This window comes from Callospermophilus lateralis, chromosome 9, assembly GCF_048772815.1.
Source record: "Callospermophilus lateralis isolate mCalLat2 chromosome 9, mCalLat2.hap1, whole genome shotgun sequence".
NCBI lineage: Eukaryota > Metazoa > Chordata > Mammalia > Rodentia > Sciuridae > Callospermophilus > Callospermophilus lateralis.
The window spans coordinates 37133415-37187460 of NC_135313.1; the positions used below are offsets into that span (position 1 = coordinate 37133415).

The 54046-nt window shown below is 38.8% G+C and overlaps 3 protein-coding genes across 6 annotated transcripts; 1 reads left to right on the forward strand and 2 right to left on the reverse strand.

The window, feature by feature from the left end:
* Window positions 1-8929: 8929 nt before the first annotated feature.
* On the reverse strand, window positions 8930-11341 carry Hspe1 (heat shock protein family E (Hsp10) member 1). The gene is made up of 4 exons (XM_076865670.2): window positions 11234-11341; window positions 10436-10600; window positions 9249-9338; window positions 8930-9169 (listed from the first exon to the last, which is right to left on the reverse strand). Exons 1-4 carry the CDS (start codon window positions 11234-11236, stop codon window positions 9119-9121), a joined length of 309 nt encoding a protein of 102 aa, XP_076721785.1. The 5' UTR covers window positions 11237-11341; the 3' UTR covers window positions 8930-9118.
* Window positions 11342-11598: 257 nt separating this feature from the next.
* Window positions 11599-21673, forward strand: Hspd1 (heat shock protein family D (Hsp60) member 1). 3 transcript variants are annotated; one of them, XM_077110250.1, is made up of 12 exons: window positions 11599-11661; window positions 12817-12992; window positions 14519-14771; window positions 15239-15321; window positions 16623-16718; window positions 17198-17291; window positions 17681-17849; window positions 19300-19399; window positions 19858-20103; window positions 20415-20589; window positions 20707-20885; window positions 21268-21673. In XM_077110250.1, the coding sequence occupies exons 2-12, from the start codon at window positions 12819-12821 to the stop codon at window positions 21418-21420; spliced, it is 1722 nt and encodes a 573-aa protein (XP_076966365.1). In that variant the 5' UTR covers window positions 11599-11661; window positions 12817-12818; the 3' UTR covers window positions 21421-21673. The 3 variants fall into 3 exon arrangements, with proteins under 3 accessions (XP_076966365.1, XP_076723038.1, XP_076723039.1); XM_076866923.2 differs by lacking the exon at window positions 11599-11661 and adding an exon at window positions 11779-11885; XM_076866924.2 differs by lacking the exon at window positions 11599-11661 and adding an exon at window positions 11910-11986.
* A 6221-nt stretch (window positions 21674-27894) lies between these two features.
* Coq10b (coenzyme Q10B) lies at window positions 27895-53509 on the reverse strand. 2 transcript variants are annotated; one of them, XM_076866188.2, is made up of 5 exons: window positions 53288-53503; window positions 44760-44909; window positions 42124-42316; window positions 32646-32747; window positions 27895-28940 (listed from the first exon to the last, which is right to left on the reverse strand). In XM_076866188.2, the coding sequence occupies exons 1-5, from the start codon at window positions 53395-53397 to the stop codon at window positions 28773-28775; spliced, it is 723 nt and encodes a 240-aa protein (XP_076722303.2). In that variant the 5' UTR covers window positions 53398-53503; the 3' UTR covers window positions 27895-28772. The 2 variants fall into 2 exon arrangements, with proteins under 2 accessions (XP_076722303.2, XP_076722304.2); XM_076866189.2 differs by lacking the exon at window positions 32646-32747 and having other exon boundaries at window positions 53288-53509.
* Window positions 53510-54046: the final 537 nt, after the last annotated feature.

A 54046-nucleotide genomic window follows, 5' to 3' on the forward strand; every position in this document is an offset into this window, starting at 1 on the left:
AGGGCAGAGTTTACGCAATGGCGACCGTTTTGGTAAACCCACGTGCAAGCAAAAATTTAAAGAAACTTAATTCTCCCCAAAATCCACCTAAGGGAAGCAAAGTAGAAAACGGACCAGTCTGGGAAAAATAATAAGGAATCTGCATGAAATCGACCCAATCTGAAATTAGACTGGAAATTTGACTATTAAATATTTTGCCACCTGCTGTCTACAAAGCCAAGGACTTTTTCAATGACAAGTTTGCGTAGATAGAAGACGCAGATGGCCATTATAAAATGTAGAGTGGATGTCTGGTATTTTGCGTTAGGTGTACTTAGAATTAGCGTTTTTGGAAGTCGGAAGCAGAAGGAAATGAGTAGTCCTTGATAGTGGGATTTTTACTTCTTCCAGGATTCCAAGTTTTAAAGTTAAGTTTAAAAAAAAAAAAAAGAAAGAAAGAAAGAAAAGAAATAAAAATCCTGTATAGAAAACTTAAGATCCGGGCCGGTGCCCAGTGGCACAGGACTGTCATCCCAGCAACTGGGGAGGCTGAGGCAGGAGGATCAGAAGTTTGAGGCTAGCCTCAGCATTTATTGAGGTCCTAAATAATTTAGAGAGACCCCTGTCTCAAAAAGTTCTTTTAAAAAAGGACTGGGGATGTAGCTAAGTAGTAAAGCGCTTCCTGGGTTCAAGGAAAAAAACTTTTTTTCTTTTCTCTGTATTTGGGGTTAAACCTGGGGCCTCCTGAAGCACTGAGTTACATCCCAAGCCCCCATTCACCATTTTTTGTTTTTTGTTTTTTGTTTTTTTAAGAGAGAGAGAGAATTTTAATATTTTTTTCCCCCGGCGGACACAACATCTTTGTTTGTATGTGGTGCTGAGGATCGAACCCGGGCAGCACGCATGCCAGGTGAGCGGGCTACTGCTTGAGCCACATCCCCAGCCTCACCGTTTTTGTTTTTGTTTTGAGACAGGGTCTACTTAAATTGCCTAGGCTAGGGCTGGGGGTATAGCTCAATTGGCAGAGTGCTTGCCTCACAGGCACAAGGCCCTGGGTTCAATCCCCAAGCACCACCAAAAAAAGGAAAAAATTTGCCTAGGCTAACCTCAAAGTTGAGATCGCCTTCCTCAGCCTCCTGAATAGCTGAAATTACAGTGTGTGCCTTCAAACCAGGCAGACTGGTAACTCTTAAATAAGACTAATGACTTATTTTTTTTCTGCCTAGCACTAGCTCCTATCTGTTAAAAGATCTGCCAGGCTTGGTGGCACATGCCTGTAATCCCTGACTCCAGAAGCTGAGGCAGGAGGATCACAAGTTAACGGCCAACTTCAGTGTCACAAGGGGGCAAAATTGTGACATATGCAGTCAAGAGGGAGAAATAAAGAATCTCCATGTGTTTCTGCCCCTTTCAATGCTTTATTCACTCAAATTAGTACAGTTTCACTCTATAGGTTCTTAATCAAGAAAACAACAATCCTTAATGTTAGGCACTGCAATAGACATAATCAATTCACAGCAAACAATTCTAGATTAATTATAAGCACTGCAAACACACTTAATCATGACAGGCTAAGACAGACATTCCCTCTGTGTGCTAAATTCAAAGGTCTTAACCTTAGACTTTATGTCCAGCAGATGCACACTCACTCAAACTGTGGTGATCAGATCTGGAAACAAGGCAGGCTTCTCCTGGTGTGGAGTGGATAACCGGTTGAAGAGAGGGTCAGGTCCTATGGAAAAGTTGCAGCTGTCACAAGGGTCCAGAAGAGGCGGTAGAGTTTGAGAGCGGTGAGGATCATGCAGAGGATCAGGAAAAATGATGTCAAGTGATGGGATGTCAGTCAGTCCAGGTCCTTATCATGCAGAGCGCATCCTTGTTTTGGCTGGTTGAATCCCTATTCATTAGCTCTTTATTAACAAATTTGGGAGCTTTTGACTCCCCCTCTCCCTTTCAATCCTGATTTACCCTGGGGTCAGAAACAGGTAGTCTCCACCCTGATCTTCTTACCTTTCCTCTTATCAGGAGAGGACAGCCTGCCAGAGGCTTCACTCTGTTTATCAGGGTGAGAGGAAGTAACTTAGGTCTGAGGCCATACTGGAGGGCTCTGTTAGGTGTGCCTAATGAGACTGGAGGTTTCAAACTGGGGTTTTTTAAATGGAGTTGCTTAGGCTCAGGCCTAAGGTCATCCTCACACTCAGCAATTTAGTGAGGCCCTGAGCAGTTCAACAAGATCCTGTCTCAAAATGAAAAATAAAAAGAGGGCCTGGGAGGGCTGGGGATGTGGCTCAAGCGGTAGCGCTCGCCTGGCATGCATGCGGCCCGGGTTCGATTCTCAGCACCACATACAAACAAAGAAGTTGTGCCCGCCGATAACTAAAAAATAAATATTAAAATTCTCTCTCTCTCTCCCTCTCTCTTTAAAAAAAAAAAAAAAAAAGAGGGGCTGGGGTTGTGGCTCAGCAGTAGAGCGCTTGTCTAGCATGTGCGGGGCACTGGGTTGATCCTCAGCACCACATAAAAATAAAAAAATAAAGATATTGTGTCCAACTACAATTAAAACATAATATTAAATAAATAAATAAAAATAAAAAGAGCTAGGAGTCTCGGTTTTGGCTCAGTGGCTGAGCACTTGCCTACCATGTAAGAGGCACTGGGTCTGAGTCTCAGCACTACAAATAAATAAATAAATAAATATCCATCAACAACTAAAAAAAAATTAAAAAAAAAAAAAGAGTTGGAGATGTGTTTCAGTTAGGTTAAACCTCAAGTAACCCCCCACCAAAGAAAAAAAATTATTCATACAACAAATATTTATTAAGGGCTGGGAATGTAGCTCAGGGCTACAGCACTTGCCCAGCATGCAGAGGACCTGTGTCAATTCTCAGTACTGCAAAAAACAAAAAAGGCCCACTATGTGGTAGGCACTGAAGTACAAGCATGAAAAGCCCAAGATTTTCACCATGTTATTTAGAGTTTAACAAAGGAGACGTGCAGATCATCTATTCTAAAACTAAATGTAGAACATCCTAGGACAAATGACACTCAAAAACTACCTCCCTACCAGAGATGGAGGAAGGATCTGTGAAAAGGCAGAGTTCTTGGTATGTCTCTTGGTCTATAGATGACTCTACCTCACTCTAAGGACTACGTTTAAATTCCACAGATTGTGTGGTAATTTCTCGGAGTGTAAATGGTAGTTACCTATAGTCAAAGGGGGGGGGGTCATTTTAATGTTCTATTAATTCCAGATTTGCTAAATAGTTTCAGCCCATTTTGTGTAAAAGTAAAAAAAAAAAAAATGGATGAATAAATGTTAAACTCAGGAAAAAAATACTCATCATACTCTTTGGAAAGTCCAATAAATTTGCATGGTGATGTCAACCCTGACCTTGTTCACAGAAGAACCTTGTTCTTTAGGGCTGAAATGTTTCTACTTCACAACCTTCACATTTTCATTCCTCTGTCAGTCTGCAGATTATGATCTTCAAAATGTTGGGGGTGAGGGGAAAAGAAAATTTAAAATGAGCTTAGTCATGTGTGTTTCACTGCTTACTTAAGCATGTGCAAGGCCCTGGATTTGATCCCAACCACCACCGGGAAAAAAAAAAAGAAGAAAAGAGCTTAATCAGTGATAACAGATGTAATGAAAAGTTACTAGAATATTTCAGGTCAAGGAGCCTATTTGAATATTTCAGGTAAAGGCAATATAAACCAAAGAAAATGACCCTGGGCTGAGAATCAATCTAGATTCACTCGACTATTGACTATTCACTTGACTAAGACTTCAAACAAAGACTGGGGGGGGATATAGCTCAGTGGTAGAGCACTTGCTTAACATATACAAGGTCCTGAGTTCAATCCCCAGTACCACCAAAAAAAGTAAAAGTTTAAGACTTCAAACAAGGTTATCAATTAAAAGCTTCTTAATTTAGCCAGACACAGTGACACACATGCCTGAGAGAGGAGGATTTTGAATTCAAAGTCAGCCTCAGCAAAAGCGAAGTGCTAAGCAACCCACTGAGACTCTGTTAGGCCTGGGGATGTGGCTCAGTGGTTGAACGCCCCTGAGTTCAATCCTCAGAACCAAAAAAAAAAAAAAGTTTCTTAAATTGTAATGAAGGTTCTACATAGTCCTTTTCCTCTACTGAACAGACTACAAAGGCAAAATTAATATTAAACAGTTTTAGAAGTCTCCTGAAGAAAATATTTTTATAAATCTAAAGTATCATAATTTTCAAAATATCTTCTCTAGTATGAAATTCATTTTGGGAAGTGGGTTTCAGGGTGTGTGTGTGTGTGTGTGTGTATAGAGGCGGGTACTGAAGGTTAAATCCAGGAGTGTTCCTTCTGCCTTGATGATTTTTTAAAATTTTAGGATAGGGTCTCATTAAATAGCATAGGCTGGCCTTGAACTTGCAGTTCTTCTGTCTCAGCCTCTGAAGTAGCTGTGATTATAGGGATGTGCCCCCCACACCTGGTGACTTTAGGTAATTTTTAAATCGAAGTACAATTCTGCTTTATTTAACAGAAATACATTCTGAGAAATGCATCATTAGGCAATTTTTTCATTGACCGAACATCATAGTGTACTTGCATAAACAAAAATGGCTGAGGTCACTAGGCAATATAATCTTACAAGACCACTGTTTTATATACAGTTGTTTACTAAAACATTGAGGCACAGGACTATTAAGAATGAACAAGTAACATATGCAAAGTACAGGGTAAGATGGTAAGAAACATGAATGTTTTAAATGCTATGATTTTCCTTCAAGACTTTAAGGGCAATATGTAGATTACTATACTACAAAACAGAATGCCTCCAGTGTATAGCAGCTCCTGTTGGTTGCCCATTCATTACCCCTTCCGTTTTTGCAGTCTCTTTGCAAACAGACTTGGATCTTGCTCCTTGTCTATTTGTTCCTGTGACCAAGGAAAGGTAAATCTCATCTCCAAGTGAGGGATAAATCCCTATTAGCTTAGGCCAATGATTAGTATCGGGTAGGCATTTAACTCCATTTTATCCTAAAGAAATATTAAGGATGGCTGATGGAGCACTTTGGGAAAAAGGTTTCTTGTTTTCAAAAGGAGATGCCAAAAGAAATGGTTCCTTTTTTCTGTTACTGGGCATTGCCAAGTATGGGACTGTAGCATCAATCCTGGCTTAAAGGAAGTCAGGTCAAACACAGTTTAGCCAGTGAACAATGTAAGAAGTAGCTGAAATATGCTTTAAAGTATGGGTAGCACTTCCATGAGATATTTCATTGCAGGCTGAGTAAAGTTGAAGCAGCAGAATACCATAGTAATGTACATTCACAGTTGGACAAAAGTGTCATTTATGATTTTATGCATCTTCAGTAAATTTGCTGAACATTTATCAAAATTAATTTTTTTGGATTTAAACTTAGGTAACTGACTGCAAATGATACTAAACTCTTGTGACTTCTCTCTTAGCAATATCCCAAAATATTTAATCAAATTGGTGGCTGCAGTTGTTGGCCTCCAATGATTGTCATCTTCTGGTATTTACACACTTCTGTGATTCTTTCACATTGAATAGGGCTGATTTGAAAAGCCAATAAGATGTTGTTGAAATGTGACTTTTGATGTTATGAAACAGTGGGCTTCTGCCTTAGTCTCTTGCCCTATGATCATGGTTTTCAAATGTGAAGTCAGTCAAGCAGACATATCAGAGGTCTGTGTAGTGAGAAATTGAGGGCTTCTGCAAAAAGCATCAACTTGCTGGAGTGAGTGCATTTTGAAACCGTCTAGTTCAAGTGAAGCTTTCAGATAATGGCAGCCTCATTAGACCCCCAGACTTCGACCAGCTCCCAATTTCTGATCTACATACATAGCGTGAAATGTTTACTGTTGTGTAAAGCCACTAAGGTTGCAACAGATAATGTAATAGTTTAACTTTCTGGGAAGTAGAATGATCAGAAGAGACAAGTCACAGTATTATCCTCTTAACAGGGTACTTATGTTATTCCCTAAGCAGCTTTTCCAATTTCTTCACATGAAAAGCATGCTATTAATTTGTTTATTGTGTGCCTCTCCTACAGTTCTTGAATCCCCACTGCCTACAACAATGCCTCCCACATGATTAAAAAGTGACTTAAAAATACTATTAATTAACAGGTCTTTTTGAAGTGACAGAAGCCAGACAATGCCCATCGGTGTTTTTCCAAGTCAACGTCTTAAGGCTAAATGAGATGAAATTCTGCATGACTTGAGTTAAATTTTACATGGTTAAAGAAGTAGGCTTAATCTGTAAAAGAATAAAGTGCTTTGATACATTGCCTGTTATTTTTTAATAGGAAAATCTCCAGACACAGCCAAGATCAAAATATTAAAATACAAGGGCTGTGGATGTAACTCAGTTGGTAGAGTGCTTGCCTACCATGCACAAAGCCCTGGATTCAATCCCCAGAATGAAAAAACAAAACTAAATTCAATCTGGGCCTAGACTGCAAGTTTGAGGCCAACCAGTTCAAAAAAAAAAAAAGTGCTGGGAACATAGCTCAGTGGTAGAGTGTTCCTGAGTTCAGTCCCCATTAAGGCCAAAAGTAAAAACGAAAAACTTGAGGGGCTGGAGTTGTGGCTCAGTGGTAGAGTGCTTGCCTTATATGTGTGAGACACTGGGTTCGATTCTAAGCACCACATATAACTAAATGAATAAAATAAAATTCCATCAACATTTAAAAGAAAAGAAAAACTTGAAACTATGGGAAGAATTTTCAGGTAGTAGACATACCCAGGAGCCAAAATGGCTATTAATTATACCAAAATGACTTCCTGCACATATTAAGCAGAAAGTCAAAATGATTAACTGTGAGGAAAAAAAATGTATCACAAAAAGGCCTTGAGCCGCTCTCCCCATTGGCTCATTCTTCAGAGCACTACTTTCACCTTCACCTTCCCTAAAGCTGTGCTTTGCCAGTTTTAAACTAAAACAGCAACAGCACAGCCTGTCACAAAGAACCTAGGACACTTGCTCAAGGCCATGGCTTTCTCATTTCTCCAACTTACCCACACAAGTAAGTTTTGAGATCAAAGTGTTCAAACCTTGGATTCATCTTTGGAATTACCTGGTTACACATAAAATGTGAAAGCCCCATCCAAACCTACTAAATCAGGAGATAAATAGGGAAAAGAACTTTGTCTTAAAAATTTAGGAACTGCATGTTTCAAACCACTATGTTGCTTTTCAACCTTTGCTCAAAAGTGAAATAATTGTGAAGGTAAACCTGGGCTTCAAAACTATCTAGCCTGGGATGGGAATGTGGCTCAAGCGGTAGCGCACTCGCCTGGCATGCGTGCAGCCCAGGTTCGATCCTCAGCACCACATACAAAGAAAGATGTGTGTCCGCTGCAAACTAAAAAATAAATATTAAAATTCTCTATCTAGCCTGAGGCAGAGTATGAAATTTATGATCAACTTGAATACTAAAATGCATTGTTTTTTTTTTTGTACCAGGACTGAACCCAGAGGTGCTTAACCACTGAGCAACATTCCCAGCCCTTTATATTTTTTTAATAGGGTCTCACAAAATTGCTGAGGCTGGATTTGAATTTTCGATCCTCCTGCCTTAGCCTCCATAGTTATGGAGGGATTATAGCATGAGCCATCATGCCCAACAAAAGGCATATTTCTAAATTTGACAAAAATTAAAAACTTGGTAGCTAGGTATAGCAGATACCTGTAATCTCAAGTAACTTGGGAGGCTGAGACATGAGGACAGCAAGTCAGAGGCCAAAACAAAGAAAAATTAACTTTTAGTATATCAGACATCAACACAAATAGAAATGTATATACATATTAATGGCACATACTACTTTAGTATAAAGAACTAAAACTAATAAATACTGCTGGGCACAGTGGCTGTAATCCCAAAGGTTTGGGAGGCTGAGGTAGGAGGATTTGAGGTTCAAAGCCAGCATTAGCAACTTATGAGGCCCTAAGCAACTGTCTCTATAAATAAAACACAAAAAAAGAAAAAAAAAACAAAAAGCCATTAGCTGAGATTGTTGCTTAGGAATTAACTCTAGAATAGGTTAGGTGGAAAGTAGAAGCTTTATTGAGGACAGCAAGAAAAGAAGACGTCTCCCTGGAGGAAGAAGGGGACTCAAGAGGTGGGAGGTTGGAATCTTAAATTTCTCGCTATTTATCTCCTTCAGTGAAAATGTTTCATTTTCTTTCTGTTAAATTCAACTTATGGGGGCTGGGATTGTGGCTCAGTGGTAGAGTGCTTGCCTCATATGTGTGAGGCACTGGGTTCAATTCTCAGCACAGCATATAAATAAAGGTCCATCAACACCGAAAAATATTTGTAAGTAATGAACTACCTGTTCCCCAATACCAGTGTTGATCAGCAGAATTAATTCAAACAATGTGTTCTAAACGCTCAGAAGTAGCTAACATAGCAAAAGCCAAAGGATAAAGTTTTAAATAGCATCTTGAAATCCAAATTCTGGCTTTGATACTTCCTACTGAGTGTCCTTGGTTATTTATTATTACCACCACAAAGTTCCTACCTTGGAAAAGAGAAGGCATTCAGCCTATGTTAGTGACTATATCTCGCCTTGCATGTTTTTGCTAAATAGATTAAGTAGTAGTGTTGTTTTGAAAAATGGAAATATTCATTCAGGAAATAAATTTTTCAACACAAAAATTAAGAAATGAGGCATTAAAAAAAAAAAAAAAACCCAAACAATGGATTCATCAACTGAAGACTGTACTACAAGGTTGTTATATTTAAGCCAGAATTTTTAAAAGTATAAATCTATGGCTTTGTATCAGGATGAAACAACTATGTAATAAAGTTAAATTCAACATGAAAATTCATCAACCTAGAAACCTCCTTTCTCAGAATTTTCTAGATTACTTGAAAAAAGCATAAGCTGGAGAACTCTAAACCACCTTAAGTTATAAAATAAAGACTAACCATTCATTACATATTTTATTTGGAAATGTTTACACAAGTACGGGGAAACTAAGATTTTGAGACAGTGGATGTTATTAGATTATCATCAGTTTATTATAAAAGACACATGGAAATTATTTACATGATGAAAGATCTCAGAACTTCAGTGGAATGGGCAGCTTCATAGGATGCCATTTCAACAGTGATTTGTTTCAGTCTACATACTTTCCAAGAATGTCACCATCTCTAAATAAGAAATAATCCTGCAAATAGAAAAACTATTAGTTAAAACAGCTAAGAACAAATACTTAACTTCTTTTTAGAACTATCAAGTTTACATACCTTGTCATCTAGAACTACTTTGGTGCCTCCATACTCTGGGAGAAGAACTTTATCTCCAACTTTCACACTAACTGGCTGAATCTCTCCACCCTTAAGATAATAAAGATGTTTATCAGCAAATACATCCAGTTCACTAACTTTTTAAAAAATATATATTTATTTTTTTGTAGTTGGACACAATACCTTTGTTTTGTTTTTTTTTTCATGTGGTGCTGAGGATCGAACCCAGCACCTTGCACATGCTAGGTAGTGCTCTACCGCTGAGAAACAATCCCAACCCTCACTTAATGAAGGTAACTGGGTGGCTACTTTATACTAGAATTACAGTTTTTCATAACAAAAACATCACTTTAAAATCCTAATTTGCAATAAGGAACATACTTCAACTAAAACTCAGGTTCTGACTTCAGGGTAAAACCCCAAGGAGTTTTACTGGAAAAGCAAAGTTTAACTAACCAAACCTAACTTTAAAATTGTTAAATATTAACACAATCTATGGACACGTGAAATAAAAGGGTTTCTTGAAAGTCCTCCTATTCCTAATTCCAGGACAGTTCCTTAGTAGAACCAAGTTTGAGGAGACTAGAAAAATGTGATTATCATATTTGACCCCCATATATATATAAAAGCATTTACTGTCCGACACTTTTAAAAGCTGGAGGTCTACACAGTTAACTGGAGAAAACTTACAAGGATAAGGTCAACTGTTCCTTTCACAGGTATGCCAACAGAGGTCAATGATTGGAGTTAATTTCAGTGAATTGTTAAAAAAAACCCAGTGACTTCTTTTGAGACATAACCTTCTGTCTAGTCAAAAATTTAGAATTTGGGGCTGGAGATGTGGCTCAAGTGGTAGCGTGCTCCCCTGGCATGCGTGCAGCCCGGGTTCGATCCTCAGCACCACATACAAACAAAGATATTGTGTCCGCCAAGAACAAAAAAAAATTTAGAATTTGAAGAAAACGATCATAAGGAACCTACCAAAAAGCTAAGGACAATTTCAACACTAGAAATAAGGACAATTTCAATACACTGGAAATCCCTATCATATAAAACAAGCAAAGTGATCATTTTACAATCACTTTCATTAAAGTAAGGTTAGAGATTACCTAGAAAATAACACAAGGTTTTCTTCTTTCTCTTGCAATGCACACAAAAATATTAGTTCCATACTGTGGCCCATTTACCTTTCCTTTAGAGCCCGATCCCACAGCTACTACTGTTGCTTGCAATACTTTTCCTTGAGATTTTTCTGGAAGCATAATGCCTCCTTTGGTTACAGTTTCGGCTGCACTCCTTTCGACCAATACTCGGTCAAAAAGTGGAAGAAACTTCCTAAATGCTTGTCCAGCCTGTTTTAAAAAAAAATGTTAAAAGAGCTGAAACAACACTATGTAAATTACATTCAACAGACCACACCACTATAAGCATTACATCTAACATGTTCTGGAGTTCAAAGTTAATACCAAAATTTATATTATTCGCAGGAGGTGAATTTGAACGTTCCACTTTATAAGTCAAGTTTAATTCCCATTCCCTTCCCGTCCCTTTAGGGTCGTTGTGACTTCTCGCCATCAGCAACCAGTCTATTTTTAGGGGTAACCTTAGTTTATTCCAAGGTCAAATATTTTCCGTACTCAGGTTTTCTGGACATTTTCAGGAAACGATGAAGGTCAATCTTCTTACTTGAGGCCATGTTCTTTCTCCAAGACGCACACCCACGAAGGCCCCGCAGAAGCAGGCGGGCAGCCACGCACGCGTCCAAGTTCCCGCCCCTTACCCACCACGCCTGCGGAACGCGTACGTCCAGAAAACTCGCGGTGGAGGAAGGGGTCGAGCGGGGATCGCCTCCCCGGGGTACAGGTGGAGGCGGTCACAAAGTGACCACCATATCACCTACCAGGCCCCAAAAAGGGCCGCTAGGGACTCCCCGTTGGATCCTAACCGAGCAGGATCCGGCGGCTTCCGGGCCACGCAGGACTCACCATGACTCGCGCCGCCGCAGCTCGGACTCTGCTCTCGTGCCGCCGCCGCAAAGAGACCCGCAGTCCGGCCCTGGAAACACGTGAAAAGGCCGTCCCGCGCGCACGCGCGCTGGACCCTGCCCCGCCCCCGCCCCCGGGAGAGAGGGCGGCCGCGCCAGCGCGCGCTGTGATTCGTCCCAAGGACTCAGCGCAGGCCACTGACGCGAGGGCTGGGAGGCGGAAGAAAAGAGGCGCTCTTTCTAGGCTTTTCTAGGCAACCAGCCCAGGTGAAAGATCTATCCTTGTGTCCCCTCCCGGAAATGACGCGATTTGACCCTTGACTCTAAGAGAGCGCGGCGCTTTCCGGAAAGTTCTGGAACTGAGAGTGGCCCGGGAACTAGCCTAAGCGGGCAAGAGAGGACTGGGCCCGCTAGCTTGACCCTGCGCGGGTAAGAGGGGCGGGGCTCGCGGGCGAGTTATGCTGATGGCCGGGCCCGCCGACTCGGAGGGGGCGGGAGCCGCCTGCACACGCGGTGCCGCAGGGCGGGTGGGGGGGTAAGGGGTGGCAGAGGGAGGGGATTCGGGCTCATTGCTGTGTGCGCCTTGTACTCTGTCCCTCACTCGCCGCAGACTGTCTGCCTTGCCGCGTGCACTCCCTGCCGACGCCCCGCAGGTACGCGGCCACCCTGCGCCGCTTCGTTCTAGGACTGGCGACCCCGGAGTAGGCCTTCCTCCATCGCAGACGTTCCTGAGAGTGCCGGCGGGCTATAGCCGGTACTTTTCCACGGCTCTGCGGGCCTAGCCGGCGGAGCCAGGCCTCGCGCGGCCATGAGGGTTCCTATCACGTGCGGACGGTTCGCCGCCCCAGTCCAGGCGTGGGAAGGAGGGCGGACATGCCTGCGGGATAGAATCTGGGGGTAGTAGCTATTTGGGCGCTCCTGTGCAACCCGCTCCAGGCCGATTGCGGGGCGCCAGGGCGAGTGGTAGCTTCCGTGAAGGAACTGGTTTTTGCCCCGCTGGTAGCAGAGATTCTGTACCTCCTCTTTTGACCTTGCTGGGGGCGTCCTGAAGGGAAGACACATGGGGCTGCGGAGTGGGCCGGGCGGGTGTCCTCATCGCTGCCTTGGTAATTTGTTCTGATACAGTAACCTCGGGTGGATACTTGGAGACAATTTTTGCTGAGCGGCGTTTTGCATCGCCAAGTATACCTATACTTACGTGCTCACTCGGATTTGTAACCTTCCTCTCTACTCCCACTGCCTGGGTTTCGCAGGGACATTTTTGGAGTGGTTCTTCTTTCAAGGCCATTTTAGCGGTAAAATATTAACTCGTTTGGAGCGACTGGGGTAGGTGGCCATGGGAAAGGAGTTGGGTATGCATTGTGCTAGTGCTGTAGGTCTGGCCTGGGGGCGTCTTTTCTAAGCTAGGGCTAGTAACTGTTCTGAAGCTGCCCTGCGTTCCATGCCTCTGACATAGTGGTGGTTATCAGAGGTCAGCCAGGCCCACATCAAACGTTGCATGTATTTTTTTTTTTTTTTAAACACAGGTGGACGTGTCTCTGCTGAGGGTAGTGCTATTATTGATCATCTCCTTTTCTTCCCCAGAAATGCTTCGACTACCCACAGTCCTTCGCCAGATGAGACCAGTGTCTCGGGCACTGGCTCCTCATCTCACTCGGGCTTATGCCAAAGATGTAAAATTTGGTGCAGATGCCCGAGCCTTAATGCTTCAAGGTGTAGACCTTTTAGCCGACGCTGTAGCTGTTACAATGGGGCCAAAGGTATCAGTATTATTATTTTAATTACAATATTATTAAGTAAGGAATAACATTTTGTTAATGTGGGTAGTCTCACTGAACTATGGAACAGTACTTAAAAGAATTTGAAGCTATTGTATTTTCTGGGGACGGTTTTTTGTTTTGTCTATGTAGTTGTCTGTCTTAGACCTAGTGGTCTTAAAACTGAAACTGCTTCAGCCAGATCGACCGTTTATTTTGTACAATGTGTGATGTAATCGGGAAGTAACTCATAGCTCAAGGTGGATTCTTAAAACTTAGAGGTACAATTTTGATTGCCTACTTGAGGCAAGTATAGAGGGAGGAAAGAGTATGGCTTATATCTTACCATATCTCAAGTGGGTGTATGTTTATATTGTAGTAAAATATGCTTAAAAAAATTTACACTTTATTGCGGATCAGGGCCTCCTGAATGCTGGGCAGTTGCTTTACCGCTGCAATTACATCCCCATCCATTTTTATTTTATTTTAAGACAGGTTCTCTAAGGTGGCCTCCAACTTCCCTGATCTTCCTAGTGCAGCCTCCTGAGTAGCTGCAATTACAGGCCTGTGCCACCCTAGCTAAAATTTTACCCTTTTTTCTTTTTAGGTGTATACTTTAGGAGCATTGAGTACATTGTGCAACCATCTCTGCCATCCATCTCCACAACTTTTTTCATCTGCACTTGGAAAACTATTGCCCATTGAACAATAGCATCTCATTTTCTTTCCCCATAGATAATGGTGTGTTTATGCCATCACTTGTTCCAAAGCACATATAAAATTCTATATCATTGAATACTGAGTGGCAATATTTTGAGGAAGCCTTTGAAGGTGGTATGCAGCCAAGTGATGCTTCTTTTCAAATTGAAGCTAGTTCAAACTATAGTTGTCTGCCCAGTTATAAAATATTCCATTTCACATTCAGGAATAGAAAGTAGTAGCTTGGTTGAGATCCCAACACTTCCAGTCCTATACGTGCTGTGTTTAATGTTTAGTAAACCTGGAAGAGCAGACTGTTTAATGATGGTTATTATTTTGTTGAATTTAAAGCAAACAGGCATTAGCCAGAACTTAAGTATGAAATATTTTAATAGTGTTCTGGAATTTTATAGTTTGTCTTATGTTCTTGTTCATTTTATAAGATGACATCTTTTAGCCCCTAGGATTTTTATCTCCCATAATACCTCATTCAAAGTTAATGTTCTTGGCAGAGAAATGAAGAGGTCATTTTGTCTGTAAACCAATAATGTGGATGAACTTGCCCTTGAGATTCATATTGTGGGACTGATACGGACGACACAGTTTGTATTGAGGATTTTAAATAGTTGCCCTTTCCGAGTGTGTGTGTGTGTGTGTGTGTTTCTGGGGTTTGAACTCAGGGCCTTGTGCATGCAAGGCAAGCACTCTACCACTGAGCTATATCCCCAGCCCATAATTGCCTTATTTCTAAAGACTGCTTTTTAAAAAAGAATTATACTTAATTTTTTTTAAAGTGGTCTTGTCATATTTTTTTCCCTCTGCAATTATAGGGAAGAACGGTAATTATTGAACAGAGTTGGGGAAGTCCCAAAGTAACAAAAGATGGTGTGACTGTTGCAAAGTCAATTGATTTAAAGGATAAATACAAAAATATTGGAGCTAAACTTGTTCAAGATGTTGCCAATAATACAAATGAAGAGGCCGGGGATGGCACCACCACTGCTACTGTACTGGCACGCTCTATTGCCAAAGAAGGCTTTGAGAAGATTAGCAAGGGTGCTAATCCTGTGGAAATCAGGAGAGGTACGAATGTCTTTATTGTCACTATTTCTAAAAATACTTTTTGGAAGTAAGACTTCTTTTGTGTCATATAATGGAGTGAGAGGTGTTGAGTAAACCTTAGAGACAGGCAACATACTTTAGAGAAAGACTTGAAATTCTTGAAATTATACCTATGGACCTTTTCTTGGTCCATTTTTCAAAATAATTTTGGTATTGTGAGACTTGGCTTACTAGGTAAATCTTAAGTTACTGCTTCATTGCATATTATGCAACTCCATGTGATTAGGAAAAGCACTGGTACAAAAGCTGTATACAGACTTAATTAAGGGATTAAAATATTAGTCATGAGCTGGGAGTGTAGCTCAGTGGTAGAGTGCTTGCCTGGCATGCATAAGAACCTTGGTTCAGTGTGTAGTACCAGTAAATAGTCACCTCAGTATTTCTACTGTACATGGAAGTAATGAAACCAATATATGTTTTTGAACTAGGTGTGATGTTAGCTGTTGATGCTGTAATTGCTGAACTCAAGAAGCAGTCTAAACCTGTGACAACTCCTGAAGAAATTGCTCAGGTAAGGACATTTTGTAATGTTATGATAAGGGTTTGCTTTTAGTGATATGCATGGGTTGATATGTTATTGTTTTGGGTTTTTTTGTACTTGGGATTGAATCCAGGGGTGCTTTAACGCTGAGCTACATCCCCCAATCCTTTTTATTTTCTGTTTTGAGGCAGGTCTTCCTGAGTTACCCAGGCTAGGTTATCCTCTTTTTTTAGCATCACCAGTTGCTGGGTTTGCCTGCTGATGCCACCATGCCCTGCACTTCTAAAACGTTTTTAAAATTCTCTTGGCCATAATTTGTGCTTGAGATAAAACCAGGGCCTTTGCACATGCTAGGCAAGACCACCAAGTCACATACCTAGCCCTGTCATTTGGATCTTTATGGGTTATTCTGTGTGGCTGTAAAATGGATTCATACACACATGAACATGTTCTTCATTCTTGTCAGTTATGGCTTTACTTGCAGTGCTAGGGATTGAATCTAGGGTCTTTCATGTGGCAGGCAAGCACTCTTATTATGGAGCTAAACTCCTACCCTTGATGTCAATTTATGATATCACCTCATTTGCCAACAAAAAATGAGATCAGTTTTTTCTTGCTGTTTTTGTTTAAGATAATGTATTTGGGCTGGGGCTGTGGCCCAGCAGTACAGTGTTTGCCTAGCGTGTGCGGGGCTTTGGGTTGGAGCCTCAGCACCACATAAAATTAAGTAAAATAAAGGTATTGTGGGGGGGCTGGGATTGTGACTCCGTGGTAGCGCACTTGCCTGGCATGTGTGAGGCACTGGGTTCGATTCTCAGCACCGAATATAAAGAAATAAAAAGTATCAGCAACTAAAAAAAATTAAAGAAAAATAAAGGTATTGTGTCCAACTACAATTAAGAAATAAATATTTTTTAAAAAGATAATGTATTTATTCCATCTTCAAAGTAATAAATTTTAAAAGCACTGAACCAGAGAATCAATATTTCATTAAAACTAAATCTACCACATTCACACCTATAATCCCAATAACTAGGGATCTGAGGCAGGGGTTTCCAAAGTTCCACACCAGCCTGAGCAACAAGACTTGGTGTCAAAATTGAAAACAAACAAACAAAAAACCAAGTTTTAAAGGCCTGGGGTGTTGCTTATACATTGTTATGTGTGAGATCTCGGGTTCAATATCCAGTATGGAAAAGAAAAAAATATGTAGTGAATTCCCCTTTCTTCTGGATAGAAGTATCCATTTGGAAGCTACTAGGAAACTCCAAGGGTACTGATTGAGGACAATAGCATTACCATTTAATTTTGAGGAGTAACAATTATTTCAGGTTGCTACCATTTCTGCAAATGGAGACAAAGAAATTGGCAACATTATTTCTGATGCAATGAAAAAGGTTGGAAGAAAGGGTGTGATTACAGTAAAGGTAAGTGTTTGGTTTTTTGTTTTGAGACAGGGTCTTGCTTTATCGCCCAGATGGGCCCTAAACTCTTCCTTTTTCCAAAGTAGCTGGAACCATCGACATGTGCCACTGCATCTGCTTGGCAACTGTGTATTTTTAACTATAGCTTGAATGAGGTGTCTGGTAATTGAAACTTTACTTAATGTGTTCTCATCTCTACGGAGTTTAGTACTTACTGGGTTTTGTGTGAACTAATAGCTTTGGTTTCCTGCAATGAATCTGTTCTGAGTTAGGTAATACTGTTTCATTCTCCTGGAAGAATTATTCAAATATATATTTTGGGAAATTGTTGCAGAATTAGAGTTGAATGCTCTAGGCATTTGCATACTTCTTTCTAAATGAGTTATGACCAGTGGGTTGTATTGTTATTAATTTGGTCTGTAATTCCAAGTTTTGTGTTCAATCAGTGAAGTCCGTATACCTAATTCTTTCACTTTTGATAGGATGGAAAAACACTTGAGGATGAATTAGAAATTATTGAAGGCATGAAGTTTGATAGAGGTTATATCTCTCCGTACTTTATTAATACATCGAAAGGTAAGAGCAAAACTTTAAAAATACACCTCACTAGTATAGGTGTTACTTAGTTGGTTGCACACCACTAGAAAGCATTTGTAATATTTTTTCTTAACATTTATTAGTTATATGTGGACACAATATCTTTATTTTACGTGGTACTAAGGATCAAACCCAGTACCTCACACATGCTAGGCAAGCACAAAATCCTCTAAGACACAACCCCAGCCCAGATTTGTGATATTTTAAAAGTTAATATTATAGTAAGCAAAGAAGGAAAAAACATGAACCTTTTCACCACTTTTTTAATAATGGTATTGAAGCATTGTTTTAACTTTTCATTAAATAAGTTGTAGTCAAATTATTCTCATAAGTGAAATGTTGATTTGAAATGTACATTGTTTTTACAGGTCAGAAATGTGAATTCCAGGATGCTTATGTTCTGTTGAGTGAAAAGAAAATTTCTAGCGTCCAGTCCATTGTACCTGCTCTTGAAATTGCCAATGCTCACCGTAAACCATTGGTCATAATTGCTGAAGATGTTGATGGAGAAGCTCTAAGTACACTTGTTTTGAATAGGTAATAGGCAGTGTATGTGGTTTATATTTCTAGGGGAAAGAATTAATTTATATTTCTGTTTGAGGTATTCATTTTGTGTCTCCACATTTGATTCACTTATGTTTTGTTTTTCAGTACGGGAGGTTAAATCCAGGGGTGCAGAACCACCAAGCTACATCCCCAGCCCTTAAAAAAAAAAAAAAAAAAAGTCTTATGTTGCTTAGGGCCTTGTTAAGTTGCTAAGGCTGGCCTTGAGCTTTCCATCCTCCTGCCTCAGCCTCCTGGATCTTTAGGTTTACAGGAGTGTGCTACCATGCCTGGCTTGATTCACTTGTTTGTAGCTAGGGTAATAAAACAATGTTAGGCACTTTATGTCATCTGTTAAATATTAATAAGCAATCTGAAAGAAATTAGCAATCAAAGTGAGTTCTTCACTAATCTGTATTTAAATATCACTTAAAATTTAAGACAAGTAATGTTCATGCTATGAACATAATCTCGGGCAGTGTATTTCAGAGATAAAATACCTTGAGTTGATCGAAAAGTTCTATGTGAGCTTGCTTAATGTGGAGTATCTTCCTTAGCTTAGGTTTCAAGAGTGTGGGGAGTAGGGGAGTCAAGAAAAACCTTGTAGATAGTGAAATTTGAAGCCTTCCTACCTTGGTGTTTGGTTTTTGTTTTTGTTTTGTTTGGTAGTTGTTTTGATTTTTGTGGTGCTGAGTGTTGAACCCAGGGCCTCACATGTGCTAGGCAAGTACTGTATACCATGACGCTATATCCACTTCCCTTAATGCCTACAGAGTTTTTATTGAATAATTTACTGATAGCTGTGAAGTTGATGTCTAATTCACTTGGCATATCATCACAGCTTACTGTTCTGATTTCTGTCTATCTCAGTACTATAGACCAGCTCTGAGTCAAATCTAAATATTCCTTCTGTTCTACAATCTGCTTTCAGATGGACATTTCTTTGATTTTCATTTACCTGATAAAATTTCAGGTAAATTTAATGCCACCATCAGCTTTATATAACATTTATTTTAAAGGAATCCATTCAGAACATTGCTTGTTCATACTAACTAACTTGTTATAATATTGATTGGAACCCATAGAGCAAAATAATTATTAGATGACTCAAATTTAATATCCATTATTACTATTTTTACCATTTATAAAATAGTTATCATGTACCCTTTAAACTAAAATGATGTGTTCTTTGTTCCTGGGTCTAGCTGTTGAACTGCAATGGGAGGCTAACAGTTTATTTTTTTAAAAGGTAATCAGATAGGAATATGTATATAAGTAGAAAATAGTCCTACTTGTCTCATATCTTTCTGGTCTTAATTTGACCAAAGTTAGAAAATAAGGAAGAAAAACCAGTGGCAGCAGTCCTAACAGGTACTGCAACTTAAGGGGAACTAAGCCGTGTATTTTATTCTATTTAAATCTTACAATTAATTGTTCTTAACAGGCTGAAAGTTGGTCTTCAGGTTGTGGCAGTTAAAGCTCCAGGTTTTGGTGACAACAGAAAGAATCAACTTAAAGATATGGCTATTGCTACTGGTGGTGCAGTAAGTTAAATGTGATGTTCATTTACTGAATGTTATTTATACTTCCAGGTCTGAAATGTATGAGTAAATGTCTACTATCTTTCTGTTGGATGTCTGGAAAGTGGGCGTTAGATTGGGTTCCCTTTCTTTCGTTGCAATTAGTCTGGCATAAGAATGGGTTTACTAACTATCTGTTTTCAGTTTTGAAGGAATATGATAGAATGGATATAGAACTTGAGGAATTTAGACTGGGTGGTGTTTTCTTTCTCAAATAATACTAATTGACAGTTGTGATGATCAAGTGAGAAGTTGGAAATTCAATGAAAGACTATTCAAATCTTGTTCTGACCTAGTAGTAGCTTTGAAACACTATATGGTATTTCAAGATATTTCTCTTGTCAAAATACTTGGATTAATAAACTTGGTACAAAGGAAGACACTGTAACATATAGGCATTCACTTTGTAATGTTTTTTGTAGGTGTTTGGTGAGGAGGGTTTGACCCTAAATATTGAAGATGTTCAGCCTCATGATTTAGGAAAAGTTGGAGAGGTCATTGTCACCAAAGATGATGCCATGCTTTTGAAAGGAAAAGGTGATAAAGCTCAAATTGAAAAGCGTATTCAAGAAATTACAGAACAATTAGAAACGACAAATAGTGAATATGAAAAGGAAAAACTGAATGAACGACTGGCAAAACTTTCAGATGGAGTAGCTGTACTGAAGGTAAGATTTATTATAGGGGGTAAAGTATCTTGGCTTCTGAGCCTTTTTTTTTTTTTATTTAAATAAATATTTATGGGATTAACTTGGTCATGGAAATTCTGATTTCTTGCCCAAAGCATTTCTTTTGTGAGAAAAGATCTCAGTTGCAGAGGCTGGCCTTGAATTTGGGATCCTCTGGCCTTGGCCTTCCAGTTAGCTGGGGTTATAGGTATATACCACCATGGCTGGCCCTGGGTGCTTTTTTAAAATGATCTGGCGTCTACATCTTGAATGGGAGAGACCATACTACTTGGAATTCTTTTAACATATAGGTTGGTGGGACAAGTGATGTCGAAGTGAATGAAAAGAAAGACAGAGTTACAGATGCCCTCAATGCTACAAGAGCTGCCGTTGAAGAAGGCATTGTTCTGGGTGGGGGCTGTGCTCTGCTTCGGTGTATTCCAGCCTTGGACTCACTAACTCCAGCTAATGAAGATCAGAAAATTGGTAAAGAAACAAAACTTTCAAATGAGTTTACTTGAAGCCTGATTTTGGTTTCCTGAATAACTGAAGTAGAATAATATAGTGATACTAATGAAAGAAAGTAAATTTGCTTTTTTGCAGGTATAGAAATCATTAAAAGAACACTCAAAATTCCTGCAATGACCATTGCTAAGAATGCAGGAGTTGAAGGCTCTTTAATAGTGGAGAAAATTCTGCAGAGTTCCTCAGAAATTGGCTATGATGCTATGCTTGGAGATTTTGTGAATATGGTAGAAAAAGGAATCATTGATCCAACAAAGGTAAGTAGTTAAATATTTTTTTTAATATTTTTAGTTGTAGATGGGCACAATATCTTTATTTTTGTTTATCTTTGTGTGGTGCTGAGGATTGAACCCGGGCCTCATGTGTGTGAGGCAAGCACTCTACCACTGAGCTACAGCTCCAGCCCTAGTTGAATATTTTTTAAAAATTCTTTTAGAAGGAGCAGAAGTTTTAGCTCAGTGGGGGAGCGCTTGCCTATCACATGTGAAGCACTAGGTTCAATCCTCTGTACCACATTTAAAAAATAAGTAAAATGAAGGTATCTTTTAAAATTCTTTTAACAACTCAATATAAGACAAATTTAATTATCATAACTCATTTTTCTAAGAGAAAAATAACATTTTGTTATACTTCTTCTAGGTTGTAAGAACTGCTTTATTGGATGCTGCTGGAGTTGCTTCTCTGTTAACTACAGCAGAAGTCGTAGTCACAGAAATTCCTAAAGAAGAAAAGGACCCTGCAATGGGTGGAATGGGTGGAATGGGAGGTGGTATGGGAGGTGGCATGTTCTAATTCTCAGAATAGTGCTTTACCATTATTAATGAACTGTGACAGGAAGCTCAAGGCAGGATTCCTCACCAATAACTTCAGAGAAGTCAGTTGAAGAGAATGACTGAAGAAAAGGCTGGTTGATGTTTAAGAAAATCACTATAACCATCAGTTACTGGTTTCAGTTGACAGTATATAATGGTTTACTGCTGTCATTGTCCATGCCTACAAATAATTTATTTTGTATTTTTGAATAAAGACATTTGTACATTCCTGATACTGGGTGCAAGAGCCATGTACCAATGTACTGCTTTCAACTTAAATCACTGAGGCATTTCTACTACTATTCTGCTAAAATCAGGATTTTAGTGCTTGCCATCACCAGATAAGAAGTTCAGAAGCAGCCTTTCTGTGGAGAATAATTGTGTACAAAGTAGAGAAATATCCAATTATGTGACAACCTTTGTGTAATAAAAATTTGTTTAAAGTTAATATTTGTGTTAGTTTTTACATTAAGTTGGAGAGGAGGGACAGAGCTTGCATGTGTAAAATGCTTCACCAATAGTATTTTCATGTAGCTCTTTTTTTGCCCACTCAATTGCATCATTACATTGGTAATTGGAGAAATTTTAAAAGAAGGCAGGAAACCTAATGGGGGGAAATGTTGGGTGTATTGAGACCTGGTCATAATGGGCAATCTGTTGTTTCTTGTGGGAGTTAGTTCTTGCTGGGTGCCCACAAATGAACAAAGCCTACTAAGTCTTAATTTAGTAAGGGGTGTGCCATTCCAGCATGGAGAATTTGGATATGCTAAGCAAACACAATATTGAGCTACATCCCAAAGCACTTCATTATTTTTTAATAACTTGAAATAGGTTATGGCTCAGTGTACTTGATGTCTATCTTGAAGCTACAGAATGTATACCTCTTCTTTGTGGGAAGGGATATTACTAAGCTTGGCATTGGGCTGCCTTAAACTAGGCATTGAGGCATATGTTCTTACTGTCTTGCAATGCAGGGGATTGAACCCAGTAGGCAAGTACTCTGCTGTCCTTAAGGATGTAAGTTGGGCAGAAGTCCCGTTTAAAAAGGAGAAGTTGATCACAGATGAGAAATCTTTAAGTCAAAATCTTCTACCTAGTTACCAGTGAGCAAGGTATTCTTAGTTGACTAAGTCACAGATTTGAGGAGACTAAATGACCTGTTATTTAACAAATAAGAGGTCAAGTAAGGTTTTTAGAAAAGGAACAGGCGGGTGGGGGGGGGTGTTGCTGGGGTTGTGGCTCAGTGGTGGAGCACTTGCCTTGTGTATGTGAGGCACTGGGTTCGGTTCTCAGCACTGCATATAAATAAATACAATAAAGGTCAACAAAAAATTTTAAAAATGAAGAAATGCCTTAGTATTAGGATTTCTAGAAAGAAGTTATCTTCTAGGTAATTGTTTCAAGAGAATTTAAAAAGACTGCAGCCAGAAAGATGTGGAAATTTCTTTTTTTCTTAGTATTAAGTGCAAACACCCATGGTCATACTTAATGGAATTGTGTAGACCATAGTCTTAATCCTTTCCATTCTACTTCTTTCAAAGTAGAAAACTTTCGATTAATAAACCCATTCTTAGGCCAGGCTCATGACAGAAGATGAAAGGGACTTTAATCCAACCTCCACCTCCCAAATATCCAATAGAAAAAGACAATATCTGGGCTGGGCATGTGGCTCAAGCGGTAGCATGCTTGCCTGGCATGTGCAGGGTGCTGGGTTCAATCCTCAATACCACATAAAAATAAAGATGATGTGAATATCTATCCATGAAAAGCATGTTCTGCCTTCTGTGATAACAGAAATTTGGGGTAGGTTCTAGAGAGGGGCAGGAATATCAACAACACTATTTAGTCAAGATAGTAGAGCACAGCCTCGCACCTGAGGCACTGGGTTCAATCCTCAACACCATGTAAAAAAATAAAGGTATTAATGTCTATCTACAACTAAAAATTTTTTTGTAATTATTAAAGATGTCAGTGTGGATAAGAAAACAGGTATTTATTTAGATCCCTTGAAGAAACCTGCTGCAAGACAGTTCATGGACATTCCTGGGAAACCACTCACAAAATGTCGAGAGATTGACCTGAAGAGAAAAGCAGCATGGAATGGCCTTACTGTGAAAACAAGCAGGATTTAATTGCCTTTCTGACAAGGATCTAAATGTACGAAGGAGGGGCTTTTCTAATAAAAATGTCCAGAATTATGTAGAGAGAGGGGAAGCAAACAATGATCCAGTATTTAGCCCCAATCATGGAAATAAACCTGGATAAAACAGGAATAACCCATGGGAAATGCCCCTGTAGAGTCAGATCCTGCTGACTCAGGAAAATTCTTGAGGAAATAAAACATTTCTACTTCAACTGAGATAGCCCCTGCTAGGCTCAGAGTTTGGAGAATCCAAAAACCTTTAGTTTGGGGCCTATGATTTAGGATATCTTCCTAGTTCTTACAGCAACAAATTCAGTATGATCATTTTCAAACTTGGTTAAATGCTGGGAACTATTTAATGTTGGGAGTTAAGATGCCAATTGTGGTGCATACCTGTAATCCCAGTGACTCAATAGCACTGCAAGTTCTAGGCCAGCCTCAGCAATTTAGTGAGATCCTGTCTCAAAAAATATAAAAGGGCTAGGGATGTAGCTCAGTGGCAAAGTATCCCCGGATTCAACCCCCATACTTTTAAAAAATGAAACCATACACACCTCTAATTCCAGAGACTCAGGAGGAAGAGGCAGCAGGATTGCAACAATGACGCCTACCTGGCAACTTGGACCTTGTCTCAAAATGAAGGACCGGAGGTGCTCAGTGCTTGCCTAGTATGCATGAGGCCCTGGGTTCAATCCCTAACAACCTCCCTGCAAAATAATGGAAACATGCTTCCTAGGATACCATGGTTTGTGATGGGAAAAAAATCAAATGGATCTAGAACAGTTATAGCTTGAGAGCATGAATACTTTCAAAAACATCCAGAGAAGTCATGCATTGATGCACATGGGTCATCCAAGCTACTCCAGGGGCTGAAGCAGGAGGATGACAAATTCAAGGTCAGCCTCAACAACTGAGACCCCAACTCAAAACAAAAAGGACTAGGGCTGGGGGCTGGGGTTGTGGCCTAGTGGTTGAGCACTCACACAGCACGTAGCACGTGCGAGGCCCTGGGTTTGACCCTCACCACCACATAGATAAAAGTATTGTGTATATTCACAACAAAAAAAAATTATATACATACATATAAAATAATAATTAAAAAACCAACAGAATTTTATAAATTGGATTTGCAATTTTAATTAAATGTTTAGAAATCCTTAGGTTTGCAATACTTAAATGCTCAGGGAAATTTATTTTGCTAATTCCATATAGTATGTGAATATTTAAAGGAATGTTTAATTTTTAAAGTACAATAAATTCATAAGATTAATAAATTAAGTATTAAGAACAAATAAAATTATTCTGCTCCCTGTTCCAAGAGAAAATATTAAAAAACGATTGGCCTCACAAACAATGAACACATAAGGAATTCCTGGTCATTAAGGGAAAAGAGTAACAGCCAATACAGTGTAGTACTTAAGTGTTTGTGATGGGAAGAAAAACAGATAAATCTATTTAGAAAGACTGAGCCTGAGAAAAGAGAGAGAGAGTAAGACAGAGCACTAAAAATAGATTAAGGGAGCACCTACACTGCAAACTTCGACTCTTGGCTCTTTTCTAACTGCTAAGTGTTTGAGTGCTTGTCCCCTCCAATCAACTATAAAACAATGACATATTCTGACACTACAAATTAAAAATCTAGCTCTCAGTCACCCTTTCTCAGAAAGCCGCAAAAGGATTTCCTTCAGCATTAAGGGAGTAAATAAAAATTTTAAAAGGCCAAAAGATTCAGGAAATAGGGGCCACAAATTAGAGAGATGAAGGAAATCCTACAACAACTGCAGGAAATCCCTAAGATTACAGCTGAACAACATCCTAGAGGGCAACCAGTTCAGACTGGAGCAGGAAGATAAAGGCTTGGCTACAAATAATTGTGTACCTAACTAAAAGTGACTTGAACACTAGAAATCTATTATCTCCCATAAGCAGAAGTGTAAAGTTGGTACTACAACAAGTTAGCCTCTCTGAAATAATTTGGGTCCTCCCCATAGTAAAAAGTGGAAGATGTAGCCACAAACCTCAGGTCCTCAAACAGTTAAAAAAAAAAAAAAAAAAAAAAAAATCCACAACACCAAGGAAGAGAACTTCTAGAGTTCCTTCTACAGAGAGGATAATTTTACCAAGCAATCCCACTGCTATAAATCTTCTTAGATACCACTGACCAGGTAAGTTTATAAAGTTGGTGTTTTCTTTCCCCTTAAAATATGTGGCTGGGCATGGTGGTGCATGCATATAATCCCTGCAGCTCAGGAGGCTGAGACAGGAGGATCCTGAGTTCATTAAGCAACTCAGTGAGACCCTGTCTCTAAATAAAATACAAAATAGGGATGGGGATGTGGCTTAGTGGTTGAGTGGCCCTAAGTTCAATCGCTGGTAACGGCCCCTCCCCCCCAAAAAAAGAAAAAAAATATGGAAAGCACAGATGACAAATTTTAAATCAATAGGTCCTGGTCTCAAGACTGTTGGACCAGGTCAGGCAAACAGATACAGGAACCAGTGATGTGGGGGTTTTAACCTGTTTCTAACCTCTCCATATCTCTTTCCTTTGAACTGTATGTAAAATGGGGATAATAATAGAATGTATTTCAAAGAGTTACTATGTCTAACACATAGTACTATATAAGTACACAAAACAAAACAAAAAAATTTTGGTAGTGGGAATTAAACCAATGGGTACTCTACCACTGAGCCATATCCCCAACCCTTTTTTTAAATTTTGAGATATGGGCTCACTAAATTGGCCCCAAACTTGCGATCCTCTTGCCTCAGCCTCCCAAGCAGCTGGGGTTACAGGTGAGAATCACCACACACAGCATCGAAAAAAATTTTAAGTGCCTAAAAACTTGAGTCCTGAAAATCTATGTGGGTAGCCCCATGAAATCCCAGAGATCTATACGTCACAGTCTTCTGAACTCTTCTTGTAGATGAGGTAGGAAAAATAAATGGAAGTATCACAAAATTATCCTCTATGAGAGGCTGAGCACAAAATTTCCTGGAGAATACAATCAACTCTAGAACGATAACTCTGGCACTCTAAACTTGGGCTTAAGTCTCAGGATTAACATCCCTTTCAAATGACCATTGTGGTGCTGTATAAATAAAGGAAACACAATAGTTAATCTCAGCAAAAAAACTACTAAACCAACTCCTAGAACTTGAGAAATTAGATCAGGCAACTAAGTTTAATCCCAAATTTAGAACATCCTTGAAATGATACATGAACCAATGAGCACCTGGACAAGGCTAAAACCAGTGCTGTCCTTTTTTCTCTCCTGTGCTTATCCTGCCCATGTCTAGGAAACCTCTTGGGTCAAAGGAATAGTTAGATCAAAGCAACAATTCAGTATTCCTGAGTTCCCTGACCAAAATGCCATTACATACTCTCATATCAGCCCAGTTACATCCCAATGACAGATTCTGAATCTAAAAGTTTACCTATGATACCATGTACAAGCAATGGTAAGTTTTTATTTCCATCAAAAGAGAAAAAATCCAGTATGGGGCATATATGAATTTTAGTTTTCAATTTAAGAAAAACTCTGGGCTGGGTGCAGTGGAGCCCCCCTGTAACCAGCAGCTCAGGAGGCTCAAGCAGGAAGATCACAAGTTCAAAGCCAGCGTCAGCAACTTAGTGAGGCCCTAAGCAATTCAGTGAGACCCTGTATCTAAAAAGGGCTGTGGCTGTGGATCAGTGGTTAAGCACCCCTCTGTTTAATCCCTGGTACCAAAAAGAAAGAAAAATTGGGGGGGTTGGGAGTATAGCTGAGTGGCAAAACACTTGCCTACTACATGGGAGGCCCAGAGTTTAATGATTCCCAGCATTGCAAAAAAGAAAAAAAAAAGGTACATGATAAAAAAAGGTATATGCAGACTACTTATTCTCTGGGAAGATTTCTCATCTCTAAGTGGGAATATATTGTTTTACTTGTGTCACAGCACAGCAAAACTCCCATGTGAGTTCTTTACCACTATATAGTCAGTGTCTGAAAGCAGGTACTCAAAAAAAGATTAACTGAACAAATTCATACAAACTCACTTTAAATAAAAAACATATTAGTGATGGTTGATCCAAGAAAATAAACTTAGTAGCACTAACCTAACGCCAGAGGGTGGTGTGTATGGAGTGAAAAGAGTGAAGGAGATTAGTATTGATTAAAGGAAGACTGAATTTCACCCAGATTTTTCATAGTCTGTTCCTATAAAAGTATTTTTGTTATGAAATGCTATAACACTTCACTTTCAAACAAAATAGTATAATATATACTTTAAAACATAGTAATATTTCAAAAAACAAAATAACTGTACAAAAAATAGACAAATTAACTTTATTAAGTTACTGCTTCAATTCTTATATTGATTTGTTAAAAAAATATGTTTGGAATATATTACTGAAAGTGAATACATGCAATAAATAGAAAACAGGGATGCAAAGTGCTGGAGACATACCAACCAAAACTTATTTTCATCTGTTGCTTACTGTGGTAGACAGAATTTAACGCGTGATTAGCATTATTTAAAGAGTAGACACAGAACCTGGGAGAAGGCTGCAAACTACTACTCAGTATCATAAAGCTCTGGACCACTTACCCAAACAAAACAAAACAAAACAACAAAACCAAACAAACACCTTCAGTGTTTACCTGGGAGCTAATCTCACAATAACAGTGAATTATCAACTACTACCCATATGAACAATCAAAGTTTTTCACTCTGAATATATGATGATTACTCAAATATTCTAGGTCATATGGCAGGCCCTATAGCAATAAGTTACAAACACTCTGAATATAATAACTTAAACATGATATGGTTAATATATACTGAAGTGCTCCACAGAGGGAGTATTCTCAACTAATCTCTTTCAAGTAAGGTGAAAATTAAAAGAATTAAATTTACAGTTTCAACTTCCATACAGAAGAGTAATGTCAATATTCTGGCAATAATGATGACATCCCATTATTATAAATGCAGAACCTGCTGATGTACACATTACTTTGAATTATACTTGATTGAAGAAATAATTCTATGTACAAGTGGGTCCATATTCTATGTGCAAATTTTCAATGGAGCAGGTTTATAATCAAAGTTGGGTTTAGCAAATGCTTTCTGACTTCTGAAAATAAACCACGAAAGCACTTACTAAAAGTGAACTAAAATTAAAAGTAGGTGACACCAGTTCTTTTTTTTCTTTATGTGTGATGAACTTCATGAAGCATTAATTCCCGAGGTATACTTGTTTCTGGACCATACAGCTTACATGCTCTTCTTTCAAAGGCAGCTACCATCTGTTTTACAACTTCATCGAAAAACAGAGTAGCAAGCTGCGAGTGTAGAAGCGAGCGGAATTCAAAAGAAATCTGTAAGAAAATGTTAAAAATTGTTTTAGAAAAATCTTTCTTCTGCTAAATTTCCACTGAGGACAAGGTGTTTACACTCTGACCCGGGGATCTAAGGTAAAGTTGTGTAGGTATATAGAGGTGAGATTTTACCATCAGAAGAGGGAATCATCTTTATTGCATTATGCACAACTGCTGGAAAAATAAATTTAACAAGGCCAATGCATCTCATTTCAGAGCTAACAGCCTACATTTCAATAAGTTGGAGAAGACTAGAAAAAGTTTTATTGTTCTTATTAATGTATACTTCTTGGATATATCCTACTTCACAAAAGGAATAAGGAAGGGAAGTGACTGTTCTCACAGGCATCATTCCAATGATAAATAGCAGCAAGGAGATCACCTGTGTAGCACACATGCATGACTCAACCACAAAGCAGAAAGGGCAGGTGATTGACTCTTATCGAGTAGCCAGAATTCAATGCAAATGTTTGTTTGCTTTTGAATAAATTTTGTTTTAGTTGTAGATGACACAATACCTTTATTTTATATATTTATTTTATGTGGTGCTGAGGATCAAATCCAGTGCCTAACATGTGCTAAGCATCACTCTATCACTGAGCCACAACCCCAGCCCAAGGCAAATGTTTTGAGAAATATTTTTTTGTATGTTTGTTTTTTAATTTTTTTGTGGTTGTAGATGGACAGAAAAGAAAATAACTAATTTTGGTTAAAAAGTTCCTTCCTAGCATCAAGCTGTTAAATATCTTCATCTCCTGTGGTCTGACCTATAAAAATCAGATTTTTTTCTTTGAAAAAAAAAAAATGGTAGATTCTTATTAATCCAAAAGGTACTTAACTGTAGTTTGTTTGTTTTGTTTTGTTTTTGTCTTATTCTAGGCATCCTGTACTGATGGGAAACTTTTCAATCATTTGGAGACCATTTGGCGTTTATTTTTTATGTGGTGCTAAGGATCAAACCCAGTGCCTCACACATGCTAGGCAAGTGCTCTGCTACTGAGCTACATACAGCCCCAGCCCGAGAAAGTTTTTAAAAACAACCAAATGCCCTCTAGATTTTAAAATGATTTAACTTTTCATCCCCCCCCCAAGTACTGAGGATCAAACCCAGTGCCTCTATTGAGCTATGATCTCAGCTCAAAGTTTCATTTTGAAATAATTTTATTTTTATAAAAAGGTTGTAAAACTTGTATAAAGAATCCCATGTATCCATACCCAGATTTCTCCCTCTTTCTAAAAAAAATTTTTTTTGGTCTTAGTTGTAGTTGGACACAATACCTTTATTTTATTTATTTATTTTATGTGGTGCTGAAGATCAAACCCAGCACACCTAGCACATACTAGGTGAGCACTTTACTGCTAAGCCACAACCCCAGTGCCCCTCCCCTCTTTTTTTGGTACTAGGGATTGTACTCAGGCGCACTCAACCACTGAGCCATATCCGCATCCCTATTTTGTATTTTATTTAGAGACAGGGTCTCAGTGAGTTGCTTAGTGCCTCGCTTTTGCTGAGGCTGGCTTTGAACTTGAGAGCAATCCTTCTGCCTCCACCTCCTGAGCTGCTGGGATTACAAGCGTGAACTACCACTCCTGGACAGATTTTTCCATCTTAATGTCCTACGTAACCACAGTATAATTGTCAAAATCAGGAAATTAACAGAGGGAATTCCTTGGAAAACTGGGAATGGAACCACCATTTGACCCAGCTCTATCCCACTCCTTGGTCTATACCCAAAAGACTTAGAAACAGCATACTACAGGGACACAGTTACATCAATGTTTATAGCAGCACAATTCACAATAGCTAAACTGTGGAACCAACCTAGATGCCCTTCAATAGATGAATGGATAAAGAAAATGAGGTATATATACACAATGGAATATTACTCATCAATGAAAGAGAATAAATCATGGCATTTGCAGGTAAATGGATGAAGTTGGAGAATATAATGCTAAGTGAAGTAAACCAATCCTAAAAAAAAAAATGCCGAATGTTTTCTCCGATATAAGGAGACTGATTCACAGTGGGGTTGGGAGCGGGAGCATGGGAAGATTAGACAAACTGTAGAAAGGGCAAAGAGGGGAAATAGGGCTGGGGTTGTGACTCAGTAGTAGAGTGCTCGCCTAGCATGCACAAGGCATTGGGTTCAATCCTCAGCACCACATAAATGTAAAATAAAGATATTGTGTCCACCTAAAACCGAAAAATAAATTAAAAAAGGGTGGGGGGAGCAAAGGGGGTTAAAAAAAGATGGTGGAATAAGATGGACATCACTACCCTAAGTACATGTATGAAAAAGACATGAATGGTGTGAACATACTTTGCATACAAGTAGAGAGATGAAAAATTGTACTCTACATATGTAATATGAATGAATTGTAATACATTCTGCTGTCATATATAACAAAAACAATTTTTTTTAAATTAAAAAAAAATTTTTAAAAAAGGTCCACTATTTTTTTTGTGTGTGTGGGGGGAAGGGGTACAGGGAGAGGTTGCTGGGGGCTGAACCCAGGACTATGTCTACTAATGTTTTAATGAGAAAGAGCCGAAAACAAAAATAAAACAATTTAACCAAAATTTTTACCATTTCTTTTTTGTTTGTTTATTTTGCAGTAATGAGGACTGAGCCCAGAGCCTTTTGAATGGTAGGCAAGCAATCTACCACTGAGCTACAACCCTAGCTCACCACCACTGAGTACTGAACACAAAGGTGCTTTATCACTGAGCTGTCCCCATCCCATTTTTTGAGACAGGGTCCTACTAAGTTGCTGAGGCTGGCCTCAAGCTTACAATTATCCTGCCTCAGCCTCTTGAGTTGTTGGAATTGCAGATGTGTGCCACTGTACACCTGGATCACCAACATAACTTAGCATTCAATGCCTGACTGGGCATGGTAGCACACCTATAATTCTAGCAACTTGGAAAGCTGAAGCAAGAGGATTACAAGTTCTAGGCTAGCCTCAGCAACTTAGCAAGACCCTGTCTTAAAATTGAAAAAAAAAAAAAAAAAAAAAAAAAAAGGTGGGGCAATGGCTGGGGATTTAGTTCAGTGGTAAATCACCCAAGTTCAGTCTGTAGCATCAAACAAACAAACAAAATATTCAATGCCTGAGTTACTAAGTTGCAAGACAAAGAACAACTTACATTAACTGCTGCCAAAGAAATTTATAGGAGGCTTTAAGTTTTCTATTTTTAAAGTGATAAGAAGAAAATTATGAGTCCCTAGATTATAAAATCAGAGTTTCTCCTTTATTCTTCATTTCTACATATAACATGCAATATATAGATTTAATTTGGTATCAATTTTAAATTGTTACTAAGTTTAAATGTTTTTAACTGATGTAGTAAATTCATGGCATGTGGAGTTTTTTGTTTGTTTTTTCTGCATTACAGGTGAGCAAACCCACCTCATGCATCCTAGACAAATGTTCTACCACTGAGCTACATCCTCAGCCCAGGCATATATCTTAAAACCTATGGATTTATAAAACGTAGAAAAGAGAGAAAGAAATATTCACTGTTGCAAAATTAGAACAGAGAAAAAAATGTTCATAGCATTGGTGCAGCAAAATGTAATCAATACTCAGAAATTTGAGATTTTTTTAAAACTGACCTTTGGTTATCTCTATGCATACAATATGATTTCAGTACTCATTTCACTTTATATGTGAAACAAATCAAGGACTTTTTGAGAAACTTACTGAAAAATCCAAGGTACAAGTTCTTGGGTAGCCAGGAAGACCTGGGCTAAAACGCCAAATGGTCTCCAAATGATTGAAAAGTTTCCCATCAGTACAGGATGCCTAGAATAAGATAAAAACAAAACAAAACAAAACAAAACAAACAAACAAACAAACTACAGTTAAGTACCTTTTGGATTAATAAGAATCTACCATTTTTTTTTTCAAAGAAAAAAATCTGATTTTTATAGGTCAGACCACAGGAGATGAAGATATTTAACAGCTTGATGCTAGGAAGGAACATTTTAACCAAAATTAGTTATTTTCTTTTCTTTCAGAATCCCCAAGACTGACAGTTTTTCTTTATTTCACAGCTATTACCCACTATACTACTTAGATTTCTCTCCTCTAGCAACAGAACAGGGAGTGATATTTTTGGAAGCTTATTTCCAGATCTACCACTTAAAAGGGATCCTGAAAAAGCTAAACTCTTGAACCATATTTCCTTGAAATGTAAAATAATACCTGCTGTATACCATTTCTACGAGATGGCAAAAATGGTTATAAGGTACCTGGTACAGTTAGAACAATTCTATAATTCTCTATTACCCAAATTTCTCTTGATAATCATATTTAGTCTTTCCCCTTCTTTATTATTATTATTATTATTATTATTATTGGTGGTATTGGGGATTTAACCCAGGGTTGCTCTATACCAGTGAGCCATATCTCCAGTGCCTTTTTAATTTTTTAAAAATTCTTAATTTTTTAGTTGTAGACGGGCACAATGTATGTATGTATGTATGTATATATGTATTTTTATGTGGTGCTGAATATCAAACCAAGTTCCTCACACATGCAAGGCAGGTGCTCTACCACTGAGCTAGAGCCTCAGCCCTCCCCCCAGCTCCTTTGACACAGGGTCTTACTAAATTGCCCAGGCTGACCTCAAACTTGCAATAATCCTGCCTCAGTCTCCTGTGTAGCTGGGATTACAGTACTGTGCCAACCCAACCAGTTCAGCTTTTTTACCTAAAACCCTCAGATGTTATTGGGCATTATTACACTAGTAAACAATTGACTTTAAGAATACCTATTCACTTTCCTTTAGCAGTAGACTGTTTCCAAGTGTACAACTTCCTCCTCAGCTCTTTAGGCATATCCTAAAGTCAATAATCAAGCCTCTTTATCCCTTTTTCTTTGGTGATAGATTCCCCTCAAGAGTTTAGAATGCGCTTCCCCTAAGGCTATAATCACTACAAACACATTAGCAAAATCAGGACTTGCATAGATAAACTGTTTTTCCTCCATGTATTTTTTTACTTTTTCTTTCCCAGTTGTAGCCCCTCTGAACAAAGAACACAGGACCATTTCTCTGACTAAATTCTGAATTTCTCCATAGATATTGGAGCCAAACCAGAAATTCTTTTGCAGTTTCTAACTTTCTCTTCACCTACACACTCTTGAATGAATTATCATCATGAATTACCAGCCAGTAACATGGTAAAATTATTATTAAAATGATCAATAGCACCCAAGCTAAAAAAAGCATTTATGTGCTCCATTCACATGTTTATAAAAAGAAATGATAACATTATTTTAAATTGAAAAGTGGAAACCAGTGAATGTTAAAAATTCATATAGGGTTGGGGATCTAGCTCAGTGGTAAAGTACTTGCTCAGCATACATAAGGCCCTGTGTTCAACCTCCAGCACTGGGAAAAAAAAAAAGGAAAGAAAAAAATTAATTTTGACATATTAACATAATAATAATTAAAATACTATTAACTAATAGGTGAATTATGCTAAGTCACTGGAGAGAAGTAAATTTTTAGCCATACATGTATAGTTCAATAACTGCCAACTCTCTAATTTTTAATACCAGTAAGTATCTACAATGAATGGTGGCATATATGTGTATCCCGGTTACTGGGGGGGCTGAGGCAGGAGTTCAAGGCTACTTGGGCAACACAGCAAGTCCCTGTCTCAAAAAAAAAAAAAAATGGGGCTGGAGTTGTGGCTCAGTGGTAAAGTGCTTGCCTAGCAGTGTGAGGCCCTGGGTTCGATCCTCAGCACTACATATGAATAAATAAATAAAGTTAAAAATCCATTGGCAACTAAAAAAAAAATTTTTTAAAAACTATAATGAAATCTTATTATTTCAGTAAGTTAAGTTTAAGATAATACATTTTGGCTGGGCATGGTGGTGCACGCCTATAATCCTAGCTACTCGGGACATGAGACAGAAGGATGCCAAGTTCGAGGTAAGCCTGTGTAACTCAGTGAGACCCTGTTTCAAAATAAAAGGGGCTGGGCTGGGGATGTGGCTCAAGCGGTAGTGCGCTCGCCTGGCATGCGTGCAGCCCGGGTTCGCTCCTCAGCACCACGTACAAAGATGTTGTGTCCACCGAGAACTAAAAAATAAACATTAAAAAAATTCTCTCTCGAGAAGTTCAGGGGAGATCCAACATGGCGGCGGGCGCGGAGAGATCAAGTCTCTGACCTCTTCAGCTGCGCGGGCATAAGGAGTCGTAAACCCTCTAAATGCTGTTTGCTCAGGATCACTAGGCAATGCTGAGCTGAACAGTCTGGGCCTCACAGAACACACACCGAGCCCGGATCAGCTGAATTCAAGCTCCCGTTCGCCTGTTTCTCACAGACAAACCGCTGTGACTCAGCACTAAACCATCCTGCTGAAACAACTGGTCGGCCCTTCTGAACCTACGGAGGTAAATGCCAATGGGTTACAGAAGACATAAAGGAGGAAATCAAAAAATTCTTAGAGATAAATGAAAATACAGACACAACATATCGGAATCTATGGGACACAATGAAAGCAGTTTTAAGAGGGAAATTCATCGCCTGGAGGTCATTCCTCAAAAAAAGAAAAAAACCAACAAATAAATGAGCTCACACTTCATCTCAAAGCCCTAGAAAAGGAAGAGCAAAACAACAGCAAATGTAGCAGAAGGCAAGAAATAATTAAAATCAGAGCGGAAATCAATGAAATTGAAACAAAAGAAACTATTTAAAAAATTGACAAAACTAAAAGTTGGTTCTTCGAAAAAATAAATAAGATCGACAGACCCTTAGCCATGCTAACAAAGAGAAGAAGAGAGAGAACTCAAATTACTAACATACGGGATGAAAAAGGCAATATCACAACAGATGCTACAGAAATACAGAAGACAATTAGAAATTATTTTGAAAACCTATATTCCAATAAAATAGAAGATAGTGAAGACATCGATAAATTTCTTAAGACATATGATTTGCCCAGACTGAGTCAGGAGGATACACACAATTTGAACAGACCAATATCAATGGATGAAATAGAAGAAGCAATCAAAAGACTACCAACCAAGAAAAGCCCAGGACCGGATGGGTATACAGTAGAGTTTTACAAAACCTTTAAAGAAGAATTAATACCAATACTTTTCATGTTATTTCAGGAAACAGAAAAAGAGGGAGCTCTTCCAAATTCATTCTATGAGGCCAACATCACCCTGATTCCGAAACCAAAGACACCTCAAAGAAAGAAAACTACAGACCAATATCTCTAATGAACCTAGATGCAAAAATCCTCAATAAAATTCTGGCGAATCGGATACAAAAACACAACAAAAAAATTGTGCACCATGATCAAGTAGGATTCATCCCTGGGATGCAAGGAAGGTTCAATATACGGAAATCAATAAATGTTATTCACCATATCAATAGACTTAAAGATAAGAACCATATGATCATCTCGATAGACACAGAAAAAGCATTCGACAAAGTACAGCATCCCTTTATGTTCAAAACATTAGAAAAACTAGAGATAACAGGAACTTACCTCAACACTGTAAAAGCTATCTATGCTAAGCCTCAGGCTAGCATCATTCTGAATGGAGAAAAATTGAAGGCATTCCCTCTAAAATCTGGAACAAGACAGGGATGCCCTCTATCACCACTTCTATTCAATATAGTTCTCGAAACATTGGCCAGAGCAATTAGACAGACGAAAGAAATTAAAAGCATAAAAATTGGAAAAGAAGAACTTAAATTATCACTATTTGAGGACGACAAGATTCTACACCTAGAAGACCCAAAAGGGTCTACAAAAAAACTACTAGAACTAATAAATGAATTCAGCAAAGTGGCAGGATATAAAATTAACACGCATAAATCAAAGGCATTTCTGTATATCAGCGACAAAACTTCTGAAACGGAAATGAGGAAAAACACTCCATTCACAATTTCCTCAAAAAAAAAAAAAAAATACTTGGGAATCAACCTAACAAAAGAGGTGAAAGATTTATACAATGAAAACTACAGAACCCTAAAGAGAGAAATAGAAGAAGATCTTAGAAGATGGAAAAATATACCCTGTTCATGGATAGGCAGAACTAACATCATCAAAATGGCGATATTACCAAAAGTTCTCTATAGGTTTAATGCATTGCCAATCAAAATCCCAATGGCATTTCTTGTAAAAATAGATAAAGCAATCATGAAATTCATATGGAAAAATAAAAGACCCAGAATAGCAAAAACAATTCTAAGCAGGAAGTGTGCAGGTGGTATAGCGATACCAGATTTCAAGCTATATTACAGAGCAATAGTAACAAAAACAGCATGGTACTGGTACCAAAACAGGCGGGTGGACCAATGATACAGAATAGAGGACACAGAGACTAATCCACAAAGTTACAACTATCTTATATTTGATAAAGGGGCTAAAAGCATGCAATGGAGGAAGGATAGCATCTTCAACAAATGGTGTTGGGAAAACTGGAAATCCATATGCAACAAAATGAAACTGAATCCCCTCCTCTTGCCATGCACAAAAATTAACTCAAAATGGATCAAGGAGCTTGATATCAAATCAGAGACTCTGCGTCTGATAGAAGAAAAAGTTGGCTCCAATCTACATATTGTGGGGTCGGGCTCCAAATTCCTTAATAGGATACCCATAGCACAAAAGTTAATAACAAGAATCATAAATGGGACTTACTTAAACTAAAAAGTTTTTTCTCAGCAAGAGAAACAATAAGAGAGGTAAATAGGGAGCCTACATCATGGAAACAAATTTTTACTCCTCACACTTCAGATAGAGCCCTAATATCCAGAGTATACAAAGAACTCAAAAAAATAGATAAAAAGATAACAAATAATCCAATCAACAAATGGGCCAAGGACCTGAACAGACACCTCTCAGAGGAGGACATATAATCAATCAACAAGTACATGAAAAAATGCTCACCATCTCCAGCAGTCAGAGAAATGCAAATCAAAACCACCCTAAGATACCATCTCACTCCAGTAAGACTGGCAGCCATTCTGAAGTCAAACAACAACAAGTGCTGGTGAGGATGTGGGGAAAAGGGTACTCTTGTACATTGCTGGTGGGACTGCAAATTGGTGCGGCCAATTTGGAAAGCAGTATGGAGATTCCTGGGAAAGCTGGGAATGGAACCACCATTTGACCCAGCCATTGCCCTTCTCGGACTATTCCCTGAAGACCTTAAAAGAGCGTACTACAGGGATACTGCCACATCAATGTTCATAGCAGCACAATTCACAATAGCTAGACTGTGGAACCAACCCAGATGCCCTTCAATAGATGAATGGATAAAAAAAATGTGGCATTTATACACCATGGAGTATTACACAGCACTAAAAAATGACAAAATCATGGAGTTTGCAGGGAAATGGATGGCACTAGAGCAGATTATGCTAAGTGAAGCTAGCCAATCCCCAAAAAACAAATGCCAAATGTCTTCTTTGATATAATGAGAGCAACTAAGAACAGAGCAGGGAGGAAGAGCAGGAGGTAAAGATTAACATTAAACAGAGACATGAGGTGGGAGGGAAAGGGAGAGAAAAGGGAAATTGCATGGAAATGGAAGGAGACCCTCATTGTTATACAAAATTACATATAAGAGGTTGTGAGGGGAATGGGAAAATAAACAAGGAGAGAAATGAATTACAGTAGATGGGGTAGAGAGAGAAGATGGGAGGGGAGGGGAGGGGGGATAGTAGAGGATAGGAAAGTTAGCAGAATACAACAGTTACTAATATGGCATTATGTAAAAATGTGGATGTGTAATCGATGTGATTCTGCAATCTGTATTTGGGGTAAAAATGGGAGTTCATAACCCACTTGAATCTAATGTATGAAATATCAAGATGTCAAATATCAAATATCAAATGTCAAGAGCTTTGTAATGTTTTGAATAACAAATAAAAAAAAATAGAAAAAAAAATTCTCTCTCTCTCCCCCACTCTCTCTTTAAAAAAATAAAAGAAAATAAAGAAAATAAATAAATAAATAAAAAGGGCTGAGGAAGTAGCTCAGTGGTAAAACTCTCCTGGTTTCAATCCCCAGTACAGCAAAAAAACAGAAAAAGATAACCCATTTTGCCCTTCTTTATAATCACATAAGACGCTTACAGGAAACTTAACACTGAAGGAAAAACAGCTGCTGGAAATACTCACTATAACACCTCCCCCTCTGACTATTTTTATACAAAATATGGCAGTGTGCACTCACACCAATGATGTAGTCCAAGGACACATGGATTTTTACTGGTATTTTTTGACATGAATGAAATTACCAAAGACCTTATCCCTAAGAGCAGAGATATTTAACACAGATGCACCTGTTATTATAATGACCTTCTACTGGTTGTTCTAAGTAAATTGACCAAGTCTGTCAAATACACTAACCCAAACAAAATTTTTATATTGTAAACCAGGAAGTAAGATTATTTGAAATGTTTGTTGTCCCTATTAAATCTGAAAACTACCAAGGGCTTGTGACCATTATAGACTCATGTAGATTAGAAAACTGACATATTAAGTGATAGGCACATTTTAGTAAGTTAATAATTCATAGATATGTAACACGGCTTCTGTATTCTTCTGTTCCCTTGTTATAATGATTATTACTATATGTTACGAATATGTATTAGGTATTAAAATCTAACACCTGAACTGAAAGCTAAGCACACACAATTCTGGGTTATTCTCAATTATGTCTTTGAAAATAAACTTGTAGATAAAGTGACACAGCTTTTTATAATGGAAAAGTGTTTGGAATACAGTGTAATTCTTTTTTTTTTTTTTTTTTTTTTGGTACTGAAGGTTGAATCAAAGGGCACTTTAAAACTGAGTGTTGGTCTGGGGATAGAGTTCAGTTGGTAGAGTGCTTCCCTGCCATGCACAAGGCCATGTATTAAAAAAACAAAACAAAACAAAAAAACCAAACTGAGCGTCATCCCCACCTCTTTTATTTTTAGTTGTAGGTGGACATAATACGTTTATTTTGTTTGTTTGTTTTTATGTGGTGCCAGGGATCAAACCCAGTGCCTCACGCATGCTAGGCAAGCGATCTTACCACTGAGCCACAACCCTGGCCCCATCCTCAACTCTTTGAGCCAGAGTCTTGCTAAGTTGTCCAGTTTGGCCTCAAAGTTGTGATTCTCCTGCCTCAGCTCCTGAGATGTATGCAATTGTGCCCAGCTACAGTGTGAATTTTTTTAGGGTTATTAATCTCCTTAAGCTTCATAAAAGTTAGATAGCAATGATCATATAGATTATTATGAAAATTTTTAAAAATCCATTCTCCTCAGATGTGCTGAAAATAACAGATGATTATGAACATCTCTGATCTTCAGGAGTCCAAGAATACAGGTAGTGATAGCTTCATATGAAAGGACTGATTGCCACAGTGTTTGTGCTGAGGACACAGAGAGGAAAAAGACAGTGTCCCTTGGGGCTGGGGTTGTGGCTCAATGGCAGAGTGCTTGCTTCGCATGTGCGTGGCACTGGGTTCGATTATCAGCACTGCATATAAATGATTAAAACAAAGATTCACTGACAACTAAAAATAGAGTTCCTTCCCTCAAGTTCTTCAATCTTGTCCAAAAAACCCAGTGGAAAAAATATGACAGAGAAATAAAGTACATAAAAAGCCCAGAAGAATCACTGAGGTAGGACTGATGATTTACATGAAAAGAAAGGGAGCATATAACACTAGACAGCTGGAATTTGAAGTGATTAATAGGCAAGGAGAGAAGTACATTACAGGAAGAGGAGTGAACAATATGCCAAAACACATGGCTGTGGAACAAGTACTATTTGGTGCAATCATGGAACTTTAAGATTTGTGGTATACCTGAAAATTAAGGGGAGAGGGCCCCCGTGCAATGATAAAGAGATTGACTTTATCCTGTATATTTTAAGAAGCCAGAGAAGGTAAGAAAGTCAGAGGATAGAGTGGTTAGTTTTTTTTTTTTTTTTAAGAGTTCTTTATTTAGATGCTGCATAAAATACTAACATTTAAATTATAAGAGCTTGAAATTGTAAGAGATTGAGGTCAGAGAACAATAAAAATTTAAGATTATAATTCACTGATTTTGGACAAACTAAAGTGTTAGCTCTTTGATTCTAGGCAAGTTATCTAACTCTTCTAAGCCTTAATTTGCTCTAGAAGATAAGGAATAATAAGATTTGACCCTCAAAAGGTTGTTGTAAGAATTAAAAAAGCAATTAAAGCATTAAGAAGAGCTCATAAAGGGGCTGTGGCTGTGGCTCAGTGGTAGTGCACTTGTCTGGCATGTGTGAGGCACTGGGTTCGATCCTCAGCACCACATAAAAATAAAAGTATCGTGTCCATCCACAACTAAAAAAAAATATTAAAAAAAATTAGAATAAAATAAAAGGCCATTAGCTAGGCACAGCGACATATGCCTGTAATCCCAGCTACTTAGGAGGCTGAAGTAGGCAGAAAACAAGTTCAAAGCCAGCGTGGGTGACCAGGGGACCCTGTCTGAAAAATAAAACATAAAAAGAGCTGGAGTGTAGCTCAGTGGTAGAGCACTCCTGGGTTCTGAAAAACAGGAAAAAAAAAAAAAAGGGTTTGGCCAGTACAAGGTAAGAATTTGAAAGAAATGAAGTATTACTCCATGGAATTCTCCATTTTTTTATTTTTTAAGTCTAGGTTTCTTTTTTTTTTTCCCCCCAAGTGTATCCTTCTCTGAAAAGGGTAAGTTGATTAGTACAAGGTAACAGGAGCTGGCATTTCAATTCCTGTTACATGGCAGGAGGACCTCAACAATGTTAATATTCCCCACATTTGTATCTTTTTTACCTTCTCTCATCTTCTACCACTTTTCATTCTTTAACTTAAAAAAAAAATACTTATTAAAATTTCCCCCAGTATTCAAAATATATATTTTTAAATAATACAAAGATTAAATTAAAATATTTCTCACTTGTGTAACCCAAGTGATCTTTCCTAAGTGGCTAGACCTCAACAGAAAAAAAAAAAAAAAAAAAAGGAAAAGGATAATGCTAACATTGCATATAAAATAGCACAATTAGGAGATAAAATAAATGGTTCATTTCCTCTCCTCCTGGTTTAGGGACACCCTTTTATGCTTTAAGACATTAAACTATTTGGTATTGTTTGGGGAAACAGAAAAAAACAAACAAACAAAAAACAGAGCTATTACCTTTACCAAATGTGGTTTCACCAAGGTTACTACTGATGTGTATCGCTCCAGCACAGGTGGAAATCCAATTTCTAATCGTGTTTTACAATATCCAGATCTCTTTGATATTATATCTGATTTTTTGCACCAAGGAACGAAATGCTTGTAATCCTCCATTTCTGATACTACATTATACATTTCCTGCATCGAATATCTTTTAAAAAAAGATGAGGGGTGTTAACTGCTTATTATATATGATACACGTACATTTAAAATTGAACATGAAAAAACTTACTCATAAATAATTTTTCACGTATGTTGAACCATACTATAGAATGAATGACTTCAAAACACAGAAATTAGAAGGGCGCTACATAGACACATACAGCAGAGGTCACAATATAGTGGCTCATAGGTTGAATTTGGCTGTAGATGTGGTTTTCCAATTTTTCACTAGTTGCCAGTACTTAAAAACTGAGACTTTATAGTAAAACAACAACAACAAAACTTTAAACTTGAAAAATCTTGCAGCCACTATATCCACATCTTTGCATAATATGAACTGGTCTGAGATGACTAATAATCTCTTACTGGAGCCAGGAATTTCACTTTCAACAATTTAACACTCAAAAATACTCCCATAACGTACAAAACAAAGATGTTTACTTCAATATTGATGTGAAAGGGTGGAAAAAAATGGAAGCAACCCAAATCTTTGTCAGTACATAGATATCAACAAATGTTTAATAAATCGTGCTAGGTAAGGTAGTGTATGGCTATAATCCCAGCTACACAGGAGGCTGAAGTAGAAGGATCACAAGTTTGAGGTAGGCTTGGGCAACTTAGTAAGACCCTGTCTCAAAATAAAAATTAAAAAGGGGATGGGAATATACAGCTCAGTGGTTGAGCACTTGCATTGCATGCGCAAGGCCCAGGGTTCAATTCCCAATATTGCTAATAAGTTAGTAAGTAAAAAAACAAAAAAGTAAATGTTTAGTGAATCATAATAAAAGATGACTATGGGACTCTATACTGGTTGCTTTAAAATTTTGGTCAAATATATATTTTAAGGCACAGTTTACAGTGTGTTATTCATGAGAAAAGCACATTATAAAGCAAAATATCTACAACTAACAAAAAAGTATACAAATACACTGTGTTCCTCAATTTAAACTTACTTGATATTTGTTTTTTCCTAAAAATAACTGTCAATAGTTGTCAAATGAATACATTTAAAAAGTGCTGGAAGGATATAACAATTAACATCAACTCAGAGAAAAAAAGGAAGGTTAAAATAGACTAATTCCTTAGACGATATGCTTCCATGTTATTATTTTTATATAAGCAGGTAATACTGTTGCAATTTTAGAAAAAAAATGAACTATTTTAGAATACCAAAAAAAAAAAAAAAAAAAGCCTATTGTTTAGTTCTTGTTGTTTTTGTTTAGGGTAATGGGTATTAAATCCAGGGGCACTTTACCACTGAGCTATACTCTAGTCTTTGAAATTTTGAGATTGGGTCATGCTAATTTGCTCAGACTGGCCTCCTGCCTCAGTCTCCCAGGTAGGTGGAATTATAGGCATGCAATACCACTTCTAGCTCCTGTTCTTTTTATGAGTCAGCATAACCTCCTAATACCAAAAGCTAATAAAAGAACATGAAAAGAAAATTACATACCAACATCCCTTATAAGTAGTGAGGCAAACACTCCGAAGAAAAATATCAACAAACAGAATCCGAAATATATTATAAAGATATAATGATCAAATGCAACTAATTGAGGGATATAGGAATAATTTAATATAAAGAATTTTACAATTATAATCACATTCATTGCAAAAAAGGAAAAACTATATGATTAATTCCATAGATCACAGACCCGAAGCAAGTCTAGTAGAGTAAGAAATAATACAGAGATGCTACATTATGTACCACTGTTCTGAAAATATTAGCTAAAACATCCAATCAGAGCATGAAATATAAAGCATATGTGCTGAAAAATTAACCAAATTTATCGACTGGTAGATGATACAAACATCAATTCAGAAAAAGCAATTCAAAATTTAGTTAAGGTGGCCTGTTAGGAAATAATTAGAAACCAATAGCTTTCCTATATTAACCAAAAGCAGTTAGAAAACACTAGCATAGCAATGTAAACTTCGTAGAAATAAATTTTACAAAAATATCTCAGGGCTTAAATAAAAAAACAAACAGCAAAACTCCATTGTCACATATAAAATACAACCTGAATAATAAGCCAGATATATAGTACTTTTGCTTATAAAGACTCAACACTGTTAATATATGATTCACCCCAAAATGATATAGTAATTAAAAAAAATCACAATCTAAATCACAAAAAAAGTGTTTTTGGAAGCAACCGAATTTGAGCCTTTCTTTGTTTAAACTCTCGAGAATTGCCAAAAATACAACATACAGAAACGCAGGTCATAAATTATTTTCATTTTATGTCAAGGCTTAAATCTGTCTTATAATCATTCAATAACAAATATTTATAAAACTGCAAGGGGCAATGGAAAAACCAATATAAAAAAGCTGTTTAGTCTAAGAAAATAATTTGGAGAGACAGAGGCACAAATACTTTATGAAAAAAAACTGTGAATGTGTTCTTTTAGAATTATTATTATATACAAACCCTATAATTCTTCTCTCTGAATATTCTTTTCTTTTGTTTATTAAGGGTGAAGCAATTTTGAAGAAAGTTCTTGAATATATCTCCTTAGGCAAAACTGAGTTATGTAGTGGAAGAGTTCTGCTCATCAGTATACCACAGGAAGCTAAATATCTAAAAAGACAAAAATCATCCAATTTAGATTGACAGTAAAAACTAAGAGGAAGCACAAATTATAGAGACTGTAAAAAGTTATCATATTTCTTAAGACTTTGTAATTTTAGAGTAATGAAACGACACACACACACACACACACACACACACACACACACACACACACGCACACAGGTATAGATAAAAATAAATCTTTGCTTCTACTGGGGATCCAAGGGAGCTTTACCACTGAACATCAACCCTAGTCCTTTTCTGCTTATTTTTGAGACAGGGTCTTGCTAATTTGCGGCTTCCATACTCCTACTTTAGCCTCTCCAGTCACTGAAGTTACAGGCATGTGCCACTATTGCCTGGCTGCCTTGACCAGTGTGGCCAAACTAGCAGGTTCCTGCGAGGGGCAATGGGAGAATGGAAGAAATAGACTCAACAAATGCAGATCTTGAAGATAAAGCTGGAGTTGGATGGAGCGCTACTCTCTGATGGAAAAGCAGGTCTAAAGAATTACACCAGCAATCTTTATTATATATATATCTTTCTAAATCAGATTAAAGACTATGCAAGCATTATTCTTTGTATTCATGAAAGTTAGAGTTAGCAACAGTATGGGGCTATTTCCTCGTTAAAATGTGCAATGTTAGGAGCACTGTGCAGCTCTCAAGAAAGTGCATACTAATTCCGGGCAGATTCAGGGGCAGCAGAACTGGTGAAACATTGTGGTTATCTTAGCAAGGAAGTTCCTTTGTTCCCAGGAGCTGCTGTGCCTGGGAATAAGGCAGAGGCTGATAAAACTCTAGCATGGAAGACATTTCCATAGCAACTGGGCATCCTATGCCTTTGCACAGAAACTTTCTCAGTCACCAAGTATGTCACAGCCATGAAGTCATCAGGGGACCCCAATCTCAGACACTAGTCTCCCAGACACTGTCATTGCTTTCCACACCTGGCCAGAAAAATAAAGCTTCTTAAGTACCATTAAGAAAACTAAAAATAGCTGGGACACCAGGATCACACCTGTAACCTCAGCCACTTGGGAGGCTGGGGCAGGAGGATCACAAGTTTGAGGCTAGTCTCAACAACTCAGTGAAGTCCTTATGCAACTTAGTAAGACCCTGTGTCTCAAAACATAAAGAGGAGTGGGAATGTGGCTCATTGGTTAAGCACCCATGGGTTCAATCCCAAGTACAAAAAAAGAAAGAAAAGAAAACCAAAAACAACAGCTTATAAGTTAGATTAGAAACTTCTGGCACAAAAAGTATCTCTTTCCAGAAAAGAAATATCTTGTTCACCTAGCTATTTAAACTTTCCCTAATATGAAAATCGCACATCTATTATACACTACTATATATTCATTATCAATTCACATACTTACTGAGCTCCTATTCTGTGTTAGACTGTAGTAGTCACTAAGAATTTGATGGTAAAAGAACAAATAAGAACCTTATGAAGATTATATACTAGTTGAGGATTCAAAACAAGTACCAGAAAAGAGCTGAGCATGCGGTGTACACCTGTAGTCCCAGCTACTCAGGAGGTGGAGATCAAAAGATTATTTGAGCCCAAAAGTTTGAGACCAGCCTGGGCCACACAGTGAGACCCCAAGAACCCATCTCCAAAAACGAAAAGGAAAAAAAAAAAAGTACTAGAAAAGAAAGCGGGGTAGAGGGCCAGGGTTGTGGCCCAGTGGTAGAGCACTTGCTGCATGCGTGAGGCACTGGGTTCAATCCTTGCACCATACAAAATAAACAAAATAAAGATACTGTGTCCATCTACAACTAAAAAAATATCAGAAAGAAAAAGAAAGTGGTAGAGACATCTAATGAGCACCTCAGGACCTCCTTTGGACAGGGTGTCCTAGGAAGCCCTCTGAAGTTCTATTTCAGCTAAGATAGAATACAAAAGGAGTTTGCAGAGAAAGAAAAGAGGTAATTTGGTACATGATAAATGTGTGTACAAATATGAATATGCAAAGGTATTTTCCTGTGTGTGTGTGTATATATGGGGGGGAGGGATAGGTAACACTACTATAACATTCTGGGCTACAGGGAAAGAGTTTGGCAGTGTCAAGAGATGAAAAGAGGGCTGGGGATGTGGCTCAAGCGGTAGCGCGCTTGCCTGGCATGCGTGCGGCCCGGGTTGGATCCTCAGCACCACATACAAATAAAGATGTTGTGCCTGCCGATAAATAAATAAATAAATATTAAAAAAAAAAAAAAAAGAGATGAAAAGAACTAATCCTTTAGAAGTAGTATGGATGCCAAGAGAGTAGCAAGAAATAATGTCGGAGATAGTAGTTGGATCATGGTGCATATTGCTGGCCAAGAAAAAGCAATTTACAAAAAACTGAAAAAAATTTTTGAGGAGAGGGTTCCTGGAGATTGAACCCAGGGACTTTACCACTGAGCTAAACCCACCATACCTGGATGAAATTTTTCTTAATGAGAAGCTGTTGAAGAGCTTCAAGTATGAGAGTGATATTTCAATGGGCACAGTGGCATACAACTGTAATCCCAGCAACTCAGGAGGCTGGGGCAGGAAGATTGCAAGTTCAAGGTTAGCCTGGGCAATTTAGTCTCAAAATAAAAATTATAAGGTCTGGACATGGGGGCAGGGGTTGTGGCTCAGCAGTAAAGTGCTTGCCTAGTACATGCGAGGCCCTGGGTTCAACCCTCAGCACCACATAAAAATAAATAAATAAAATAAAGGTATATAAAAAAGAAGGGCTGGACATGTACTTCTGTGATAAAATGACCCTGTATTAAATCCCAGTACCAGTAGAGGAGGAAAAAAAGTGATATTTCATTAAATCAAATCTTTAAGTTACTATTATTATTAATTTTGGTACCAGGGATTGAACCCAGGGGCACTTAACCACTGAGCCATATCCGCAGCCCTTTTTTATTTTTTGAGACAGGGTTTCACTAAGTTTCTTAGGCCTCTCTAAATTGCTGAGGCTGGCTTTGAACTTGCAATCCTTCTGTCTTGGCCTCACGAGCCTCTGGGATTACAGGCATGCACCACCATGCCTGGCAAATTACTTTTTAAAAAGGGAAATAGGGTAGCTGTTATGGCTTTAGATATGAGGTGTCGCCCAAATGCTCCCGTTATTAATGCAGGAATATTTGGAGATGAAACAACCAGATTATGAGAGCTATAACCTGATTAGTTCTTCCTAGTTTGAAAGGACTGACTTGATGGTAACTGTGGGCAGGTGGGGCATGATTGGAGGAGGTGGACCACCAGGGGTGTGCCCGGAAGGATTCATCTTCACTGCAGCCCCTTCCCCCTTCCCTTTCTCTGCTTCCTGATACTGCCACAAGCTGAGGAGTTTTTCTCCACAGGGTCTTTTGGCCATGATGTTCCACACCTCACTGTGGGCCCAGAGCAGTGGACTCTACTAACCATAGAACTATGAGGCAAAATTAACTTTTCTACCTCTTAAGTGTTCTTGTCAGTTATGCAAAGTCAGCTAAAACAGAAATTGATATCAAGAGTGAGGTTGTTACTCTGATTAACTTGATCATGTGATTCAGAAGCAGTTGGAAATGATTTGTGGGAGGAGTTTTGAAAAGTTTGGTGATGCAGGCTGGAAAAACCCTAGAATGTTGTAGCAGAGCTTTTTTTTTTCCCAAAGAGAGAGTGAGAGAGGGAGAGAGACTTGGGGTGGGGTCCTTCACACTACCTCAAGTTTCTAGTAATGCTATCAGATTATCTCTTCTCACTTAAATAAATCCCACTCCGTTCACTCTTCATTATTGACAATGGATTTTACTCTTTAAATCTGCCAGATAAGAATACTGAAGGAAATTAGTAAGGCCTACAGACTGCACAAACCTCATCTGCCAGCAGAAGCAGGGAATCTAGTTTCATCTCAAAACTCTGGTTTCAGTAGGGTCAGAATCCCAGGGCTGGGGATATAGCTCAGTTGGTAGAGTGCTTGCCTTGCATGCATAAGGCCCTGGGTTCAACATCCAGCACCAATACACATACACACATACACACACACACACACACACACACACACACACAAGAATCCCTACAGGCTGTCCCAAAGGCAGCAATGTGTAAAGCTGTGAAAGTGAAGCCAAAACTGGAATGGAGACCCCAGAAATTTAGAAATGCCAATAATGTGGACTGTCTGCCAAGAAGAGCTGCTGGCGCCAAGCGAAAGACAGCTCTTGTGTGCTGCAACCAGCAAGGCCAAAGGGGCAAGGCCACCCAAACCCTTGGGAAATCATCTCGTCACCATGTGCCCCAGATACTCAAGGTAGAACTATAAAAACTGTTTGCCCAGCTGGGATTAGGTCTTGCTTTGGCCCCATTCCTTCTTTCTTTCGGTACAGGGTACTTAACCACTGAGCTATATCCCCAGCCCTTTTTATTTTGACATAGGCCCTTGCTAAATTGCTTAGGGCCTAAGTTTGCTGAGGCTGGCTTTGAACTTTTGACCCTCCACCTGCCTTACCCTCTCGGAATCACTGGGATTACAGGCAATGCCCACCACCATTCCTTTTATCTGTCTTTTATCTCTCCCTTTCAGAATGGGAATGTTTACCTGGTGCCACTGTATATTGAATTTATGTAACTTGCTTTTGATATTTACAGGGGTTCATAGCCAAGAGTGTCTTGTCTCAAGGAGACTTAGGACTTGAGCTTTTGGGTAATACTAAAACTGTTAAGACTATAGTCTCTTGGAGATGAATTAAAAGCATTTTTTATTGTGAAATGAACATGATCTTTTGGGGGCCAGAGTGGAATATTATGGTTTGGATATGTGATTACCCCCCCACACACACACACAAAGCTCCTGTGTTAATGCAGAAATAGTCAACTAGATTATGAGAGCTGTCACCTTATCAGCTCATTCTAGTTTGAATGGACTGACTACGTGGTAACTATGGGCTGGTATACATGGCTGGAGGAGGTGGATCACTGGGTGTGTGCCCTGGAAGGGGCTCATCTTCCCTGCTGTCCTTTCCTACTTCCCTCTCTCTGCTTCCTGACCTTGCTATGAGCAAGCAGCTTTCCTTCAAAGATCCCTTTGGCCATGATGCTCTACTTCATTTTGGCCCCAAGCAGTATCCTCCATTGACCACTGAATGAACCATGAGGCAAAATAAACTTTTCCTCCTCTAAGTTGTCCCTGGTCAGGTATTTGATCACGGCATCACAAAGCTGGCTAAAACAGTGGCCTTGTGAAATCTCATGTTATTATATATAATATTTGATATATGCAAAGTATAGTTGATACATAAATAAAATTTCTTGAAGGACACTGAGACCCTACAATTTAGCTGAGGTGGAGGAGAAAATCTGAAAGATATAAAGAATTAGGAACAGTTGAAGAAATTGGGAATATTCAGCCAGAAGTTAAAGGATACCTGAGAATATGGCTTCAAAATGCAAAAATAACAGCCCAACTAATAATAGGAGACCAAATTTGGTCTCTATAATACCAAAAAAAAAAAAAATTTTTTTTTGAACAATTAGTTGATTATAAAAACTGAAAGGGGGCTGGGGATTTAGCTCAGTGTTAGCATGTTTGTCTCACACACACAGAACTTGGATTCAATTCCTAACACCACACACACACACACACATATACACATACACACACACACACAATTTGAATGGGCTTAATGTAAGGTCCTTGCTTAGCATGTGGATGGCCATCTTAAGAAAAATTTCACTTTCCTGTCCAAGAGCATTTCTGAGAAAGGCTCACCACTCTCTCATATCAACCCCACCCTTAACCGCCTGCATTAGGACCCACCAGGCTCTAATCCCTGAGCCTGCCCCATAAAAGCCTTGATCCCCAAGTCTGTTTTGCTCTCTCCATCTATAGATAAACTCTCATGTGTATCTCTGCCTGGCCTCTTTCATTTCTCGCTCACCAGTCTCACGGTTCTTTGCTTTCCTTTCACTTATTCTACATGTAATAGAGATCAATAAAAAAGGTCAAGCTAAATGCTGCATGACTATTTGTTAAAACGTAATGGAAAAGGGCTGGGGTAACAGTTCAGTGGTAGAGCACTTGCGTAGCATGTGTGAGGCACTGGGTTTAATCCTTAGCACCACATAAAAACAAATAAATAAAATAAAGGTATTGTGTCCACTTACAACTAAAAGAAAAAAAAAATTTTTAATGTAATGGTGGTGCATGCCTATAACTCCAGAGGCTTGGGAAGCTGAGGCAGGAGGATCTTGAGTTCAAAGCCAGCCTCAGCAACACCACGATGCTAAGCAACTCAGTGAGACCCTGTCTCTACATAAAATACAAAATAGGGCTAGGGAGGTGGCTCAGTGGTTGAGTGCCCCTGAAATCAATCCCTGGCACCACCCCCCCCCAAATAAATCACACACCAAAAAAATTATTTCTGGATCTGTTAGCTATATTGATTATAAAAGCTAAATTTAATATACAAATTCTAAACATTCTTTAGTTACCTTTAACAGTTATAACAGTTTCATCTACTTTTCCCCACTTTTTCCACTCCATAGATACCATGTTATTTATTATTGGAGGCTAATTATGTGGCAGATACTGTTAAAATTAATAATTTTCTGATAAATCAGTATCAGAAAAAGTAGATTGTCTGAGAAAAGTTTATTTTTAAAAATATAGTAGACCTGAAGCTGGGATTATAGCTCAGTGATAGAGCACTTGCCTTGCACATGTGAGGCACTGGGTTTGATCCTCAGCACCATATAAAAATATAAAATAAATAAAGATATTGTACCCATCTTAAAAAAAAAAAAAAAAGATAATAGACCTGCAGAGATGTAGCTCAGTGGTAGAGTGCTTGCCTAGCATGTGCCAGGCCTTAGGAGATTCACCTCCCCACAAAGAAAGAAAAAGGATAAAGAAGAAAAAAGAAAGACCTTACTTCTAAAGAGATAAATTGAATAAGTGTCTGGTTGACTGGAAAGCTTTCTTTGCACTGCATACAGTTTTGTATCGATTCATATATGGTTCCCCAGCACCCCCAATTTTTTGGGTTTAAAGCAAACTAATATAGATTTCCTGGTCAGTGTTCATGCTATGGTTCAGTGCCCTGGCATGCACCATGTGCCTTCTTTCAATACTACTCTCTCAAATACTCTATTATAAAGGCCAAAATCTATGTTAATATAACACTTTTATTTGCAAACCAATATTTTTAAGAGTAAACAAACAGATCTAAAATATTGTTGTTCTGTTCAGAAATACTTTTTGAGATTATTTCCTAAAGCAAGAGTAAATGATATCTGATTTTATTTGTTTATCCAATTTGTTTAAAAGGATTTGGAAGTGTGCCGCTGTTACTTCTTTAAATTCTTCTTTGAATCTAAATGGCCTGGGGCTCGGCCAGATTTGTGCTCTCTCACTGTATACTTTATATATTTTAAACACTAATTTTCCTCATACTGGTATACATATTTTAAACACTAATTTTCGAGAAAAATTCTACACAATGTTATTAGTAAAAAAGGAAACTAGTAGGGGATGGGGTTGTGTTTCAGCGGTAGAGTGCTCGCTTAGCACCACATAAAAATAAATAAATAAAATAAAAGTATTGTGTCCAACTACAACTAAAAAATAATTTAAAAAAAAAGGAAACTAGTAAAAAAAAAAAAAATATGGTATCCTTCATTTCTCCACCTCCATCTCCACTCCAACCTCTCCGTAAAGGAACCAACCAGGAAAATCGAAGACAGACTCTGGTACAAGGTTACAAGACCTCTAAGTTACAGCGGAATGGGGAAGAAAACAAAAATAAAACAGGTCCTTCGTTGGCTACATTTAGTTTTTATAAGTACCAAATAATGGGGGCAAAAAACTCCACCCAAACTGGAAAAGCGCCTCTGAACACCTGGCACTCAGGAGGAACAGAAGGGGAGCTCATCGCCAGGCCACAAACTCCCAAATCCCCAGCAGCGAGCAAATGCTTTTTGTCTTACTAGTTTGGGTGTTTCCGGGACACTAGGGTCTCATCCAGGGTCTCGCGCCTGCGATGCTAGTCCTCTATCACTGAGCTAGACTCCGAGACCCCGGGGCAAAACAAAAACTTTCCGACCGCCACAGCAACAGGTCATAGGGAAGGAGATCGGAAGAGCCCCAAATACCTGTGGCTGAACTGCTTTATCAGATGCGTCCACAGTCGTTGTGCTAATGCCTCACCACCGACCGGGAGGGTAGCCAATCGCCCAGAGACTGAACTACCAAGACAGCAGGCCAGCCTCGGGCGCTGCGCCAGAGTCCCTCAAATGCCGACACTTCTCCAGAGACAAGGGAAACGCGCCGGGTTCGGCTCCTCCTCACCCCCAAATCTCCCTGTCTCGCCACTCAACAAGTCCAGGAGTAAAACTGCTCTCGTCCCCGCGCCCCCATTGTTTATTACCTACTATTCCGCGCTGACCCTTGCGCCGGGACTGCGGCTGACGTCCCCAACCTCGGACGGCACTCCGAGACTACCCTTGTAAAGGCCTTCTGACCGGCTCGAGCTGCCATGATCGTCTCTCCGAAGCCGGTCGCAAACACCGGGCCAAGTCTGCGGCACCGCCCTCAAGCCGGGCGGGAGGACCAACTCCAGGGCCTCCCAGCCAATCGGTTGGCCCCTTAAGCACCCAGACCCGCCCCTTCTTCCCTCTCTGATAGCGTCATGACCACGCAAGTTCTCACAGCCGTAGCGCGGATTGTGAAGGCCTCGTCCTCCTGACGGCCAATCAGAGGGGTGCAGGGGCTTCAGGACACGCCCCTCTCCATTTCCCCATTCGGGATCCTGCAGCGCCCTCGCGTACTTCCGTAAAACTCGGTGACCGCTCGCCCCACCTTCCGCACTAGAACTCCTTCCCGGATTCGCCAACGGCCACGGATTTCTTGGGGAACTACTTCCGGTCTCGGGGCCCGGCACGTGAGTCCCTCCCAAGAGCCGGAGGGAACCCAAGGGCTGATTAATTATGTAAGTGTCCAACCTAGTAAGTGCTGATCCCCTCATGCCATGGTCTCAAGCTGTGAAGCCTGGCAGATTTTACTCGTTAATGATTGTCTAATACAATACCTGCTGTTCTTACCCATGGGGTTATGAGGGCAACATAAGACCATGCCTTTAGGGAAGCGACTCAGTTATCTAACAGCCTTCTTCCTGGGTGGCCACTGA

Bases quoted from the DNA above. Each gene is read 5' to 3' on its own strand.
- Hspe1 (XM_076865670.2), bottom strand. The intron at 9,339-10,435 runs GTAAATGGGCCA...TATTATCTTAAG, and splicing joins GATCGGGCTCTAAAGGAAAG to GGTGGAGAGATTCAGCCAGT. The intron at 9,170-9,248 runs GTATGTAAACTT...TTCTATTTGCAG, and splicing joins AAGTAGTTCTAGATGACAAG to GATTATTTCTTATTTAGAGA.
- Hspd1 (XM_077110250.1), top strand. From the start codon at position 12,819: ATGCTTCGACTACCCACAGTCCTTCGCCAGATGAGACCAGTGTCTCGG. The intron at 15,322-16,622 runs GTAAGGACATTT...CAATTATTTCAG, and splicing joins CTCCTGAAGAAATTGCTCAG to GTTGCTACCATTTCTGCAAA. The intron at 17,850-19,299 runs GTAATAGGCAGT...TGTTCTTAACAG, and splicing joins AGTACACTTGTTTTGAATAG to GCTGAAAGTTGGTCTTCAGG.
- Coq10b (XM_076866188.2), bottom strand. From the start codon at position 53,397: ATGGCAGCTCGAGCCGGTCAGAAGGCCTTTACAAGGGTAGTCTCGGAG. The intron at 44,910-53,287 runs GTAATAAACAAT...TTGTCTTTTTAG, and splicing joins GGGTCAGCGCGGAATAGTAG to ATATTTAGCTTCCTGTGGTA. The intron at 42,317-44,759 runs GTTTGTATATAA...TTTTTTTAAAAG, and splicing joins TCAGAGAGAAGAATTATAGG to ATATTCGATGCAGGAAATGT.